Source organism: Ixodes scapularis, unplaced genomic scaffold, assembly GCF_016920785.2.
Source record: "Ixodes scapularis isolate PalLabHiFi unplaced genomic scaffold, ASM1692078v2 PGA_scaffold1__304_contigs__length_218370807, whole genome shotgun sequence".
NCBI classification, from domain to species: domain Eukaryota; kingdom Metazoa; phylum Arthropoda; class Arachnida; order Ixodida; family Ixodidae; genus Ixodes; species Ixodes scapularis.
Window position 1 is genome coordinate 42,463,779 of NW_024609846.1, and position 67,993 is coordinate 42,531,771.

The window sequence follows — 67,993 nt, forward strand, 5'->3', positions numbered from 1 at the left end:
CCTTAGAAGTACATCGCTGCACGCAACAACACGGCCTTTTCATCAACATTAGCAAATACTCTGACTTTGATTCATTTATCCATTTGTGCGTTTTAAGCGTCGATGTAGCATCGTACATACTACATGGAATAACGCAGCGCAGGAGGCAAGATGGTAGCCGCGGCCAGGGCCACTTGGAAACAGGAAATGACCGAGGGTGCAACACCTGCTCGCAGCTCGAAAGTGGAGTCACTAAACAAGCTACGTACGCTTCAGAGTACTGGCACTTCAGCCATATTGGTGCTTAAAGTAATTGGTGTCGGTTATCTAAAGCTTTAGCTGAAATCGCAAGAAACGCTTTTCAGTCCTCTACTCTTGAAGTGTTAGGACGGTGTACGGTGAAGAAAAACGACATATCCTGGGCGCGTTGACACTGTAACTAAAGTTAAGAAGTTGCATTTTGCAATGATAACTATCGCTTGCACCTGCTCTGCACTGAACGACAAAATGGCGGCGCCCGATCATGGAATAAAGGGTCGATACTTGATGGCTCTAGGTGAAGCCTTTGTCGTTTGCTTTCGACCCTAGCCACCTGATAAACATATTCAGTATCTGCGACAAAAAATAATAATAAAATTTTTCAACCTGCAAATAGTAATATATACTGTAAACAACTTAATTTTTGCGAGGACCTAATTTTCGCGAATTTCGTGAATCGCCTACAATTCGCGAAAAATAGGTCCCGCGAACAATTCTAGTAAAATGTAGACATATTGAAATCTATAATGAGATCCTACCGCGTCGCGAAAATAAAAACCCGCGAATTATTCCGAAATTTCAGCTTTGACCGAAATCGCGAAATACTGAGCCCGCGAAAAATAAGTCGTTTACGGTATATATATATAGAGAGAGAGAGAGAGGGGGGGGGGGGTGAGGCAAAACGAGAATGGGTGACGCTTACGATTATATCCTGAATGTCTTCTATTGGTGTGGCGACGGCAAAACAATGTTTTCGCCCGTACTGGAGGTGACGACATTCAAGATGGCGGCGCCTTTGTGGAAAAGGTGTGTAGGGTTTCTGTCCAAGAGATGGCGCTACTCCAGAAATATGAGTCCCCATTCACACGGTCATAAAGGTAACTTTAGCTAAGGGACCTTATGGCCAATTCCACTGGTCGTTTTGGAGCGCGCCGGGATTGACTTTTCTGGAGCGAGCCTATTTCACTGGGCGATCGTGATCGAGACCGACGTGTTTCACTGGTCGTTTTGGATTAGTTCCCGCTCCAGATGTCGATCTGGATCCGAGAAAAGTCGCTCCCACGATTTCGGCGGATTCAGCCGGAAGCCAGCCGGGCCAGCACTCGGCGCACACACGTGACTTCCTTTCTCGTGGGGCATCTCGCCTGATCTCGCCCATCTCGCCTCAGAAGAAGAAGAAGCACGTCGCGGGCTGGGCTCCTAGATTGCCCCCCCCCCCCCCCCCCCCCCTGCTCGCCCCCCTGCTCGGTTGGAAAACAAATGGGCGTGACGGCTATTCCTAGGCGGCAACAGGCGCGGAAGCGGGTTCGATTTGTTTGTCGCCATGCCAGCCCACTGTGTTGCGCTTGGTTGCACGAATTATTTCTACGGCAAAGAGAACGCCAAGTTTTTTAGATTTCCGTCGGCCAGGCTGTATCCTGTGAAGAGAGAAGCTTGGGTAGCTGCCGTGAGGAGAAGAAACACAGACGGCTCACCATGGCAGCCGAACGAGCACTGCCGGATCTGCAGCGCGTATTTTGTCACGGGCACGTCGATTTTGTACGCTCCTGAAAATTTCGCTTGATTATAACTTGAAATTGAATTCTAGGGCGGCCGTCAACCTTCCAGAAACACCCCGACTTCGTGCCGACAATCTTCAGCCACACGAAGATTTTGAAGCACCGGGAATCTCCATTTCCCGGTGAAGCACCGGGAAATGGAGAAGAGGAAGCACGGAGGACAGCTTGCGTGCACGAGCTCCAAGGCAAACCAAAACCATGCAGCACGAGTTGTTTTCCAACCACCTTCTAGCCTCGCACCCACGTTTCCGGCGTTGCGCGATAGGTGGCGCGCACTTTTTTGCAAATCGTCAATTCGCAATGGCCGCTTGCTTACCCCTTGGCTCGACAGCCGATTCGTTTTCCAGGAAGAAGAGAAGGTATTTGCCGCGCTACGGGCATTCCGGCAATCTTTGCTAGAAGCGCCTGAGCCACTGTAGCCTGAGCCATTCCTGCCGCTCGTGCGTCGAACAGGTGTTAGCGGAGCGATTGCGAAAACGTCTTCGAAACGACCGCAGCGGCCGCGGAAAGGGGATTCCCGGGCAGTTGAATGACGGGAAGGCATCCGCCGATCCCGGAGCAGTGGTCATGTTCAACTGGGGATTCGTAGGTGGCGCGACCCCGTTCGAATTGTGTGCTCCCCTCCGGATCTGGAGTGCTATGTTGCGCTTTTTGCACTCCCAGGAGACTTGGGAGAGGGAAGTGACGGCAACGACACAGCAAACGCAGATTGGATGTTGACAGAAGAAAACGAAATCAACACCCAATCTGCGTTTGCTGTGTCGTTGACGTCACTTCCCTCCCCCTAGTCTCCTGGGAGTGCAAAAAGCGCAACATAGGCCCCCTGGTCAACTGATCCCGGCGCGCTCCAAAATGAAACGATTTTTCTACTTCTTCCTCCTTAGCTTTAATCCTCAACTCAAATGCGAATTGTGAAATAACGTCGTCGTGACATTCTTCGGCACCGGTGCGATGACTTCTAGCTTCCACCGTGCTTTTTATGTACATCATGGAACTGGTCCTTCCCCAGTGGCGATAAGTTCCGTCAGGGCGCTCATTGACCACGAACGCGAATCCAAATATTCGTCGACGGATTGATTGTTGACCAGCGCATACGTCCGAGTGACGCAGTTCTCGTGTCCAATGCGTGAGCTGGGCTCGGCTGACGTCAGGTTGGCACCGCTGACGCGCTTTTGGAACCGCAGATATATCACAGTGAAAAGGCGGAGAGCTTTCGAAGCAGAGAAGGTACAAAATAGTCCGCTATATTTTCAAATGTTCGTCCCGAAAAGCTGGCTTTTGACTTTCTACCCTCTTTCTTTTGGCCAACTAAACGATATGTGATTAATAAAGTCCCAATTTAAAATCATTTATCCCAGCCCAAAATTCGTTTCATGGACCCTTTAAATTCTCTGCTGCGAATCAGTTCGCGATTCTCTGCGCATGGCGTGTGCTCGAGACCTAAGATCGCGGGCTGATTCACCGATTGCAAAGGGACATGGGGTATCACAGGCACTCTATGGAGGCTATATTCACTGGACGTCGTATTTGAGTGTGTTTTTCGATGTGCATGAGTAAGTGAGGAACCCTATTTAATAAAGGAATCGATACACCGCCATCTCTCGATAATTTGATGAAATGGTGACGGGGGAAGGGGGAAGGAAAATATGGAAAGTGAAGGGCGAGAAGCAAATTGTAATAGGCAACCCCTGATGAGCCGACGAAACTAATCAGGGAATCAAGATTGTGCCTGCGATACGGGTACGCTCGAGCCTGGGGCGGGCTCAGTCCTCGTACGTGACTGGCCTTGCTTCTTCCGGGAGTGAGGTTTTGCTCAGAACGAGCTCACTTTTATGGACTGCTAAGACCGGCCATCTCGATGGTGTAAAATGCACGCTGCCAAAAAAACTCTGAAAGCTCGCCATCAGCACGCGCTCAGAGACGTTTTTCGTTCCTGTCGATCTCAGTCACGTGGGTTCCGTATCTGGTATGCTGGACGAAAAAATAATAAAGCATTTCAACCTCGGGTATGCGATAAAATATAGATGAGACACAATAAGAATGTGTGGCAATCAGGCATTTTTCGAAAACACCATTTTGGCAAGATCAAAACGATATTTTACCGCATACCAGAAGTGACGACATTCAAGATGGCTGCGCCCTTGTGGAAAAAGGTGTATAGCCTCATAATCAGCCGCTGCCTCTCTTGTCAGATACCCGAAGGAAAAAAACAACAACGTTAAAGCTCCTTATCACTTTTACGCAAAGCTCACTTCAGATATACCCCGCAGTATCTCTGAATAGCGGAGGGGCGCCCCGCTCAGGAGGCTGTTCTTATTTGTTCGGCGCTATCTCCAGACTGCGTGAAGCGTTCAGTGAGCCCGAGATCCAGACGGAGGCGACGGCCGAGCGCCAGGATGAAGGCATCCGTTCCGTGCACACCGGGTACGTTTCCGTCGAGCCGCTATGCGGAGAGCAATTCGTCTGCTCCTTGTGCACGAGTTGCGGTGATGTCAGCAAGACGCCGAGCTCCGATTGGCTTTGATTGGAAGGATAGTGGGTAGACCTCAACCCTAGATGCCTCGAGGTCTACCCACTACTTCTTTTTCCAGTCAGCCAATGAGAGCTCGGCGTTTTGACGTCATCGCAATCCCCGAGCAAGAAGCAGGCGGACTTTCACTCCGCAGAGTCCGTTTTCCAAGAAGTTCTGCCGCGGCCGACGCCACGGTCCGCGACGAAGCCAATCGAACAGCGACAGAAGAGCATCGTGACGGCGCTCGTTGCCTGTGCAGAGTCGCGGCGCATTGACTGTGCGTGAATGCGCACAGTGGATCGCGCAGCCCCGCCTGGTCGCTGCAGTGCAGGTGCAGCCGCCGGAAGTTCCGCGAATTGGCCATCTTGGGGCGAGCGTAAAAATCTGCCAGGTGAAGCGCCGCGGGGGCTGGGCGACTGCTTGTTCAAAGACACGTTTTCTGCTCGTTCGCCGTTATTTCCGCCGAAGAGGTCTTTTTGAAAACCCGAGGTAAACGCGGTCGCAGTGCTTTGAGAACCTGTGGAAATTTTCTTAGGAAAACGCAGCAGCGCGTATGGAAAGAGGCACAACTCGTCGAACGCGAGTCTCGCTGCCTGGTGGCGTTATCACCACCAGGCAGGCACAACTCTGCTTTCGTACGCTTGGATACCGATCAAGAATCGACGCAGCGTTAATTATTCGGAAAATAATTGCGAATTCAGTGTGCGTGAAGGTGTGTGTGCGCCTCTGGTGCAACGCTTTACTTTACTTCGGCGACTCTATTTTAACTTGGGGCCCTCGAGGTCTAGAAACTCCCGTCTTGCGCTTCTCCACTGTGTTGCTCTCACTGTGTTGCCGTATGACGTGAGTAATTTGGATCTATAAGAGTAGATTTCGAACATGACCATAGATGAAGGTGCTCGATAGGAACCACTGTTTTTTTTTTTTTTTTTCATTTATTTAGTGATAATTATTGATCAGTGATAGCAACTCGCCAGAACAGCTAGACGATTAGACGATCCACAACTCCGCTGTATGGAGCAAAGACATGCATGTACTACGCGCGACGCAGTTTGAAAACTTTCTCAAAGGGTTAACACATCGGCATCGATTCTTGATCGGTATCAAAGCGTGTGAAAGGCACAGACGCGCAGCACTTCGGAGTGCCAAGGCACGTCCTGTGATCACGCAGCCCTACCGCGAGACTTTCGTTCGACGAGTTGTGCCTTTTTCCTGTGGTTCTGCGTTTTCGTAAAACTTTTCTACGGGTTCTCGAAGGCAGCTAACACGGTTTACACTAGAGCCACTAAATGAGCTGCGCTTAGAGTATCGGCACTCCTTTCCCATACATTGTTGTGGACGCCGCCATTTTGGCTCGTATTCAGAGCAGACGCAACTGCCGATCGTCATGATTCAAAACTGCGACTTCCTCAGCATTGGATTCGGTGTTAGGAAGCTCATGTAATATTACCTTGCTCTGTCGCGAACTGTTTAAACATTTGTGGAGGGCGGAAAATCGTTTCCTTTGATTTTAGATAAAGCTTCAGATAACTGGCAACCATGATTTTAAGACACAATATGAAGTGTCATTACTCTGAAGCGTAGCTTATTTAGTGCCACTAGTTTACACGAGGTTTTCCAGAACGACTTCTGCGAATGACGGCAAACAAGCAGAAAACGTATCTTTTAGCACGCAGCCACCCAGCCTCTGCAACGCTTCATCCGGCGGATTTTACGGGTGCTCAACATGGCCGATCCGGAACTTCCGGTGGCCGCATCCGCGAATAGACCCTTTTCAAAAGTCCGCGCGCCAAAGCCTGTCTGCCATTGCTTGATCAGATACCCTGAGAGTCTATTTGACACGAAGGCTGCGTCTGTGTTCGGCGTAAACTCGGCTCAGCTCGTATCGAAAATGAGCGCTGCGTCAGCTTTCCGTGAGAACTCGGATCCAATCACGCCCTTCGTGTCCAAACAATGGCGACCACCAATGTTGCTTGATGCACTTTCGAAAGGGGCCTATTGTAGTCGTCAAACTACGGTCCACACTGAGCGAGGGAGGAGGGGGAGAAGCGTCCCTGTCGTCGTTTTCTACGTGAGATCCGTTGCATTATTAGGATATTTTCGTAGAACATCATCTGCTGTGGATAGCGGGCCCTTCGGGTGCGTGTTCAAACCAGGCTCAACGTGGCGCCACGAGCATTTACAGACTTTTCAAATAGGAGGCCCCAACGCTTTGTGCAAAGTGACTTTAGCCCCCGCAGCTTGGGGGGCGTTGCACTGCACATGCGTAGAACTTCTGGGCATGCTGAGGACACCCCAAGTGGCTCGGGGCAAAGTTCGCTCGGAGGACCAAAAGTGTCGGAGCCCCCTGCAGGAACAATTTCCAACCCTGCCCGTTTCGATTACACGACCGGCGGTCGTGTAATCACCGATGCATGTGCGACGCATGTAAAGACTCCAGGATATCCGTGGGACTGGATAAAGTTCTCATCTGCTGCGTGTTGCCACTCTGTTTAAACATCTAAGGCCTAATGTGTTGTTGTTCATATTGTCTTCTCTCTTGAGCCGCGCGATAGACTTCTTGATAAGCCGACGTAAAAAAGGTAGCGGCTTCATGTGTTGATAATTTGACGCATATAGAGGGGCGAGTTGGAAAATCCCCTCACCCTCACCCTAGGAAGCAAGCGAAGGCGGCCTGTGTTCGGCTCTTACCAGTCAAAAGGAAAAGGAGAAACCACGAAAATGCACGATGGATGCTTTCGGGCGTCCCCTTTGTAACGAGAGGTAACTTGCGCCCCTTTCTGCTTAAAATCATTGTTGCCAATCGTCTCAAGCTTTATCTCAAATCGCAAGAAACGCTTTTCCGTGCTTCAGAAACGTTAAAACAGTCCGCGACCGAGCAAAGCAATATCGCCTGAGCTTCTTGACACCGTGTATAAAGATAGAAAATCGCATGTTCGAATCAAAACCATAGCATATTACGCCCTCTCTGCACTAAGCACCAAAACGGCGGCTCCCCAACGTAATCGGGGAATGAAGTACCGGTCTGGGCTGCTTATCTACCACACTGTATCACGAACATACAGCCTATTCGCGACTCCAGCTTACAATAGGTGGCGCCACTCGTTTTCCAATATAGCGGTTATAGTGAGGGTCGGAGATGCGTGCCGCTGCTGAGCCTGTCTAATGTGCTGGCTTCACTGAGTGACACAAATTATTTCAGGTAATACCAGGAAGATAGGTTGTTATAAGTGCAGGTTACCTCTTTATCCTGAAAACAAAAACGGTGTTTAGCGTGAAACTTACCCCAGGAGGCACGTTTTAATTCTGGAGCAAGACCGAAACTAACCTCTATTTCGGATTCGATTTCTCGATATAGGTCTTGATTTCGAATTCTTTCATAAGCCAATATGTGTCTCACATCGTAAATATTTAGTTAAAGAAGTTTTTCGCGGAGGCTTTATATTGTGACATACATATTAGATTCAGGCACTTCAAAATATTTTGGGGATTTCAGTGTCCCTTTAAAGACAGGGTCTTTTATATGCCTTATAGGTAACATAAAATATTGTAGTTATTGAACACATCTGTTCTGATATTTCCGCGTTCTCGCTGCCTTTTCTTGCTCAGATTATTGCTATGTGAAATAATGAACGTCGGGCCTTTGAATGGGTTTTGGGTATTTAGAGGATTCATTGCTTTGACATTATTCCCCGCACAAGAATAACAGAATAAATCCAATTTGTGCAATATGTCCACAAAACGTACAAAGTAATAAACGCTGTTCTCACTAAAACAACCCAAAGACAGAATCCGAATCAGACAGCTGATGTGTCTGTTTTTTTTTTGTTTTTTTTTTTTTTTTATAGAAACGCGTGGCGCATAGGACTTTATATTGCATCCAGTGTTTGACTGTTTGTCTATCTTGATAACGATGTCAGAGTTTTTCATTTGCTAAAAAGAAAACAAAATTATACCTTTCTAGAAAGACTATTATGGTTAAATGACATATTCTTGTGATCGTGGCGTTACTTGGGGGCAAATATTGCCGTGCTTTGTAATAATATTAATAATATTAAAATTCAGATATTTGAATACGCAATTGTTCAAGCTCTAATATAATTTGTTGCTTATTATCTTATTTAAAACACGCGAACAAGTATTACAGTCAGAAGTGTGTTAAATATTATGACTGGTTCCAAATGCAGTATTTTTAATTGCCAAGTTATAAAATAAAAATAGTCTAAAACCAATCAAAACGTTCTCGCTAATGTGAGAAATCCATGAAAAATTACATTAATTCTGGGTAAAGCATATTTTGCTTCGCCGCCAAAATCCTGCTAAACAAAATGCCCCCAAATAAAAAAAAAAAAATATATATATATATATATATATATATAGCAGGGTGTCGAACCGGAACCGAACCGAACCGAAAACCGGAACCGAACCGGTATTTTTTCCGGAACTGAACCCGAACCCGAACCGTTATATTGTTATCGCGATGAACCCGAACCGGAACTGAACCGGAAAAAAAATAACGGTTACCGGCTCATGTCAAAACGGTTCGGCCACGCGCTGTTGACAATGAATGTGCTATCAATGCCATTTGTTTTTTAAGTGCCGTCAACTGACACACACCTCGCTTACATATTTTTCTTCTCCACTCAGTCTTAGGAATATAAACGCTGCATCCATAAATCTTGACAAATGCTGCATCCATGAATCTTGACATAGGAACCAGTATTGCCGTATTGCGCTGGTCGCGGCTTGCACGGAAGAAAGAGAATGGGAAGGCTGTGCAAAAAAAAAAATCGCGTCACGGGATTTTATTTTCCTACAATCTCGTAAATCCTAAATGCTGCTGTGTGCTCATTTCATAACACGTTTCTAGAACGTGCGAGTTCTTGAAGCTTGCTTCCGTCGGAATGAGAAAAGAAAAGGCTGTGGAGTTTGATAATAATGCATTCGGTTTCGTATAGGCACTTAGAAGCTAACATATTTGTGAGACAGAGAACTCTTCTATTTTAATATTTATCCTATTACGTCCTTCTGGCGTTGCGTTCGGTGAAGTGTTTTTCATATTCCGTATCTTGTTTAATGAAAACTTCTTTAAGGGTCTAATTTGAGTTACCAAAGGCTAGTTCAAATAAAGAAAGCTGTATTTTCTCCCCACTGTTCTTTCAATTGCTTACACGCCGAGGTGGCGGGATAGTTAGCGAGTTCCACTTGTAAGTGGGTTTGTAAGGAGGTCGCGGATTTTACAGCTACTGCGTCGGACCCAATTAGATGAAGTCCGAATGCGAAAACGTCGGTGACGTAACCTTTGAGTGCACATAAAGAAACCATTTCTGGTAGAAATCCCTGAGCCTTACACTACGATGTATCTCGTTTCGTATGTGCTGATTTCAGATGTTTTATTTGTAATTTATTTTGATGTTGCAATTTGTCATTTATAATTTCCGAACCGGTTCGCGGATCGAATTAATCGAACCGGAACTGAACCGGAACTAAATAAATTTACCTGAACCTGAACCGTAACCGAACCCGAATTTTTTTCGGTTCGACACACATATATATATATATATATATATATATATATATATATCGACCAACACCCTGTTTACAAACAAGCCGGGGTTTGCCCACCGGGTGAGGGCACTGCGCGCGCGGAGAAACAAGATTCACCCGAGGCGAAGCATCTGCGCATGCGCAGTGCCTAGAGCAGCGCCACCGCATCGGCGTGACGTCAGAGAGTTGAGTTTGTCTGTATATTTATTGTGGGCTTTGCGGCCCATCATCGGGCAAAAAATCCTGTGCTCCGCGCCCGGCGCGCAACGTGCGCGCGAGCCACGCTCGAGGCTCGGGAGTCCGTTCGCTGCAACGAAGTAAAGGTGTGTTCTATGAGATCTGCCTCGTTGGTCCTTCTTGCGGGTGAGCAGTAGCACCGAACCCTACATTATTTGGCGCTCCACGCGAGGTGCTACTGCTCACCCGCAAGAAGGACCAACGAGGCAGATCTCATAAAACACACCTTTACTTGTTCGTTGCAGCGAACGGTCTCCCGAGCCTCGAGCGTGGCTCGCGCGCACGTTGCGCGCCGGGCGCGGAGCACAGGTTCTTTTGCCCGATGATGGGCCGCAAAGCCCACAATATATATATATATATATATATATATATATATATATATATATATATATATATCAGGGATGGGCAGTATTTCAAATACGTATTTCAAATACTTTGTGTATTTTGCTTTTGTATTTAATTACAAATTGGGTAATGTATTTGACGTGTGTATTTAAATACTAAAACGTGGGTATTTCAAATACAATTGTAATTAAATACAATTTTGTGGGCGAAAATACATCCCTCAAATTTATTGTCACTGTCCAGAGCAGGAAGAAAACTACGTTCTGAACCGAATGCAGTGTCTCTCAATCAACCACAAGCCTTTAGTGACTTTGTGATTACGGTGCTAGTCCAGGGCAAGAATAGTGACGAAATCAACGTTCACAGGCAGACTGGCTTATTAAGTGCCTGTGACAACTTGTGATCCTTTCCAGCCGGATTTCCTTCCATACTTTTGCCTTGGACATTCTAAATGTGCGGGTCATCCAGATTTTCGTAACTGGTGCGAGTTGCAACAATAAAAAATTTTCTAGCTAGTGCTGCGCGTCTTGGTCGTCTCGGTTCTTTGTGGGCCTATATCAAAATGTAATCGACAAAAAAAGCTGCTTGAAGCTCTGTACTTTTTTCACCTACTGCGTCCAAGCTGATTACATTTTTTGTGATTATATTTCTATTACGTTACTAGAGCCTCGCTCACTAACTCCCGAGTGTGCGATTCAAAATGAAAATGAGATATCAAGAAACCCGTTGCAGGTGCCCTGAAGTCGCTGACGCAAATTTTGAGGAATGTATTTGGAAAAGTATTTGGAGGAGACCAAATACATTTGGTTGTATTTGTATCTTGTATTTAAATGCTTTTTTGGAAATGTAATTAGATTTGTAATTAAAAACATTTTTTGACGAAGTATTTTGTATTTGCATTACGATACATATATTTGCATGTATTTTGCCCATCCCTGATGTATATATATATTAAATTACCAATCTTTTTATAGCATTTAGTCACCTTCACTTTCACGCGCCGTCGTTTTGTCAATCTCAGCCTTTCCAGTTGGAAGGAACGCCTACCTGCTTGCACGTCCGCTCACTGCAGCACGTTTTGTTGGCGTTGGGAGCCGGTGAAACAGCTAGTTGTGAGTTTTACGAAGTATCTGGCACATCGACGACGGAGCCATAGAGCACGCGGCCGCAGGAAAAAGGAGAGGAGGAGCGCGCCGAACGGTGACCAATATGGTAGCGCAGAGCAGAAAGGGCAGACCTAGACAGCGAGCGCTTGGGTCATGAGCGGCCGCTCCCCGAACTACGCTTGTTTTTGTGTTTTCGTCACCGTCGTTTTTGTACTCCGGGAGAAACGGGCGCGGCGATTCGAAAGGGCGCAGGGAGAAACGGGAAAGGGTGGACGTTGAGTTTCTCCTCTCCACGATAGCAACAAGAAAAGAGAGAAAAAAAAATTGTTTCTGCGTTTGGCCGCTCGCTCTTTAGTGGCGCTAGCGGGCAAGGTTCTCTCCGCTCCCGTTTCTCCGCCCCTCCTTTCCCATTTACGGCGGCCGTCTTTTCACGCGACGCGCCAGGCTTTCTCCGTATAGAGGAGGCTATGGTATTGCGTATACAAGCGAACGCAAGCGCTGTGTATTTGCGTTAGCGAGTGCGCGGAACCCAAATTGCGGTCTTGGATTGGCGCATGGCGATAAGGCGCACACACAACGTGGGGCACGCAACTCTAACGCAAACGCACAGCGCTTGCGTTTGCTTCTATACGAAATACTAAAACTTTCTAGTAAGGTGCATTTCAATACCGGCTGCAGCACTACGTTGGGACAGTGAAGAGTCTTGTTTGCATTGGAAAATGACATTTCGCGAGCCATAATCGCGCGCAGTTCCGCCGTGCCCGCTGAACAAGAGAATCGGAAGACCCTCACTAGTGCGCTTCCCGTTTCCGCCGCGGGAGGGCGAGCGTCGAGCTGAAGACGCGAATACCCGTTTTCACCTCAAGAAAAAAGCAAGTTTTGCACATTGTTCATACGCGGTGGGAAGTAGTTTTTACGAGATATGTTTATCGAAGAAAAAGAAATGCTTTTGTCGTTTGGAGCCTGTACGTCTTGGTAAGACAACATTTATAGTCTAAAATTCACCTGCATCTATCTTCATTATTCACATAAAGGGGGAAATTAGTGACGCTCAGCGACAAGCCGGACTTGTTTTACGTATACGGTTCTTCAGGTGAAAACGGGTATGAATGTTCGAGACTGACCCGTCAAGGTCATGTTGGCCTTCTTATATATTACACTCGGGGTAACAGTGAACAAGAATTTTCTAGAAATACAGAAAATCCTCCCCTCTCGGTCACGCACGCGGCAATATGCACACGCGCAGACGGGCCCGGCCCGGTTAAATGCTTATTGGTTGCGGACCACGTGGAAGCCGGCTTCTCCGCACGTGCAGATACATTTCTCGAATTTTTGCCTGAACTATAGAGCATCTCCCAAAACTCTAGCAGGTACGCGAAAAAATCACGGCGGGCTGTTCGCGCTGGTATTGTCTGCGATAGCACAGGAAAGTGTTGGTAAGGAAATAAACTTTGTTGCCCCTCTCCTCGATGGTATGACCTCAGTGCCGTCGGAGAAGAGGCAGTGCTGTGAAAAACGACGAGGGAGCGAGCGAGAGAAATACGACCCAAGAACTGAGCTTGTAGATGGTTGAGCGTGTTGGTTATTAATTTACGATAAGGAAAGAGGGATATTGAAGACAAACAGACAAGACAGGCTTTCGTGTCTTGTCTTTTCTTGTCTGTTTGTCTTCAATGTCCCTCTTTCCTTATCGTAAACTGAGCTTAGGACATGATTTTCGATTACCTCAGAGCTCTCAAGTTTGAACAGCACCTCTAGCAGGCAAAGTTTCATCTTTTGATCGCTTTTTGGTTGTGCGTCATTAAACTCTCCCACGTTGGTCGCAAAAGCTAAGCTGGCAGTATCTCATTAATAAATATAAATATTAAAAAAAAACGCAGGAAGGCAACAAAAACGCGTTTTTATCTTTTTAAATAGGACACTGAAAGCGCGATCTGCTATATTTTTGTTGACTTTTAACTTTTCTTTAGTTCTTTCAGACGCTCTGTTACTGCGCACAGACAGAGGCTGAGACATACTTGTAAGCAACCGTGGCTCTTTTCGGATTATCGAGCGCTGCAGTGCCGCTTTATCATCGACGCAAACATTACAGAATCGCTACTTAGGGGCACTTTCGCGCCCCCCTGCACGAGAGAAACAAGTGTATTGGTGGAGCGAGCAATAATCCCTCCACGTCCTTCGAGACGCTCGTAGAAACTTGGGCCTCCTTCTACTTTTATGCGTAAGACGGGGTTTTCGTTTTGCGCTGTGTCCGCAAAACAATGTCGCCACTAAAAAAAAAAGAGGATTTTTTTTTCTTTTTATGCTTAATGGTAACTCTGTCGCAGGGGGTAGTGCACAAGGGAGGCTTGCGGCTGGCAACGGTCAGGGAATCCTGGTCTTTGAGGCTACGGACGACGACTCCTCGGGCCCCCTTCTCCTGGAGCGAGGCAACGCGATGCTTCTGCACTTACCCCGTGAGATCAGATCGCAGTTTCGACCTTTTAATCTATATTTGCCAACCACAAATAGACACCAAGAAGCACACAAAACCAATAACTGGCATCGCTTTAGTGATACCAGTCATTGGATATTGCTTGAGATCACAGTCGAAATATTACGTAAAAGTGAAGCCGCGTACTCCACCAAAGCCGATTTTAAAGGGGCGGTGCAACAATTTGCGGACTTTGGCTAATTAATTGCGGGAATTGATCCCGGCCACATATAAAACGAAGGACCGAAAACTCTTCTTTCCTGCTTGCCCTAGTTTTCATTAAAAAAAAATAAAAGAAATTGGTATCTCTGGCACCCCTCAACTCTACATTGAAGCGGCACCAGCTTCGCCTGTGACGTCATTCGGAGTGGCGTTGGTTTCCGGTTGGGTGCTTCTGGCTTCCGTTTCCCCAGCGCTCGCCGGCTCGCCAGGTACGCCAGGCTCGCCGCTCTCCCGTCGATTCCCGACCAACATGGCGGCATGGGCGGACGGCCTGAGTGACGTCGAGCGCAAGATGCTTGCGTATAGTAAGTCAGTTGGACTTATGCGGCGGGCAGTCGAGGCTGCGGGCAGTCGAAGTCGAGGTCGAGACACCAGGAACAATAACGATACCACGATACTACGGACCACGACCAACGCACTCCGTCGAGGGAGGGAAAGACAAAACGTCCGGGTTGCTCGTGTAGCCGCCGTAGGCGCCTCGGGCGTCGACGGATGACTGCGACGGCAGGTTTGGTTGACTTGCGGTAGATGGCGCCACAAATCTTTTAGCGGCAATATTAGACTTTTGGAGCGTTTCTACATGCCTAAACAACAAGATTTTTTAAACTTAACCTTAAATCAAGCTTACAATTGCCTAACACTGTCACTTACAAAAACCACTCCGAATGACGTCACACCACAGGTTCCATTTGCGGCCACCATGTGGCCGCAGGTTGTGAAAAAAAGTGTTTTTTATTTTGCGATTACGCAGCGAAATAGAGGTATTTTGGGGTATGATGGCACTTTTTCTCTTACTTATGCCGAAATAAACAATATAAAAAATACAAGCTGCACATTCGTTCAGTGTTAAAATCATTGCACCGCCCCTTTAAGGGGATGGTGAACCGAAATTTGGATTAAAAAAAAAAACAATGCTGGAGATGTAGGCGGGACGCTACAATCCCTACAACACTACTAGGAAGGCGATATCTCAAATGGACGGCCGTATTTTTCGAAAAAGAAGTCGAGATTGAACCAGGCCGACGAGGCGCGTTACCCCCGTCAAGATACCTAGTTTCCTCCTCTCTTCGCTTCGCTCCCCCAAGGCCGCGAGGCGGAGAAGAGAAGACGCGAGGCCGTTCCCTCTCCTTCTCGGAGAAACATGCCGTCAACATTCCTGCCAAATGCGCCTCCATTTTTTTTAAAAATACGGTCATCCGTTCGAGATATCGCTGTCTGAGTGATGCTTTGGTGTTTGCAGCATCCCGTTGCACGCTTTTGCCGCGTGTTTTCGTCAATCCAGATTTCGGTTCAGCATCCCTTTAAAGACGCGACCAGCTGCTCTTCAGCAGGTGGCACGAGGGTTAGCTTTCAGTCAAGCAACACCGGGTGACGTGTACCGCGACACCACCGTGACGTCATGTCGCGGCCGCACAGCTGATGATGAGTTTCGACATCCCTCTCTACCAGATAGTTTCAGTTTAGCCTGCAGACGCCCGAAACTAAACTTTGAGACCTAATAATAATAATGCTACACACAATATCGAGAAAAAAATTATTGCTTGTAATTTAGGGACACTTACTGAGCTAATACCGTCGTAATCCCAAATTCAAGAATATTGACCGGAGTCGCCCTTTAAGACGCTTGTTCGGTTAATCTTTAAAAAATCCCTCCCCCCTTTTTATGTACAACGTGGTCCACCATGGCTTAATAAGTAACTTGGGAATTTCCATGTTAATCTCGAGACTCGGTTACTGGCAACGTTACTTCTTTGAGTGCGCAACAAATAACGGCACTTGCATGGTTACTTTTTGTCGGTAACGCGTCTGCCTGTCTCACAGCTGAAAGTGTTCCTGCCACGCGATGTTGGCCGCCCGTGCTGCCGCTGGATCTACCCGGCTGTGTTCGGCGGAGGCCTGGTGAGCGGCGACGTCATCGACATCGAAATCACGCTGGGAGCCAAGACTTGCGTCCTGCTCACCTCGCAGTCCTTCCCCAAGGTGAATCAGCTTCGATCTTCTTACGCGTCTTTTAACATGACCACATGAACACGCCACGCGTTATAGACGTCTGCAAGTCCAGCTTCTGGGCACCGCCATCTTTCTGCTGAGTGTGTAGATCGTGTGATAGTCAAGCCTTGCTAAGGTTTACCCACGGTTGCCAGACTAGGACCCCAACAAAGCAGTTTCTATCCGCAGTGGCCAGGCTATGCCAACACCGCCTAGAAGACATAGTCGTAGTGCTGACATTTTTGCGTCACCAGTGAAGGTCATCACTGAATAACACAGATTGGAAACGACTGCTACGTCAGCACTCGGCTTCGAGTCAAGTTTGAGCCGATCGTTGACGCAGTCGTCGTGTCCACACTCTGTCCAGCGTTGTTCTTCGCTAATGAAGACATCCCCATCTGTACTACGGCTTTGTTATAGGAGGTGTTGGCTATGCGGAGAGCAAGTCGTCTGCTTCTTGGGCAAGAGCTGTGGTGACATTAAAACGACGCCGAACTCCGATTGGCTCTGATTGAAAGGATATTGGGTAGCCCTCAATGCTAGATGCCTTCAGATTTATCCCCTATATTTTTCAATCAGCCAATGAGGGCCCAGCGTTCTGACACTATTGAAACCCCTGAGCAAGGAGCACGCTAACCTGCGCTCTGCATAGCTTTTGAAACGTGGCCACTTACAAACGTCTATACACTACAGCATGTGGAAAAAGATCTATGGGAGAGGCTTCGGCCACAAGATGGCTGGCGTGCCAGTGACTCTCATCTGGTAAACAAGTGTCCAGTGGCGTACCAACTTTTTTTTTAGTGTGTGTGTGTGTGGGGGGGGGGGGGAAGGGGGAGGGGCAAACCAGACCCTGCCCCTGCCCCCTCTCCCAGGGCCGGGGGGCGTTTCTTTGGTATCCCTTGGGCACCACCGGCCAGTGTTTGCCCTGCCCAGTGGCGGCTGTTTCAGGGGGGGAGGGGGGCAAAACACATGCCTTGCCCCCCCAACTCTGAGAACTGGGGGGGGGGGGGGGGGGGGGGGGGGCGGCAAGCACCTCCTTGCCCCTCCGGTTGGTACGCCCATGCAAGTGTCAGATGGGATACAGCACTGATCTGACAATTTATACATTATTATAATGTTTCGTTTTCAAAGAGCAGTATTCCGTGACTCCAGGAAGATGGTGTGTTTGGGGCAGAAACTGAAGGAGAGGAAGAGATGAGGGAGCGCGGAGACGACAGGGCGCCGAGCTCCGATTAGTGGCGATGTAAAGCAGTCGCGCGATGCGACTAGATCGCATCTAAAAAAAAGTCAGGCACACTGGCGTGCGCAATGAGCGAGTCGCTTCTCGAAAACTCTCGCTCCGAACGCCGATGATAAGGTTCAGCCGCTCTGCGACTACATAGTATCGCAAAAAGTCGGGTCAGCTAGCAACAGCTCAAATCGCGTCGCTTTTTTCGCGATGGTCACTTTTGCGACGAAAGCTATCGCGCGACTAGATCGCATCGCCGGTGCCAACGCCCATGAAACGAATTTTGGGCTGGAATGAATCAATTTATATTGGGATTTTACTAATAGCAGTTCGTTCAGTGGGCCAAAAGAAAAAGGGTAGAAAGCCAAGAGCCTGACTTTCGGTACGAAAATTTGAAAACACAGCGGACTATTTCGTACCTCCTTCCCTTCGTAAGCTCTCTGCCTTTTCACTGTGATACATCCGCGGTCCCCGCAGCGCGTCACCGGGCCCCCGCAGCGCGTCACTGGACCCAAATGCACGTCACACGACACCGGACCTCACTTATTCCCTTCACCCCCAAGCTGACATTGTGGTGGAAGCTACGCGCTTGCCGGACCAATCAGCCGCCTCCCTTTCATCACCTGACCTCATTCTCTGCGCGCTGGCATGCGCGAGAGAGCGTGATCACGTAGCAAAAGTGTGGCTGGCCAACGAGCAGATAGCTGAATAGATGGATGGATGTTAACTGCAGTAGCAATTATAGCAGGTGGTAGCTTGTGCCACCTATATAGCTTTAAAGAAATACACGCTTTCTTACCCCGCCCTTATCAGACAATTTCCTTCGCCTCTGCATTTTTTTAACTATCAGCAGGCGGTGTGCGATAACCCTAAATTGATCTTTTGGGGGATCGGGCAGAAAAGAAAAAAAAGTTCGAGGACACCTAAACATTTCTTATGAGTTGTGAATGCGAAAGCATGAATGTCGTTCTTCCGCTCCTTTAGTTCGTCTGCGGCGCAGTGGCGTGGGCGGCCACGTTTGGCCGGCCTACGGCCGAGCGCGCGCTCTCGTGAAGTGACCGCGGCGCGCTGAGCTCGGCCGTGCTGCCTCTCCGGAGTCTGCCCTGGCGGGCTCTGCGGCCAGGCAAGCGACGCCGCCGCACCTCTTACCGGCGACCGGACCGTTCCGTGCGCTGCGCCGCCATGCAAAGAGCTTCTCTGGTGGAGTTCTTTGGAACTATACACGCCGAACGAAAGCCAATGAGAACCTCGTTCCTTGATGACACGCGCCAGCCAATGGGAGCCTATCCATCAGATTTCTGCTGCAGACGACATATGGACAGGGGAAGGGGCCGTTTGGCGCGGCTTCAAACCTGATGAAGTCTGTTCGCTCCATGGTACTGTTAATGCTTTCGCATTAAAAAAGAAGAATCACGCACCTCCCGCTCTTTCTACCGGCGATGAAGTCACCAATTGTCCTTGGGCCAAACCTTGTCGACGTTTAGCCCAAAACCGAACCCACTTTGAGACACGGTTGAGACTTTGGGAGGATGCCAATTTTCCCGTCCCACCTGGCGATGGCACCCGCCAATGTTGCCTGATGGATTTTTAAGACTGGAATATTAGTTATTAACACAAATCTTTTTTTCAGTCATTTAAATTAGCCAGAAAATGTCCTCATGTCTAAAACCAGCCCCAATCCCTCTGTCGGCAGGTGTACGTGGCCGAGCCGGGTCGGGTGGCAGAGCAGCGCTGCCGCTTCTCGCTCTCCGACGGCGCTCTGCTGTGCGTGCTGCCAGACCTGCTGACCTGCTTTCGTGATGCCTCGTACCGCCAGGAGCAGGCCGTGCGCATGGCGGGTTCGGCCAGCCTCGTGCTGCTCGACTGGTTTCTGGCCGGACGCGTGGCCAACGGCGAGCGCTGGGACTTCACCAGGTATAGTGCGGCTACCCGGGATGCCCCCCTCGATACTCCAGTGTGGCCGCACCTATGGCGGAGGAAGTGAGAGGTGTCTGAGCGGCTCCGTCTCGCCATGGAACAAGCGTGTCGAAGGGGACACGTTGCATACTAGTGTGTACGCGCTCAGCAGCAAGACCAGCACAACGGCCGCTGATGTGATGTCACGGCAAGCCACGCATAGTCCCTGGCAGCATAAGAAGCGCAGGGCCAGAGTTTGGTCAGTCTATGATCTCGCCGCCGTACGCTTTCCTCCTGAGTGAGCCAATCAGCACGCGGCGCAGAGCGAGAGTCATAAGCGCGTGCGCGTGAGCTCCCGGCTGCTCCTGGCTGAGTGGGGAGGGCCGCCATTTTCGTTCCTTCTCCCGGCAGAATGCGTGGGATCGGCATCTAAATCTCGATTATTTCCTTTTATATCGCTGGCTCTGGCAAGAAAATGACATACTGTTATTCCTCGATGGGTTAAAAAGCTAATAAATTAAGATTTTTTCGGTGTATGGCCACACATTTTTATTCAGTCGAAAAAGAAGTCGGCCCGTAGCAGACGACCCGTAGCCTCAGGAGTGCTCTTCTCCGACAGCGTTAATTGCGAAAAAATGGCGGTCGTCTCTTCTTTGCTCCCTTCTTTCTCTCTCGCTCCTTCGGCGCTCTCCTCCCTTTCATTTACGTTTCTCCTCTCCGGCGGTTACCAGTTTTATCTGAAATTACGGGAAAGGAATTGTCACGTGGCCCAGACATATTAAAACTATCCGCGACAAAACGACATGACGTCGCGTGAGCTTTCCGACACCGCATCCGAAGCTCAAGATGTTGCATTTTTATCTATTAGCTCGTTTTCAAAAGTGTGCGCCATCTGATGGTTGCCGCGCCAATTATCCGAGTCCGCCATTGCTTGGGCACGCGCGCTCAAGGACACGAGTGCTGCGTCAACCCTCGGCAGAGACTCGGATCTAATCGCGCGTTTCGTGCCCAAAAAATGGCGACCGCCAATGTTGCTCGATGGAGTTTTGAAAAGTTTTCAAAATTGCACTCGCTCTCTACTGGGCAACAAAATGGCGGGTCACGCGAGGCAATCTAGAAATAGAGTGTCGATACTCTAATCTTTGCGTATTTAGCAGCCGTAGTCGCGCCGTGGAGACCGCGCAGACTTGTGCCGGTTATTTGAAAAATATTGTCACCGGTGGTGACCAAAAACAATAAATAAACAAGAAGAAATAAACGTTTAATGTGGCGAACTTGTGCCAAAAATGAAAGGGTACAAAAGGTAATAACAAAGCGTCGCGGGCGTCGAAGTCGGCGTGACAGCAGAGTCGAACCTGGGGCGAGACTGAATGCAGATCGCCACGCGGAGCCCTTATGTACACGTGTGGGCTTCTGGAATAATCGGCGTAGAGGGTTCGGCGTGTAGAACATTCCGACCTCGAACAAGCCCAACATGGTTCTCGAATTTACCAGAACATTACTTTACAGAGTCAACAAAAATGTGCCTCCCCAGCCAGGAATCGAACCCTGGCTCTCAGCGTGGAAAGCAAGCGCGATAACCGTTGGGCCACGCGCGCGCTGCCTTCATGGCCAGCTGCGCGCGCGGCATTACTCCTCCCTTTAAAAAAAGTGCATCGTCCCGATTCAACCCAAAAACAAAACAAAGCAAATAAAAAGGACGGTAAACTAAAGAGTCATTTGCAACACATAAGGTCCACAGTCCTATCGAGCGTAGTACGGCTTCAGTCGCACGACGTGGACGACTTCCGGTCGTGGAGGGCGGCGTGACGATGTCCGTGTTCCGTCGGGCATCACCTCGTAGTTCAGATCCTTGAGTCGACGAAGCACTTTGTAGGGTCCCAAGTAGCGCTTCAGGAGTTTCTCGCTGTGACCACGGCGGCGGATCGGTGTTCACACCCACACCCTCTCTCCGGGCTGGAAGTGGATGTCCCGACGGCGAAGGTTGTAGCGGCCAGTGTCGACACGTTGTTGAGCCTTAATCCGGAGTCTGGCGAGCTGACGGACTTCTTCTGCCCTTTGGGCAACCACCTGGGCGTCGTCGCTTGCGTCGACTGCCGGTTCGTGGGGTAATATAGCGTCCAGCATTGTCGTTACCTTGCGCCCATGCACCAGTTGAAAGGGTGTCACTCCGGTGGTCTCTTGTACGGCCGTGTTATAGGCAAATGTGACGTACGGCAACACCTCGTCCCATGTCTTGTGCTCCACGTCGACGTACATGGAGATCATGTCGGCGATGGTCTTGTTGAGTCTCTCCGTTAGCCCGTTGGTCTGCGGGTGGTACGCCGTGGTGCGACGAGGGCTGGTGTGGCCGAGACGAAGGACTTCTTGCGTCAGCTGGGCCATGAATGATGATCCACGGTCTGAGATCAGTACTTCGGGAGCGCCGTGCCGGAGGACGATGGACTCGATGAAAAACTTCGCGACTTCAACAGCCGTTCCTGATGGAAGGGCTTTTGTCTCGGCGTACCGCGTGAGATAATCGGTTGCGACGATGATCCATCGGTTTCCTCGCGTCGACGGTGGGAAAGGTCCGAGTAAATCCATACCGATTTGCTGGAATGAGGCAGATGGCGGCGCAATAGGCTGAAGAAGTCCTGCCGGTCTCGTCGGTGGCTTCTTCCGTCGTTGACACTCGTGGCAAGATCGGATGTAGTGGTGCACTGTCTTCGCAAGCTTGGGCCAGTAGTACTTTTCGCGTATCCTGGCAAGAGTCCTGCTGTAACCAAGGTGTCCCGCCGTCGGGTCATCGTGGCAGGCTTGAAAAATTTCTTCTTGAAGACTGGAAGGGACCACCAACAGCCACGCCGTGCTGTTGTCGCTGAAGTTCTCCTTGTAGAGCACACCTCGTCGGATGGAGAAGGTTGGCAGTGTTCGTACAAAACCGCGCGGAACGGCGCTTCCTTGTCCCTCTAGGTGCTCGATGAGTGCTCGCAGCTCAGGGTCGTCTCGCTGGAGTGATGCCATGTCGCTGACATCCAGAGCGCCGAGGAAACACTCATCGTCGTCCTCTTTGGTGCAGGAAGGACCGGCCTCGACTGGGGCTCTCGACAGGCAGTCGGCATCATTGTGCTTCCGGCCGGACTTGTACACCACGGTCATGTCGGTTTCCTGCAGTCGTAGGCTCCACCGAGCGAGGCGTCCGGAGGGGTCCTTCAGATTCGCCAGCCAGCAGAGCGAGTGGTGGTCTGTGACCACGCGAAAAGGAGTTCCATACAAAGATGGGCGAAACTTTGTTATTGCCCAGACGACAGCGAGGCACTCCTTTTCAGTCGTTAAATAGTTCCTCTCCGCGTTAGACAGCGTCCGACTTGCGTATGCGATAACTCGCTCTGCACCGTCCTGCACTTGGACTAGTACCGCACCCAGTCCGGTGTTACTGGCGTCGGTGTGGATCTCGGTTTCAGCAAACTGGTCGAAATGGCCAAGAATCGGGGGCGTCTGGAGTCTTCGTTTGAGCTCGTCGAATGACGTTTGGTGTTCTTCTGTCCACTCGAACTTTATGGCGTCCTTCGTGAGGTGTGTCAGCGGTGCAGATAGTTTGGCGAAGTCTCGAACAAAGCGCCTGTAATAGGCACAGAGTCCGAGAAATCTTCTCTTTTTGTCAGACGGCGGCGCAAATGCAGCTACGGCGCGGGTCTTCTCGGGGTCAGGTAGAACACCTTTGTTGTTCACGACGTGGCCGAGGAACTTTAGTTCCCCATAGGCGAACCGACACTTTGTTGGCTTGAGTGACAGGCCGGCGGTCTTGATGGCTTGAAGCACGGCTCGAAGTCGTCTGAGGTGTTCGTCGAAATCTCGTGAGAATACCACGACATCGTCCAGGTAGATGAGGCAGCTCTGCCATTTCAGACCTGCCAGCACGGTGTCCATGACGCGCTAAAAGGTGGCTGGTGCTGTACAAAGTCCGAACGGCATCACTTTGAATTCGTACAGTCCGTCGGGAGTGACGAAGGCAGTTTTCTCCCGGTCACGTTCGTCGACTTCAATCTGCCAGTAACCACTCTTCAGGTCCATCGACGAAAAATATCGGGAGTGGCGCAGTCGGTCTCACGTATCGTCGATGCGGGGAAGCGGATTGACGTCCTTCGTCACAGCGTTCAGTCGACGATAGTCCACGCAGAACCGCAGGGTCCCATCCTTCTTCTTTACAAGGACGACTGGGGACGCCCATGGACTTCTTGAGGGTTGAATGATGTCGTCGTCGAGCATCTCCTGGACTTGATCTTGAATCACTTTCCTTTCCTTTAAGGAGACTCGATACGGCGACTGGTGGACAGGGAGTGCGTCGTCGTCAGTAATAATGCGATGTTTCAAGTCAAGTCAAGTCAAGTCAAAGTCAAGTCAAAAGTCTTTATTTTCTCTCCGTTTGGAGAGGGGAGGCAGAGAAAAAAGCAACTCAGTGTTGCTTGACGAGCCTCTGCCCCCCTCCCTACAGCAGCAGAAAAAAAAATATGTACACGTACACAAACTCATACAAATTGACAATCTCTACACCAATAAAACGAAAATAAGTGAGCTAAATCCCCTCCCTACCGCAGCAGAGAGAGAAAAAATATATACACGTACACAAACTCATACAAATTCACAATCTCTACACCACTAAAAAAAAAGAAAAAAAGTGAGGTAAATCGTACAATCGATTCATACTTTAACTATTCCAGAACGTGTTTAAGAAAATCATTAACAAATACAGAAAGCACGTCCTTCCGAGTTCCACTTAAAATATTTATATACAATTCACTGCAACAATTTAAAAGGCGCGGTAGTGCATATCTCAGCATTTGATCGCCGTAATTGGTCCTGGAGTGCGGTACTGCCCACGCATCTTCAGAACGAGTGTTGTAGAGCGTTTCCCTGAACTGAAGATTTGAGATCGATAAAAGTAAACGGTTGGTACAAAACGACTTTTTATAGGCAAGGGCTAATTTGTAACTATAGTGACTTGTAATTTGCACAATATTAAATTTTTTAAACAATGGTTTCGTATGACTGTCATAGCTAGTATGACATATCGTACGAATCACTCTCTTCTGAAGAATATGCATTTGATTTATATTAGTCAAGGTCGTATTTCCCCATACCAAAAAGCAATAGTTATATTGAGCGTAGAAAATAGAGTTGTAAACGAGTATCATGGCCGAACTAGGAATCATATGGCGATATCTGTATATTATACCCACAGCCTTCGATAGCTTTTTACATGTGTATTGCACCATATCGTTCCAAGTCATGTACTGATTAAAGATTACCCCCAGGACTTTTACACTCTCAACTATATCAATAGCGCCTGTACCAAGCAAAAGTACAGACCGAGGACTACAATTTGTATTCCGAGATCTAAACACCACGGCCTTTGTTTTACTTACATTTATTTGCAGGGAATTCGATAGTGCCCAAGCATTTAATTGATAAAGATAATGGTTCGCATTGCTTATAATTGTATCTATGTTAACGCCGGAAAAAAATATACTCGTATCGTCCGCATAAATAATGCAGTTCACATTACCATTAATATTTACTAGGTCATTAATATACAAGTTGAAGAGGAGTGGCCCCAATATACTGCCCTGTGGTACACCGGCGGTTAGTGGTCTGAAATTTGATCGTTTCTTATTTATTTCAACACACTGATGGCGGTTTTGAAGGTAACTAGTAATCATTTGTAAAGCGACCCCGCGAACACCATAAATGAACAGTTTCTTAAGTAACGTTTTATGATTTATGCGGTCGAAGGCTTTTGTGAAATCAATGAATATGCCGAGTGTTATCAGCTTCGCTTCGATGTTGCCTAAAAGTAGTTCTTTTTGTTTTAAAAGTGCAATCTCAGTCGAGCGACCTTTCATAAACCCATATTGACAGGGCGTAATGATTGAAAATTTCTCACAAAAATTATTAAGCCTTTGATGTATGATTTTCTCTAATCCCTTGGAAAATATGGGTAAAACCGAAATAGGTCGATAATTTCCTAAGTCATTCTTATCACCGGTTTTATATATTACAGTCACCTTTGCTATCTGCATTTTTTTTGGAAAGGTACCATACTTAAGTGCTAAATTGAATATGTGCGTTAAATAGGGTAAAATCGCCCGCAATACATATTTAATTGGTTTTATTTGAATGTCGTATATATCGAAGCTTTTACTGTTTTTTAAGTTTTGAAACGCTGAGAATACTTCCTCTTCGTCGGTTGGGGTAAGAAATAAGCTGTCAGAAACACTAAGCATGTATTTAGAGGCACTCATAGAACACACACTTTGAGCAGGCTTAACAAAATGTTCATTAAATTTCTCAGCTAAAGCTTCCCCCTCTATATCGGTGCCTTCAATTTTGATTTTCGTGATTATCTCCTTGTGCGGCCCATTCTTAAGTATACCGTTCAATTTTTTCCATATAACATCAGATCTGTTTAAACCTTGAAATAAATTGTTAAAATAAAAACGCTTTGACTGCCTTAAGGCCCTGGTACACTGATTTCTTTGTTCCTTAAATTTAGCCAACACGCTAACGTCTCTGCTACGTACGAATTGATGGTAAAGAGTATTTTTCTTATTTATCATTTTTCTTATTTCTGACGTAACCCATGGTTTACGTGATTTGCGGGAAATATTTCGCTGTTGGTAGGGGAAGCAACGGTCGTATATCATAATAAACTTATCGAGAAAGTAATCAAATGCTTCGTCAGCTGATACGCTAGACAACACCGCACTCCAGTTCGCAGAAAATATCTGTTCTTCAAAATGTTGCAAGTTTTTTGTGCTGATATTTCTAAAAAAAGACTGAGCAACATTAGTTTTTTTGCTGTTGAAATTTACATGACTAAACATAAAGATCGGCAGGTGATCGCTAATCGTTACCCCGATCACGCCAGCAAGTATCTCTGTGGTGGGAACGTTCGTTAAAAATAAAATCAAGCAACGTGTCATGTAGAGGCGCTATACGAGTAGGCAGTGAAATAACATTAGACAATCCATATGACTGATACAGTGACAGTAAATCAAGCTGATGTTTAGAGGAGGTTAGCATGTCTATATTAAAATCACCGCCAAGATAAAGACATGATTTATTTTCACCAACAACCTTTAAAAAATTTTCAAGAAATTCAAGGAAGGTCGCAACATTCCCAGGTGGCGGTCGATAGACGACAGAAAATACAAATTTAGCATGTTGTAAAGTTAAAATCTCATAGTCCTTTGTTGTCGCTGTGAAATCACTGACAATATTATATTCAAGGTCTTTTTTAACGTACATACATACACCTCCTCCTACTTTGTTGCTACGATTTAAATTGAATACTGCATACTTCTCTAGTCGGTCCACTTCATCACTCTGGTTATACCATGTTTCAGTTAGCATTATTATATCAAAAGAAAATGTAAAACTGTCCAGAAAGATGCTAAGTTCATCAAACTTGTTTCGCACTGATTGAACATTTAAATGAAATAACGAAAAGGGCACAATTGGTTGGTCTTTAAAAAGTTTAACAACCTCGTTTGGCAATAAGTAAGAAGGAACTGTCATTGCGAGTGAAGATAAAAAAAAAATGCAATACCCAAAGCAAAACTACTCCAATTTTTGCAAGTCATCCTTAGTCTTTATTAGATGTGCTTGAGTTCCGTCCTTCTCCCTGACAAAAATCTTGCCGTTTTTATACCAAGCGTACTGGAACCTGTTTGTTTTTGCCCATTCTTTCGTTTCCCACAGTAGTGCCTTATCTTGCTGCGTTAAGTTTTCCAAGATATATGTCTTACTCCGAGCATTCCTTAGTCGTGACCGCCGGTCTAGCCACATATCGCGTGTCACCTGGCTGACAAAGCGAACAATGACTCCGGGGATCTTGTCTGCACGTGAGGGAAGTCTGTGTGCTGCGATAATTTGATCCGATGTCAGATCAGGCACATCTAGGTTCTTTGCCACTTCATTTATTTTAGACAGAAGATCTTCTTTTTCGCTTGCAGGAATCCCATGCAGTTCGAGGTTTTGCCTGCGATTTCTCCATTCAAGATCGTGCACCTTTTGTTTTAAGTGTTCTATTTCCAACTCTGCGTTCGTCTTTTCCAAGTTTGTAACCCTTTTATTTAAACTTTTTATTTCTTCGTCCTGTTCACCAACGCGCTTGAGCATGACGTCATAGTTGTCCGACATATGCTGAAGTGACTTTTCCATTCCACCTACTGTTTCCTTAAGGTTTAAAAGTGTGTCAAGCTTAGCATTCATGCCAACCAGGAGACTAGCTACATTGAGTTCACTGGTTTGCACGTCGCTCTGAGTGCCGGAAGCGGCACCTTGTTCTCCAGGTTGCCTACTGCTTTGACTGCTCCGAGACTTAGCAGCTCTGCAAGTCTGGCACCGCCAGATTTTTCGGATATTTGCATTCTTTTTAAGTGTCGCTTCGGAAATTCCGGCACAATTGCCTAAGTGATAAGAATATTGACACCCCGTGCATTTAACCTGTAATTCACTTTCCGACATATCTTCAGCACATGCCGGACATATAACATCTGTACCATGGGCCATTTTCTTTGTAAAACAGAATCACGCAATAAACACAAAAAAAATACAGCAAAAAACCACGAAACAAAACACAACAGCAGCAGCAGCAGCAGCAGTGAATCACGGAGGGAAAAAAGATTTATACAACGTGAAGAAGACCAACCTGAAATGTCGAGATGAGGCGTTTAGTCTCAGTACAGCGTACTGCCGCTGCTGCTGTGCGTCCGCAAGTCGAGAGTGCCTCCTTTATAGGGGTGGTGGCGTGGCCGCGGTGCCGCTGGTCCTATCTGCCGATTGCCGGCGGTGCTCCCAAGCACAGCCACGTGCAGATGGCGCTGATTTCTTTCACCAATCGCCGATGAAGCTCCCGGTCACAGGCATGAGTAGATGATCCAGGGCACGATGACGGTGTCTCAGGGCGATGAAGTCCGGTAGAAGTGTGCTCCGCAACTGAAATGTCGAGATGAGGTGTTTAGTCTCAGTACAGTGTACTGCCGCTGCTGCTGTGCGTCCGCAAGTCGAGAGTGCCTCCTTTATTGGGGTGGTGGCGTGGCCGCGGTGCCGCTGGTCCTATCTGCCGATTGCCGGCGGTGCTCCCAAGCACAGCCACGTGCAGATGGCGCTGATTTCTTTCACCAATCGCCGATGAAGCTCCCGGTCACAGGCATGAGTAGATGATCCAGGGCACGATGACGGTGTCTCAGGGCGATGAAGTCCGGTAGAAGTGTGCTCCGCAACTGAAATGTCGAGATGAGGCGTTTAGTCTCAGTACAGCGTACTGCCGCTGCTGCTGTGCGTCCGCAAGTCGAGAGTGCCTCCTTTATTGGGGTGGTGGCGTGGCCGCGGTGCCGCTGGTCCTATCTGCCGATTGCCGGCGGTGCTCCCAAGCACAGCCACGTGCAGATGGCGCTGATTTCTTTCACCAATCGCCGATGAAGCTCCCGGTCACAGGCATGAGTAGATGATCCAGGGCACGATGACGGTGTCTCAGGGCGATGAAGTCCGGTAGAAGTGTGCTCCGCAACTGAAATGTCGAGATGAGGCGTTTAGTCTCAGTACAGCGTACTGCCGCTGCTGCTGAGACACCATTGGTGTTTGGCGAACTTTCGATGTCGTAGCAAAACAGTCACTGTATTCGGCGAGGAGGTCAACCAGTTGCCGGCGCTTCGGAGCTGGGAGCTCGGGGTCGATGTCGAGCGGCGGCGGCGTCGTGCTCTTCTGCTATGGCCACGAGGTTTCCTCGGAGATTGCGGTGACCACGACTGGCGCCTGAAGCTCCTCGATGTGGCCCACGGTGGTACCCTTCGTTAGGTGCTGCGGCTCCTCTCGAAAGTTCGTCACAAGAACAGTTGTACGTCTTTCTTGGAGATCCGTCACGCCTCTTGCGACACCAATTCCTTTTTCGAGGAGCAGTTGGACGCTGCCTTCCAGAAGAGCTTCACCGTGCATGGCTGCGTCGGTTATAACGGTGACGAAAACACTCGACCGCGGCGGTAGGTTCACATGGTCGGCGATAACTCGGATCGCGCTTGACGTCGTGTTGATCTCCACCGGCGGCACGACGGGCTTTCGAAGCGTCAACTCGTTTGCCGCGAGGTCGATGACGGGCCATACTCGCACAGAAAGTCCATTCCGAGGGTAACGTCCCTCGAACAGTCTTGCAGAACGACGAACTTCACAGGGCACGTCTCACCGTGGATCTCGACGCGAGCAGTGCACCTCCCGACTGGTGTGATGAGGTGCCCTCCGGCGGTTCGTATTTGAGGTCCATCCCACAGCGTCGTGGCTTTTCGAAGGCGGCGGGAGAGCCTCCCACTCAAGACTGAGTAGTCTGCTCCGGTGTCCACGAGTGCCGATGCGTCGTGGCCGTCGATGATGACGTTTAGGTTGTTGGACACCGTTTCAGGAGCGTCGTTTCGGTCTCCGGTAGCGTCCGAGTGGGGGCCCTCCGACGTTCGTGGAGGATCTTGGCGTCGGGCGTCTTCGGCGACTCCACGTCCAGGGGTTGCTGCGCCTAGTTTCCCCGGCGTGGAGCGAGGGGTGACAGGCTTTCACGTCGGGGTCGGTGCATCGGCGAAGCTGGACGTCGTGGTGAAGGCGACCGGAACTCTCGTCGGGACGCAGGCTCGGGGGACTGAGGTCGTTGCAGATACTCGTCGATCTCCCGCGGGCGTTCACCATACCGGGGACGCGGGTCGTTTGGGTGGAATCCGCGCAGCCCGAGTCGTCGGTATGGGCATCGGCGATACACATGGTCAGCTTCCCCGCAGTGGTAGCACAGCGGGCGTCGGTCGGCCGTCCTCGTCTTCCTCGGCGCAGGTTGCTCTGGGTGAACGTGCTGACGTACATCGTCGTTGCGTCGGGAGTACGCCTGCGTTTGTGGGTCTTGTCGTGGCGCCACGGGGTAATGTTGAGGAGTTGGCGGCGGTCGCCGGGCCACTGCGGCGTAGGTCAGCGCCGGCTCATCGGCTGCAGCCACGGTGACAGGGGCTTCCGGAATGAACGCTCGCTGAACCTCGTCCCGAACAACCTCAGGAATGGAAATTGAGGCCGGGCGCTCAGCAGTCGGTAGAAGCTTCTTAAGCTCCTCCCGGACGACCTCGCGAATGAGCTCTCGAATGCCCGGGATGCCGTGGGCAAGGTCGCAGGGGGACTGCTGAACTGCGCTGACGCCGGGTAGCCTCTGGTAGTGGCTGGCTCGGGCCTGTAGAGCACGCTCGATGTTCGTCGCCTCCGTGACAAACCCTTGAACGGTCGTCGGGGGGTTGCGTACGAGTCCATTAAAGATGTCGTCCTTCAAGCCACGCATCAAAATGCGCAGTTTCTTTCCCTCGGTGGCCTGAGAGTCGGCGCGAGAGCTCAGGCGAAGTACGTCTTCCAGAAAGCTCGTGATGCTTTCATTGGGGCCCTGGGTCCTCGATTGTAGCAGGTCTTCGGCCCTCTCCCTTCGGTGTTGATCGGCGAATGTTCGGGTGAGCTCGTTCTTGCAAAGGTCCCACGAGGTCAACGAAGCTTCATGGTTTTCAAACCAGCGCCTTGCAGTTCCTTCAAGCGAAAAAAAGAGGTTTTGCAGACGCTGTTCGTCACTCCACCCGTTGTGGTGAGCCACGCGTTCGTATTGGTTGATCCAGTCTTCGACGTCCTCGTAGATCTCGCCGAGGAAGGGAGCAGGTGTCCGCGGAGCGACGGGCAGGACGACGACGGCAGGAGCGGCGGGGGTCTGCGACTGGTTGGCCATCGGCGTCTTCTTCGGCTTGGGCTTGTCCAGCAGCAAAACCGTACTCAGGATCCTCTCCCTTGGTGCGGCGGCTGGTCCGTGTTTCAGGTTCCGCGCTGAGAGGTCTTCTCACCGAGCCATGGAATCGGACTTGCACTGCGGGCCCTGGGAGAGGGGAACGCTGCACGGGCATGCAGTACCCCGCACCTCCACCGAAATGTCACGGGTGGTGACCAAAAACAATAAATAAACAAGAAGAAATAAACGTTTAATGTGGCGAACTTGTGGCGAACTTGTGCCAAAAATAAAAGGGTACAAAAGGTAATAACAGAGCGTCGAAGTCGGCGTGACAGCACAGTCGAACGCTGGGGCGAGACTGAATGCAGATCGCCACGCGGAGCCCCTTATGTACACGTGTGGGCTTCTGGAATAATCGGCGTAGAGGGTTCGGCGTGTAGAACATTCCGACCTCGAACAAGCCCAACATGGTTCTCGAATTTACCAGAACATTACTTTCAACAAAAATGTGCCTCCGCGGCCAGGAATCGAACCCTGGCTTCCAGCGTGGAAAGCAAGCGCGATAACCGTTAGGCCACGCGCGCGCTGCCTACTTGGCCAGCTGCGCGCGCGGCACTATAATGGATTACCATTTCCAATTACCGAGCATCGAATGTACTAGATTACCGTTATAAATTACTTTCGCTGACAAGTAACGAATTACCCTATTCGTTCTGTTACAAATTATACTCACGCTACTTTTCTCGTACGCTTATCAAGAAAACAATAGAAAGAATTGTGATGTTTTCAAAAATGTTCTGTCACATTACTTTCCATTTCTCATACGCCAGCATTAGGGTAGTCCTTGTACAAATAAATTATTGTAATTAGGAGAAAGAATGCAGGTGTATTCCGTTCACTTGTAAGCTGCCAAAATAGCGAAAGCTGCAACCACTGATCTCTATTTTCAAGGGCTCGATAGCGCATTCAGCGAGCAGGTATGAAGCCACCGGAAGTAAGTGTCTTGTGCCGTAAGTAAGCGCTTCGCAGACTTTGTAACCCTTCCGAGTGCTGGTTCGAAAAGTGTCGAGGGCGCTCGATTTTCGCTTGTCACCTTGAGAAAGCCTGCTTGTTGCGCAGTAAGAGCGCGTCCAGGTCCGAGAAGTATCATGGGAAGCCATTCGATGCAAACACTTTGAGATTCTAGGATCTAGTTGATCAAGGGTACATATGTCCCAAATTCAAATGTCTCATTTTCGGGATTTAATTCGGAGCATTATTATTAAAACCCACTCAAAGACACCGGAAAGTACGGACCAAAACATCGACTGAGTGCACTAGGATAGAGTGCCTTCTTGGTCAAGCGGGACATGAAGGCACCCTACACTAGGAAGCCCAACAGACGCCCGACTTCCGGGACAAGCATCAAACTTCCGGTGGCTTCACATGCGCCCTGCTCGGAGAGCGGCTATGCGCCATCCAGCCCCCTACAATAGACATCAGTGGCTGTAACCACCACCCGCCATCCAGCTAGCATACGGCGACCGGAAATGATCCCTGGAATTCTACGGAGAAAGCTAGCGGTGCGCATGCTCCGTAGCAGCCTCTACCTCCACTGGGAGATCAAGAAGACAACGCCTTCTCGACATTGTCTTCTTGATCTTTGTTTTTCGCATATTTGTATCTGTCCTTTTCTTTAATTGTTTTTGCTTTATTTCAGCTTAAGTCCAGACGCAGTCGATGCTACGAGCTAAAGGAACCATTCAAGAGCGTCAAAAGCACAAGTTACTGGGCCTTTTTTGTTGATAATTGCTCCAGTTTCTGTCTTTTTTTTAAGTAACGAGTAATTAAGGTAATCCGTTACCAATGTTTGTAACAAAATTAAATTACACATTACTGGCGCAAAAATAAGTAGCGTGGCAATCTCAAAATTAATTGAAAATGTAACGGATTACAAGTTAGTTGTAAGGGACTACTTCCCAAGTCTGAGACCACGGGGTGTCCGACAACAGAGCAGAGTTTGTGCATTTATATACGTGCCCAAACCAACGATGGGCGTCTGGCAGGCCCCAGCCAAGGACTGAAGATTCACAGCGAGATTGTAGTTAATCTTGTCTCACAGTCCGAATTTCGTGTAAATTTCGCGTGGTTTATCCCACGTGTGCGAGAAACCAACCGAAAAGGGCATTAAATTCGGAAAATTGGAAAATGCATGGTTCCACCCATGCTTTTGCGACCCACGCGTGGGTATTTACCGCGCAGAAATCGTAAATATGCATAATGTACGTGCAGTATACAACGGAGATTTGTCAAAAGAATAACGTGAAGCGAGCTTCTCGTGTCCCGAATTTCTCAAAACTTTCAGTCGGATTTAAGCACTCGGAAAACGAGGTCACACAACCAATAAAGCAACCTAAAATCGGAAGAGATTCGCAACATACAAAAACTTTCCAAGTATTTAATATTAAAAAATGGTAAATATAATTTGAGTTAATAATGGAAAGCACATTTCCTATTTACGTCAGAGCAAAATCACCGGTAACTGTTTTTTCTTTTTCTTTTTTTTTACGGTGTTGAAGCATTTTTTTGTGTCCCAAATTTCGTGCGATTTTCGGTTAATCCTTTATCACGCATGACGATCTTTTACGCGCGTCGACCGACCTCTGCAGGCTGACGTCCGTGGTCGAGGTGTACTTGGAAGAGCAGATGGTCCTTCGCGAGGCCTTGGACATGGCAGACGTGCCGGGCCTGCGGCTCAGGGCGTCCATGGGCGAGTACAACGTCGTGGGCACCTGCATCGTGGTCGGTCCCCACCTGACCGACCTGTCCAGCTCGCTGTGTGCCCGGCTGAGCGTGCGTGAGGACTACGGTGAGGCCTTCAAGCGTAGTTCGCCTGTTTCCGACGCTTCCTAAATGACAAGGCCGTACATGGACGTTTTTTAAGCAGCCACGCTTGAAAAAAATTAATATACTATGCCTATACTTAAAAAGAAACCTTGTGAAGCCTCTCAGTGACAGCTGTGTGGCTAAAAAGACCTGGAAGTTAAGTAGCTAAACGTCAGCTGTCTCTCTGAGGCTCCCAGGATAATTTGTTTTTGCTTTTTCCTATTGTCTCTTCGTGGTTGGTTTATAAACAGTGCACGCTAAATAACGTTAAAAACTTAACTTTACGCGCATATTTCACTTACTTGCACGTGGTTGGACACCAGCCAATACCAGTTACAGAATGGTTTGTGTCAACGAAATTAAAGCTATGCAAGCGCACACCTTTCTTCCTCGACAAAAAGGCTCCATAATATTTTGACAGAATAAAGGGGAAGCTGAGTTGTGTTCTTTTCGGAAGATGTGCTTTGTTACGTCAACCGTAGACGTAGAGGGCGCACGCTGTTGAGAAACTTGCACGGGAGAACGTTGCTGACTGCACGCCTCGGTCATGCAGGGGTATCGCCGGCGCGCGAAGTGGTCTTCGCTTGCAGCCCCTTCAGCTCGAGCTGCCAGAGGGTCCAGGGTTGCGTACTGCGCTTCGGGACGTACACCTCTTTCCAGGTGAGCCGTCGGTCGCCATGGGCTGACAACCCTGGTTCTCTCCCTGCCCGTTGTGCTTGACGCCGTACGTGCAGCCTTCGAAATTCTCGAACCTTAATATTGGCGTCAAGCACTTTTGGAGGTCTCGGGCCACCACCACGAAACGTTGACAGATTTCCCTCCCCCCTTTGTTTTTGCTTTTTTTTTTTTTTTAATAACTTGATTTTACGGCGTTCCACGAGGTATTTATGTGGCGTGTGAGGACGTTTAGCATGCACGTTACCGGGTTCTGCAATGTCAGCGGGTGCAGCGGCGAATTGGCGATCGACACACATCCTCCTTCTAGCCTATACTCAGTTGTCAGTGCACACAATCGTGCGCCTGCAATCTTAGTTTCCACGACTCGATTATCGAAAGGCTGTTTCTCGCGCCACTGTCGTACTCCTTGTCTCTCGTGTGTGCCCGATTGAAGTTCCTCCTGACGGTCTGCTCATGTGGACTTGGTGCTCCGAAAAACTTCCTAAGAGATAAAGGTGAAATTAATAGAAGGTTCTTCTCGTTCGCAGGCCTACTCCAAGCTGGAGGAGTTGCTGCAGCCACTTTTTGCCGTCCTGGGCGGGAATCCATTCCACCTGAAGTACTGACTGAGGAGGGACACGAACTTCGTGTGGTTTCTATTCCCGTGTGCGCCTCCACGCACCTTGCTCGCGGTTTTTGGAGATTGTAATGAGCGACATTGTAACTTAATGCGCGTTTCGGGGATTAGATCATCGTCATATTTTCGTCAATAACAGCCATGTGTTTTACTCGTGCAAACCCGATGCAACATCTTCGTGCATAGTATAACCAGCTCCGTCATCATTGCGCTAAGCGCTCGTGGCTGAAAGCAAAGGAATGAGTTGTTTACAGTGTCAGATGAAGAAAAAATATCAGCAGTGTTTTTCGTGAAGCGGAAATAAACTGGAGTATTTCCTATTATCCCAGAACCTGTGTCGTGATGAAATTGCACACGTTCAAAAGTCACGGTTATTTCGAAGCACTTTGAGGAAGATAAAATGATGCGATATCTTTAAGTGACCTAATACAGATACGTGGTGCAAATCAATTACACCAAGTTTATAAAGAAGCTTTTTTTTGTTTTTAATAGTGCTGTGCATGAGCGCCGCCATAACGGACTTTCAGTTTTTCTTTCCTCTTATTACATTCGCTTTGCTTCATCATTTCCACAGCAGGACAGGTTATTGCCGTGTTATATTCTACTGTGTCCTTTGTGGCCTTTGGCCTTTGTGGAGGCTCGTTAACGCCGGCTTCAGTGGCTCGTAATCTCGATAAGTCGTAACCGCGCGTTTCATTGTGGGACGTTTGCCATAATGACATCACACGTGACGTTTTTATGATCAGTTTTTATGTGCTCGGTTCGTCCGAGAACGTGGATATGTGCCGTGAAAATGAAAAACCAGACACCGTCGGACCACGATTGCTTGGGCGGGAAGCAATTCGGGTTGAATTCACGGATACTTGGGGTCATCAGATTTATATGTTTTGTTCCAACATGAACGCCGGTAAACCGTCCAGTTGTACGGACCACCTGCGGACTCACGAGGGTAACTAGTCACGTCACGAGGGTAATGAGTGATGCCACGAAAGTGACGAGTGACGTCACGGAGGTCACAACGAAGGTCACGACCTTCACGATGGTCTTCACGAGTGACCTTCATGATGTGACAAGTGATGTCAAGAAGGTCACTAGAATCACGAGGGACGTCACGAGTGAGGAGGGAGGGGGAGGAGGAGGAATGTAGGAGGAGGGGAGGAGGAGTAGAAAAGGAAAGAAGGAGGAGGAGAGGTTACCCTCCTCTCCGTACCCTCCCCTCTCCCTCTTCCAAAGTTGCGCTCTAATTCGGCATTAGAGGGGATTGTAAACGTTTTTCATTTTTTTATCGCTTTGAGTTATGTTTGGAACTCGAAAACGGGTAAAGGCTGGTTCACATACTTGCGACTCCTTAGAAAGGAGTGCCTTGAAACCGCTTAAAATTTCTTAGGACGAGAGAACATACTGGCACGCTGGCGCCATCTATGCGGTGACCTTGGAACTGCATTTAACAAGAGCGTATGTTTTGCGTGATTTTCGAGGGGAAATATGCGTAATACCTATGAGAAATGGTCGTTTATGACGTTGGCAAAAGCTTTTCGAGCCAAGCAATAAAAGATGATGCGCGAGAGAAATAGAAAATATCCGGGACAGCCGAGTTTCCACTTCTACCGAATAGATGGCGCCGGTGTGTCCTTTCGTCGTAAGAGATTTTAAGAGGTTCCAAGGCACTCGAACTTAAGAAGTTGCAAGTGTGTGAACGGGCCTTAAAGGGACGGTGCAACGACTTTCGGACTTTGACCAATTATCCGCGGGAATCAATATGTGTCAGCTATGAAACGAGGAACAGAAAACCGTGTTTTCCTGCGCGCGCTAGTTTCTATTTTAAGATATAAAACAAATCGCAGGTCAAAGTGCCTCTCAACTCCCACCTCGTCTTTCGAGTGGCGTGCTCTGGAGGACGAGCTGGTTTCCCGTTTGTGTTCTTTCTTCAGATCCCCCAACCACTTCTTCAGCGATCGTCAACTTTTCAAGGATTTGCATTCCCGAAGGTCGCGGCGACAAATCAATACATAACGGCTTACCACGGGGTGGACGGCGAATGTAGTAGCGGAGGGGGACATGTTTTGTTGACTTCCGCGTGTCCCCCAGAAGTCGTATCAACGTAGTTCCCGTAATCGCCGAACGCGGGTGCAGGCTCAGTCAACAAATAATTCGCTTTTTTTTTTTTGCGATTAAGCAGCGGAATTTTCATTTTGGGGTGGTAAGGTGGCGCATTTTTTGTCACTTGTGCCTAGATAAACATATATAAAATGCAAACTGTAAATTATTGTAACATTAAAATCATTGCACTACCACTTTAATTGTCAACAGAAGGTAAGTTTTAGTATCGGGCAGTGAGGTGATGATTAGGCGGCATGGTGTATGCATGGAAACGATAACCTTTCTGCCCGGTTATAAGTGTCATTCAAACAGGCCGTTTATTGCCGCTGAAGAGTACAAGCTTCGATTTTAGGGTTGATAAAACCGTGGAAATGCACTTAATTTTCGACGCCGTCAAATTTCGACCAAGTACCGACATTCATGGGACAAAAGCGCTGTGTCAGCTGGAACTCATGCTTAAGTTCTGTGCGTCGATGGATACTCGGCGCTGAGTTCGGCGCCAATCGCCGAAGTTGGCGCCGTCGTAGCGTGATGACGTTTCAACCAGAAAGAGAAGCAAGGCAAGTTTCACCCCAAGATGTACGGCAGCGAAGGCTAGACGCCCAAGCTTATACGCCGGTTCACACACTCGCAACTGCTGACGATCGACTGCCTTAAAACTTCTTTGGATCTGTAATACAACGACGAGAGACACACTGGCGCCATCCATCGGGGTGGTTGAGGAACACTCGGTATTTTGGTATATCTTTTAAAATTATTTGTGCGTGCGTTATTCTTTATTTATATTTTTTTTTTGTCCCAAAATTTTTTGACAATAATAAATGACAAATTTCTTATAGAGAGTACTTACATCTGATCTCGCAATACACTACGAAACCTTCGCTCTAGGGAAATGCAGTTCCAGGGTCACCTCATACATGGCGCGAGCGTGTTGGTGTGGTGTGTTCCCTCGCCGTAGGAAATCACAAGAACTTGGTCGTAAACAAACGCAAGTGTGTGAACCGGCCGAGTGGTAAACTTTTTTTCAAAATTTCAAGAATGGATTGTTATAACTTTTCACCGGAACGGAGCTGCGCCGAGAAATATCACAGGAATGTGTCCACGATTAAAGTACACCTTCGTTGAAAATGTGAACTCCCTACGTGCAGGCGCCCTATTTTCCAATGCATTTTACATCGACACCGTTAGATATATGTACAATTGACCTTTTCCGAGAAGCGTTCTGCGCACGCGCGAGCGCCCGATGCCAAGCGGTCGAAGTCGGCACGAAAAATCGAGGAAATTCGGAATGAGGCTGTAGATCGACGAGTAGAACACGTAATTGCAGCATATATATAATTGTGTTACACAAAAAAAGAAAGTGGATGGAAAGAAAAACACAACGTTTGGGTGGACGCCACGGATTTCCCTTTTTAAAGTCGCGTTGCGCACGCGACGCAGCTCAGAGAGCGAAGCAACTGGGAGCGTAGCTTCCAGTATCGATTATTAGCGCAGGTAGGTCACTTCCTCGATTTTTAGTTCGTGCAGCCACCGCCTGGTGCCGTCGGTATTTGGAAAAGGTCCATTGAATCAGATTGAGTCAACATTTTATTGCTGTGTGATAGGAATTTCGGATGAATGTATGGACACACGGTATAAGCAGTGATAATAAACCTTTTATAAACAGTAAAATCTTGGGTAATGTATTTGTTTTTAATTTCAGTCCCCCCTCCCTTTATTTCGACCCCCCCCCCCCCCCCCCTCGTAAAATACACTTCCGGGGTCGATGGTGGAGGGTAGGATGTGTATGTCAACAATGTGACGTGTTGGGCCAGTTGGTTTGAGGTAAACATCTTGAGAAGAAACAGCGGCAAAAAAACTTGGAACAAGAGTAAAGAAACAAACATTTCGCAAACGCAAAGCGAGAAACATGAACCGTCCGAACTCGGCGCCTGCAAGGTCGTTTTTCCGCATGAAGGTCGGATCCAGCTCGGCGCACGTGAACGCTTCTCCACCAATACGGAGTTGGCGGCGAAAGAAAAGGGAACGCGATACTCTGGCTCTACATTCAATCCCCACCCCTGCCCGTTTCTATCTGGATGAACATCGTACTCGCGTGCGGTCGTGTATCCCTACTGCGTGGTGCACGTTAAAGACGCCAGGCTAGCGGTTGTACCGCACTGGCTAAATTGCTCATCTACAGCTGAGACACCAGACGCCCACTAAGGCAGACTAAGCTTCCGGCTGTATAAACATACACACAACATTTTTTTTTTTTTTTTCTGGCTCTACAAGCTGAGCTTATGCAGTTACTCGAATTCGCGCCTGCCTTTCGCGCGGTACAATGGGGTCGTAGGGTTGTTAAAGTGCCAGCTGAACATTTTAAGGACACACACACAGAGAGACGAACAAAAAAGGCAGACACATCGCTGGTGTCTGCCTTTTTTTCGTCTCTGCGTATGTGTCCTTAAAACGTTCAAGAAGTCGTAGGGGGTGCACGTATGTTTGTTCGTCTCTTTTCCAGTAGCGTGCTACGTCAGCATTCGGCCGGGTCTACTCACCGATCGAACACGATCGAGCGTCGAAGCAGAAACCCCCGGATTACAAAGCCACCAAATTTTCAGCGTCGCCCGAACGAGGCAATTCCCGGCTCGCAGTCTGGACGCCAGCCACAGCAACACCTCCTAGGCTGCTTTCAAAGCCTGCGCGTCACGTGACACGACGTCACGTCCCGGAGGCCTGCACGGGCGCTGATTGGATGCGAGTTCGTGTCAGCGTTCGCGTGGGACTCGTTTCCTATCATAGTCCCACGCTAAGGCTGACGCGGCGCTCGCATCCAATCAGCGCCCGTGCAGGCCTCCGGGACGTGACGTCGTGTCACGTGACGTGCAGGCTTTGAAAGCTCTCTAGGAGGTGTTGGCCACAGCCGAACGCAGCGCGGGAGCCCGCCCGGCGTTCACCCATCTTAGAAAATGCAGCGAGCTCACTTTCTGTTTCACATTAAAGGCCTACCGCACAGCCAACACGGCGATCCGACGGAGGCAATCTTATGGTGAATTCCACTCGTAGATCTGGAGCGCTTTAAGCGCCGAAGAGCATCTGCCCACTATATTTCGTTCAGAACCAATCAGAGCTCGGCGTCTTTCTGACGTCACCAGGACCCCCTGCCAAAAACAAAAAAAAAGCAAACGCTCCACGTAACGCGCAAAAGAAAAAAAAACAGCAATACGCCGCATTTACAGCGCGTGGATGGCTTAGGCGATGTTGGCAAGGAGCGCCATGACGATACATTTTTGGCGACGTTCGATGGACTCGGTCGGATCGTCGGCTGCAGTAAAGCGACTGAATCGACGCCCCCTAGATAAGACTGCTGAATTTGCTCGCGTCGCTGAAAAAAGAGGCCACCGTATACGGCACAAATTTGACACGTACGGTGCGTCTGCGTTCGGCTCGTGTTCGACGGGTGTGAGCACCAATTCCAGCCGAACGGAGGCCTTTCTGAGTGACGCGGTAAAATTTGACACTTCGGCTTTCTGACAAGACAAATATGACAGCGTGCAGAAGGCAATTTCTTGCAGAATCGCCTTCTGCACGCTCCTATGTCTGCGGGGCTGTGTAATGTCTTCTGAGCGTGCGCTGTTGCTCTGCTGCGCAACATATTGGACGCTCCGCATGCCTCTGCAGCTCAGTGACTCGGCATTTTTTGCTCGGGTGATAAGCGATGAAAAGGTCTATAGACTTCCTTTCGAAAGACTACCCTCTGATGGCAGCTGGGAACTCCCTGCACAAAGGCGGACAAAAGCCGAACGTCACGGCAGAGCGTTTGGTCGGTTCAGAAGGCAAGAACACCCACAGAAAACGGTGATGACCGCAATGACGTCCCACTTTCGACGCTGTTTGAGTGGCTCGTCGGTTCCTGTCATTGACCGCCCTACGACGGTCGCTTTCTTATGGAATGACTTGCACGTTCCACGATGTCAGTTGTTCCACCATTGTGGTTCCGACCTTCTAACAATCCGCACGTGACTTTCGAAAGGGGTCGGTAGGGGGCGGTGGAGCCGGTCGACTACAGATCCGTCCTTTGTCCGCGGACGGAGAGCGGACGGGCGATGGAACCCGCTCAGCGTCTCTTCTGCCTCAAGTGGAGCAAGCCGGAGTCGGGCGTGTTCAGTTCGCTCCTTTCCAACGAGTCCTCGATGGATGTGACGCTGGTGTGCGCCGACCGCGCCCTAAAGGCGCACCGGATGGTGCTGTCCGCCGGTAGCGCCTTCTTCCAGAGACTGCTCATGCAGAGCCCGTCCAGGGAGCCGACCCTCGTCCTGGCGGACGTGCGCTTCGCCCAGCTCCGGCCCGTCCTGGAGTTCATGTACTGCGGAGAGGTGACCGTGTACGAGCACGAGCTGCCCGAGCTGCTCAAGGTCGCCGACGCGCTCGAAATCAGGGGCCTCGCTGACGCCACCGCCCGCAGCGGTTCCGTGAGTAGTGGCTGGTCACGCACTTGCGACTGTCTACCGACTAGATTTTTTTCGGTGAGCGAATAAGAGCTCTGCGTTCTGGCATCATCGCAACCCCTGTGCAAGAAGCTGACAAACCTGCGCTCCGCTTATTATTATTAAATCAAGTATGCACGCATCCGACTTTTTCGGAGAGCGAAGAGACTGCTAAAAAAATACTGATTGAAATAATAGTTATAATGCCCCCTCCCCCCCCCCCCCCCCCCCCCTAAAACATTTTTGGTCTCAAGATTGATGCCGGATCAATTTTCAGCTCCCAGGTTTTGATAGCACAAACCAACTTGGTTCAGCGTAAGATATTTAATCGTGTAATATTTGTATTTTATTACAGCTATTTTTCGTGCTTAAAGCAAAATGCCTTCGCTCAGTTACCTCAATTTTCGGGTTCTTGTACGTTTTTGAGCACACAATTTATGTGTCAGTCTTAAAAAACACCAGCCGAGCAACCAACAAATTATTTTAAAAATAGTAAATATTGGGAGCTTCTGTTGCGCCAGTGGAGGACTGAGAATTGGGATCTTTTGACGCGGACCTGAGGATCCGTAAGCTTTACCTAATATATCCTTAAGGTCACAGAAGATTTACATATATATATATATATATATATATATATATATATATATATATAACTTGTAATAAAGCGGATCTTTATGACACGTTTGAAGCAACACATGAAACATTGAATGAAACCATATATGTACCACCCTCCCGATTTTATACTTATCCGCGTCGTCATGCACAACAACGTGTCTGTATGGTACGTCCCAGACGTTCCTCCTGATCGACAGCAGTTGGTTGGACTCAAAACTTGTTTTCTTAATCTTATTGCCAGGGTTATATAAAAATGTATTTTCATGTCGGCGTCTGAAACGTCGCCACGTGAACATTATTCGCGGGATTGGCGCAAAAGGCCGACGTTGTCACAATCACGATATCCCCCAGTCGTCATCGAAAACACACCGCTTGCATTTTTGCCGAGCATGAGCGGCGCACAGTCCTTCACACTGCTTCGGCCTTGTCACAATGCCAATATCTACACTTTTCGAAAAGGCGCCGGTTGATTTTTGCCAGGCACGCGATCACGAGCAGCGCAATCCATCGCAGACTTTTTGAATGACGTCCGGCAAGCGCAGCAAATATACAGGGCGTTTCACGAACGGTGGACAAATTCGATATTGCGAAAACTACGCAGCGCAACAAAGAAAGGCTTGTGTCGTTTTGGTCCTGGGACCAAAACGACACAAAACGACACAAGGGATTTTCCTATTTAGGAAAATCAATAAAGTCCGGGGTAATTAAGTTGTTAATTATTTTTGCGTTTAAAGGCCGACCAACAAGCAGAAAGAAGGAAACTCTCCCTCAATTCCTCCGTTCCATTTGAGAAAGAGGGGGACCCTCCTCCTCTCTAACGGGAGTAGTTGAGATCCGCTCCTGTGTGGAGAGGAGGGGAAAAGTGGGCGAGTGGAAATGGAGAGGAGGAAACTGGGAACCGGTTTTTTCCCCGGTAGAAGACGATTCTGTAGGTCGGACTTTAAGGGCATGGTTTCAATTAGCAAATTGCTCAGCGTCATCAAAAAACACTAAACCAACAAATTGCAGAACGATAGAAGGCGTGCGAAGCATTTTACGGCTTTCTGAAAAGAGTAAAGCTATACGCACTCCGGAGTGCACTTCGGACGGAAATGGCTATACGCACTCCTCGGAGAGCTCATGCCGCTCGGGTCACCCTTTTTGAACGGCGCGTGTATCACTGGGGAGCTCGTTAACACAGCCCCCCGTTTGCGTTCACGCCGCTTGGCGGCGACAGTGTGCGGCTGCTAATTACAAAACGTAACCAGTACACGCCGCTTCGCGGCGTCCAGCCGGCCATCCAAGCCCCGCTGTCCCTGATCGCACCTCCGGAAAGGGAGTCCCATACCATTTAGTTTGGCGAAGTTTCGTCGATAATATTCGGTTTAGTGTTCATCGCAAAAAATAAATGTCGAAAATATCGCCAAATGCCTCGACAAAACAAAATGTTCGAGAAAAGAAGAAAAAAAAAATACGCTTAACGCGGATCGAATCCGCGTCCCCTTGCGTATGAAGCGGCCACCTTAACCACCGCTTAGACAACTTGTTGTGACCATTCGTTTTATACGAGATAAGCGGAGTGCGTATAGCCATTTCCGTCCGAAGCGCACTCCGGAGTGCGTATAGCCTTACTCCTCTGAAAAACCGCCTAAATTCGCTAGGTTTTTAAGTTTCGGTTTGCTATAGGAGCGCATCTCGGACCCCGGCGGCACCGCGCCCCGGGGAGAAATAGTGCAACCAGCCTCTTCTGCGTCGCGCGATGACAGCGCCGCAGAGGTTGGTAGCACTATTCCTCCACGGGGCGCGGTGCTGTCGGGGCCGAGATGCGCTCCGATAGCAAACCGAAACTTATAAACCCGTCGAATTTGGGCGGTTTTTCAGAAAGCCGTAAAATGCTTCGCATGCCTTCTATCATTTTGTTTGTTGGTTTAGTTTTTTTGTTTGTTTTTTTATGATGCTGAGTAATTTTCTAATTGAAACCATACCCTTAAACACAATATTAAAAATATAATTACGCAAAAATAATTAACAACTTAATTATCCCGGACTTTAAAATAGCTGTGCAACGATATTCAGTTGGAATGTTTTTCACTATACACGAGCTTACTGGCACTAGTGGAAGTCAAGGATACTCGCACGCAACTCCGCTGGCCAAGAAACTCCCTTGTTGCGGTGTAATTTCAAGGACAAAAGCGATCATTGTCATTCAATCTCTCCTTTGCAAAACTTCATGACGTAACGTGCGTATCGGAGTACACCCATATGCTGTTCGTAGATTGGACCCGAGCATTGCGTGGGCACTCGATTTAGACTCGTGATAACTACTAGCTCGAGAAGCATTCGGGTGGTGGCCCGTGTCCAATCGCTGCAACGACGACAATAGCCAAGCCATAACAATTTCTAGAACTCAGCGCGTGCCCTGCGCTTTGCCAACCCCAGCGCGTGGCTATGATCTACATCGGCGGCATATAATCGGCTCCAGATCACGTGGCCGCCTGTTCTGGCTGCGAGTTGAGGGGGTGAACGCTGCTCGTTTTTCTTTAATTTTTTTCTGGGACTTCTATTGCGTGGGGTGAAAAACGAACGCGTGTTTCATAGGTCATTGTTAGGGATCCGTTCTAACCGGTATTTACGCAAAGCACAAAAATTGTTGCATCGTACCTTTAATAATTTTCCAAAAAAGGCCCCTGGCCCAAGAACAAAATTACACAAGCTTTTTTTTTTTTTTTTTTTTTTTTTTTTGCGACGCGTAGTTTTTACAACATCGAATTTGTCCACCGTTCGTGAAACACCCTGTAGTTTCGCTTTGACCAGTCTGTATATGCTAGATCGGAAACTCAACGATGAAGTTAGCTCTATCTGTCGCTGATTGGCTTCTCCCTTGGTAACGTGATGTGACGCTGCGATTGAGTTTTTCCCTGCGGATTTCGATGGAGTTCGAAACAATCACGGCGACGCCGCGCAGTTAACAAAAAAAGTTACGAACGCGGGACCACTTTACTTGGACGTTGAAAACACACAATCGTGAGGCGTGTTCCAGGCAGGAGCAAGGTGGAAGCTCCTGCCACGGCTTTCCACTTTGACAGAGCGAACGCTGGAAAGTGGAGGTCGCCCCTATCCAGCGTTCGCTCTGCTGAAGTGGAAAGGGAGGAGCTTCCGTTTTACCCTCAGTCTGTCCCCGACTTCAGTGTGAAGCGTCTAAATACATGAGCTTTTCTCTACTCCTTTTTTGCAGGATCCTGCTCTCCCCGACGCTGCCTCGCCGTGTTAAACGACCTCCACCTGGGCAAACGTTGCGGACAAGATGTCACCCAAGCTGTCAGTATCGGTGATCTTGTAGGAATAAAAGCGAACGCGAAAGTTACTCTTCTCTGTGCAATCACCCGAGCGCAAGACTGATCTGTCTCACCGGTTGTTTTGAGATTATGCGCCAAATGTTCCGAATCACACGGGCTGTATAGCTCTAAAGTTTGGGCAGCACCGCTGACGAGCAAAATCGAATATTCTTGGGTCGCGTTTCGGTTACGCGTCATTACACTTCTTCACGGTGCTCGCGGGCGCTAAGCTGGCAGAATTACATTACTGAATATAAAATTGTTAAATAAAACTTAGGACAAAAAAAAAAAGCTCGGAGAAGAGTTTTATTATCTTGATAAGACACTGAAGGTAAAAATAATTTTTACAATCTTTCTTTCTAAGATAATTTAGACGCTGTTTCCAGGCGTCAACAGATGCTAGCACACGCTTGTAAACGAACGTGCTTCGTGCATGATCGAACACTTCGGTATCACTTTATGCTCGATGCAAGCATTACATGGTCGAGTCTCAACAACGCGCTTGCGCCTTCTGGTCGACCGAAACAGGCCTAAGCACGTTTCCATCGCTAATTACCTAAGTGAAAAATGCCGAGTCACTGGACCAATGCGCGACGTTTGATACATCGGACACGTGACATTATTTTTTCCGCTAAATTTAGTGGGGAAACTGAATTGGTGCATATCTGTTTGTTTTTTTTTTTGCGAAATTTAGCGGGAAAGCGTTTCATTTATAGGGATACTGAACCGAAATTTTGAACTCTCAAAACAAGGCTGGATGGAGAGGAAAAACGCTGCAAAACCCAGCGATATCTCTAACGGATCGCTGTATTTTCGGAAAAGATGTACGCGATTGAACACGGCCGACGAGGCCGACGAGACAAGTCACGAGTCGTGTCCCAGCTGTAGAAAAAAAAATTGGGTTGTGTTGTATGTTTATACAGCCTAGCTTGGTCTGCCTCACAGGGAGGACGAGTCTCGCAGCTGTAGATGAGCAATTTAGCCAGTGCGGTACAACCGCTAGCCTCGGGTCTTTAACGTGCACCACGCAGTAGTGATACACGACCGCACGCCGGTACGATGCTCATCCAGATCTAAACGGGCAGGGGTGGGGTTTGAACCCAGGATCCCTGGGCCGGTTTGCTCATCTTGCGGCCGCGGCTGCGGCCAAAAGGGATTTTTATGTCACGTGACGAGCTCCATGGGGACAAGGAAGTACCTAGCGTCCCTGCCTAATGGCAGAAAAGTCCGTGCCGCTACGAGTACAAAAGTCTTATTTCGCTCGCAGAAACTGACTGCAGAGGCTTTCAACTAAAGTCAAATTAACTGCCCCATCATACTTTAGGAGCGGAAGGTAAAATTATGGCCAAGGAGGTAAATATAAGCCAAAATAAAAAAAAAGAAATCCCGCAAAACGAAGGCGGTGGTCGTGTATTTATATATGTGTGCCAGCGACGTCCAGAGCATCGTCTACGTAGTCGAATCGATAAAGAAAAAAAAAAAAGTCTACGTAGTCGACCGGTTAGAACGCCGGGACACGTCGTCGCGGCGTGTAAGTTACGGAATAAAATCTCGACCAAAACGTTTTTTTTTTTTTTTTTTTAAGTGTGATCTTTTTGCACTAAGACTACTGCGCCTTACACGGTTCTTACTGTTTGCCCCACCTGTTGGGTCGACAAACCGGAAGAAAAAAAGATTACGGTAAGCCAAGTTAACGCCCTACTACTATCGTTTCATAATGTTGATTAAAGGAAACCAAGATCAAGCGAAGTTAACGCGCAAATACGAACGTTTCATAAGGTTCATTAAAAGGACACCAAGATTACAGTATCGGTATGACTTTCCCACAAACGGGGCCGAAACAAGCATCCTTTCCCAGCAACTACAGGAATGGCACAACGATAAAACCGCCCCCCAAGGGTCTCAACGTTCTCAAAGAGGGAAAGGAGATACTAGTTATAAAGGAAAGGGAATACACTAAAAGAAAAGTTTGAAAAGCGCATCAGTAATCTAGTTATTTTCGATTACTTAGAATTAACCTTGGTCATTGTCAGTGATAATGCGGAATTATTCTTGTTTGCAGTCCAAAAAGGGCATTGTACTATAAATATAAAAGTTTAAAAAGCTGTAGCGTCACGACGAGGTGTCAATATTCTAGTCATCTCTGGTGTTAAGAATTCGACCTCTGTCTTTGTCAATGATAATGACGGTGCAGAAATGTTGTTGTTAACAGTCCCCATGGCAAATGACTCGATGATTTCTCTCCCAAATCTGTTATTGTGCCCGCCCAGTATATTAGTATTAGAAAAATGAGGTGTACAGTCATCGCATGTGCGGCTGTGAACGACAATGGGCTGATACGACTCAGTTGAAGCCTTTGATGCTTCCAAGTTATGTTCTCTGAGTTGGTGGTTGACGCATCTCCCAGTCTGTCCAATGTACTGACTGCCACAGCTTAGTGGAATCGAATAAACCTTCCTTTCTTCGCATTCTACGAACTTTTTTGCATGTTTTACATTGCACCCTCGGGGACTGTCGCTCCCATTAACCTTTTTGCACATCTGTTTGAGGCGCATACGACAAGAAAAAACCACACTCGTGTCAAACTTGGACGCGATAGACCTTAAACGGTGCGCGGAATTGTGCATGTAGGGAATCACAGCGAAACGACCTTTCTTTTTTGAAGCAACTTGCGGGAAGTTGTGGTTTGATAATGAACCTCTCAAGGGTGGAGCGAAGTAGGTCAGCAGGAAAGCCTGCTTTTTCTAACCTCTGCTGCTGCAACTTAAGGCTACTTTCCGAGAAATGCTTGCACGACTTGGAGAATGAGGACTTGAAAAGTGACCTTACTATTCCAAAGATGTCCTGTTCCCGTCCTCGTCCTCTCTGTTTTATACTTTCAAGTTTTGTAACCTATCGCGCTACGACTTTGTGCAGCGTTGCCCACAAATGGTGCTTCTTTTTTTTTTTTGTAAAATTTGCAAAGAGCGAATTTACCTGAGGAAAAAGTAAAGAAAGAAAAAGGCTTAGCTTCTATGGAAGCGCAGCGACGCCACCGGTCTTCAAACAACACAGCGCCGTTTCGCACGGGACACAAGAGATGGCGCAACGAACGCCGCCAACGAACGAGCATACGGCGCCGAGAGCCGAAGCAGACGACCTTTTCGACTCAAAAGCGGCGCGCGTTACGCAGGCGGCGACAGTCGCAGAAACAAAAAAGACAGGCGCGGTAACAACAAGGAACTGCAGTTCCTTGTCTGCTAAAGCGCCGGCTCTCGGCGTCGTCTGCTCGTTCGTTGGCGGCAGTTGGCGTCGCGACCGCTTGCGCCATCTGTTGTCTCGCGTGCGAAGCGGCGCCGTGTTGTTTGCAGACCGGATGCATCGCTGCGTTTCCATAGGAGCTAAGCCTTTTTCTTTCTTTACTTTTTCCTAAGGTAAGTTCGCTTTTTGAAAACTTTACAAAAAAAAAATGCACCATCTGTGGGCAACGCTGCACAAGGTCGTAGCACGATAGGTTAAGAAACCGAATTTTCCGGTTGATTTAAAGAGCCTGCCGTCTCCTTGTTTCACCCTGTACAATGTTATGTTATTAAATATACAACGCTCTTGCTACGACTTTTCAATAACAGGAGGCGCATATTTAGTACTAATTCACACTGCAGTCGTGTCAATAAAAAAAAAAAAAAGGTTCCACAAAATAAACACACAAAAAAAAACGCGCAGAATAAAAAAAAAAGCGTTCTCGCCGTGATTTGAACCCCGAACTGTCACGCCGCGACGGGAAGTCCCGGGGCTCTAACCGTTCGACTACAGCAGACTTTATTGTTTATTTACATATTCATATACACTAAAAAAGTATAATACACTATAGACACAAATCATCAAAGCGAAAAAATCATCAAGTAAAATATGCCTTAACATTCTTCGCTCTCCGGACGTTTGTAGTAAACATCTTTAGAGAGCAAATATTGCAGCTCAGTACGAATTGTGCAAGATTTTTGCAGAAACTACATCTATCTTTCTAGACGCGGTTCTGTCGTTAAGTCCATGACTACGTATACAACTCTTTGTATTTCCATGAAAAAACAATTATATGATGTTTGGTGAACGACTGATACTTGCTACAATTTCTTTCCATTCATCGTCCTCGAAGCGTGCCAACAAGTTCTGACCAACAAATATAGAGATGTTCTTAAAGTTTACCCAGGAAGGTTTGGCGACACCTCCATCCGTGTCCACTTTCCGTGTTTTCCATAGGCTATATAAGCCAAGTACCACAAGTGTGTCAAGGGCCGTATCTAGACGGTCTACGAAATGCAGGTAACGAAAGTTACTCTCCTCAACTTCAAATTCCTTTTTGACTGTTCGTTACGTCCCCAAAAAAATACAGCATCAACACATGGTACGAATGCATGAGTGGATGATTCAGTGGTGTTAGACAGTCTGCAGTTAGTGCTCCAAAATACATCGAATCCCCGGGATTCACGCCACTCTTTCACCGGTATCGTTCGGGAGTGAAAGCGGAAAAAGAACGACTTGCACTTCGGTGGTACAGGCATACGTTTCACTCTTTTTAAAACATCCGTAATACAATTTAAAGGAGCATTGAAAGGACTCAAGCGATATAGTGGATCAGGGAATAGAGAATTAAGTAGACATTTCTGCAATTCCTTTTTGGAGCACGACTCCAAGAAAGCGCTTGTGAAACGTGCTCCGAAAAAATGCAATGGTGTCTGCGACCTCTATAAAATCCACGTAAACGGATTGCGTCATTCGATGGAATTCCAGATACCTGTGCCTGCGTATACTTTGGTAAAAAATAATCTTTGCACGCTTCTAGGAACGGGTGTTGGGAAGTTTTAAAAAATTTCCATCTCGCGATTAGCTATCTCACAAAGATGTGACCGAGGCCTAGACCACCATCTTCCGTTCGTCGAAAAAGGTTAGATCTGCGCACAGGCTCGTACGATGAATTCCAAATAAATGTCGCAAAAACTCTATTGAACTCATTAACTGTAATTCTAGAACAATGCATAACCTGTAGAAGGTATGTTAGTCTTGACAAAAGGAAGATATTGCATACGGCAACCTTCCCAAATAGAAAGGTATCGTTGACTCCACATACGTACCGCTGACCTCAGCTTTGTGCCTACAGAATCCCACATAGACTTTGGATTGTCCATCGCACTGAGTGGCACCCCTAAAAGCTGCGATTTGTTTCTAGGCCATTCTATGTCAACAAACTTGGCTGGTGTTGATCCCCACTCCACGCACCACGATCCACTACTTTTAGCCTTATTCACAGAAGCACCTGACACCTGGCAGTAGTCTTCGACATGTGACATAGCTGTCACTATGCTTGGTTTGTTGGGGCAAATGAGGGCCGGGTCGTCTGCGTACGCCAGGAGTTTTACTTCGCTGGCATGAAGTTGAAAACCTTGTATCTTTGTGTCGTTGATGATGACCCTGCAGAGTGGCTCTAAGTAGATATTAAAAAGTAGCGGTGCCATTGGGCAGCCTTGGCGTACTGAGCGTAAAACAGGGATATATTTTGAAAGAGACCCATTCATAATTAACTTAGTCGATATGCTATTGTAGCAAAGTGTGATGCCCTTTTCAAGAGTTTCGCCGACCCGTATGTGCTTCAACAGGGCAAAAAGAAATGAGTGGTCTACTCCATCGAAAACTTTTTCGAGATCAAGCTGTAAAATAGCAGCTGCTTCTTGGGTGCGTTGGCATATCTCTAGCATTGATCGAACAATGTGGAGGTTTGTCTGTATATTTCTTCCTCTTATTGAAGATGTTTGGTGTTCTCCGATGACTTGGGTTATGACAGTTTGAAGTCTCCCTGCGATTAATCGAGCCAGGATTTTGTAGTCAGTATTGAGAAGGCTGATAGGTCTATAGCCTTCGAATTTTTTAAGCTTGTTAGGGTTTTTCGATTTAGGAATTAGTATTGTTTGAGCCTTATGAAACGACAGCGGTAAGCTACCCGTGGGGTAAGATTCTTCAAAAACGTTGCAAAGTATGGGGGCTAATTTTTCTTTCCACTTCTTGTAGAAGCTACCAGGCAATCCATCCGGACCAGGAGCTTTGTGACTTTTCATTTCAGAGATGTTGTGAATAATTTCTTGTACATCCAGGGGTGAATTAAGTTTTTCCGTTGTGTCGTTTTCTAAGCAGGGTAGTGTTGATATTATCTCTCGCAGACGTGGATGAGGTGTCTTAGTGCCTATTGCAAAAAGATTGGTGTAATGCAAGACAAAAGCCTGGTGAATATCACTTTCATTCTTCAGTTCCTGGCCGTTCAGTATTAGCAATGACACCGACTTCTTCTTCACATGCTCTCGTTCGGCATGTAGGTAGCTCTTCGTAGGCCGCTCCCCTTCATTTAATTGTAGAGTGCGTGTCCTCACAACCGCACCTTCATAGCGCTTCTTGTCGTGTTCTTCTATTTGCTTCTTTATATTTTTTATTTCATTCGTGTACATCCCTGGCTCTTGACATTCGAGATTATATAAGTACAAGAGATCGTTATTTAGTCGTCTTTCTTCAGTTTTTTCGCTGCACCTTTTTATCGAAGATATCTCGATAGCTAGTTCTCGAATTTTAATCTTAAACAGTTCCCACTTTTGGCACCACCCAGTTTTGATGTGTCCAAGGTCATTTATAAGGCTTCCTGCGGCTGTTTGGAAAGCATCATTTTCAAACAGGCTTTCGTTCATCTTCCAGTATTCCCATGATTGCAGCTTTTCCTTTATTCGTTTTCGGTTCAAACCTACACTAACTATGACCATACAATGATCTCAGAAACATGCAGAAATTACTTTATAATTACTAATCGAACTGCTAGCCGAACCAGACACATAGATACGGTCCAAACGCGCATGCGATGATCCCTGGAAGTGCGTATAATGATGAACATTTTTTTGCGGTGAAAGTGTCCAACAGGTCGCAATCCCGAACAAGAGCTTGAAAAATGGCCACACTTGGATCAACGATTTTCTTGATAGGAATTCTATCTTTGGCATACAATACGCAGTTAAAATCTCCAAGGAGAATAACATCGAATCTTGTGTCGGCGTGAATCCTCACTTGATTGAATAAGTTCTCCCTTTGCGCGGAGTCATTGTACGCGTAAACAACAACTATGCGCCAGGGGTGACCATGTATGAGGACATTTGCAACTAAAAGACTACCTGCATCTGCACCTTCAACTAAACTGCACATACGGTATTCCAAACTTTTTTTTTTAAACAAAATGGCGCATCCAGCAGGGTAATCGGTTGCTGGGCAGTGGTACATATCGTATAACCTTGACCATACGCTGTTAGCCGAGAAAAAAACGTTATTCTGAGAAACCTTAGTCTCTTGCAATGCGACTATGTCACAATTGTGTGGTTCTAGAAAACGATATAGTTGGTATTGCTTTTTGCGTGAATTAATACGGCGCACGTTAAGGGAGCATATGGTAAAATAACTTACCGGGGTGGTGCCAAAGCTGGCTGTAACCATTTACACATTTGATTCAGATCGAGGAAGGTTTGGTTTCTTCCGCTCCTTGAACTTCGCCTTTCCACGTTGTTCTTGGGGATGGACGTCTTCCCTGCTCTGGGGGACATCTTTGGAGCAGCAGGGATCTGCTGTTAAGGCGGTGTCGATGCCGTCGACTTCGCCTTTTTGCATGACCCTTCATTTTCTGTCTCCGTCGCAGCAGGCGGAGTAATCTGTGTGGGAAGCTTTCTTGTCTCCTTTGATTTAGTGAGTGGAGTTTCAGATGTGGGATCATTTGGTGGTTCTTGTATTAGGGCATCGATGGTGCAAGGTTTAGGTGCCTCCTCTTGGTGCCCCGAGGAGACCTCGCATGAGTTGTCCAGGTTTTCTTGAGGTTCCTGAAAATCGTCCAGAGGTTCCAGGTCCTTAGTGAACATTTCATCGACGTCCATGAGGTGTTCACTTACATCAGCCGATGGCGAAGCATTACCCTGGAGCGTGGAGGCATAGGTTAGAAAGCAGTCCTCGGTGGAATGGCCATACCGCCAGCACTGTGTACAGCGTGGTGTAGAGCACTGTCGACGGATGTGGCCAATCGCTTTGCAGCGCAGGCAGAGCGGAGGTCGTCCGGGAATGACCACCAGAGTATTCACTCCGTAGTTGGTGAGTGTTGTAAATCTCGTTAAATCCTCGTCGCCAAAATGTTGTAAATCTCGTTGAATCCTCGTCGCCGAAATGTAGTATTAAAGCGGTCACCCGTGAAAATAAAAAGGAGCACAGGGCCTTCGTGGGCTTGCGGAAGAAACGAGGTCTCACATGCCGTAGTGATGAGGCGAGCGCCGGCGGGGCCCAAGGGCGGGATCGCCCGGAAGAGAGGAGACGTCGAGCGGGCGTCAGGGTCCAAACACGTACTCTTTTATTCAGAGGGAAACAACCCGGGGGCACGGCCCGATTGGTGTACAGTAGCGCCGCCTGGCCACGGGTATTGCTGTGGCGGTTCGTGGCGCCATTAGCTAGTGTGGCGAGTGACTTAAATGAAAAAATTTAAATTCTACAGTGAGCGTGTGTAGGACCTTATCAACCGAGAGGTGATCCTTGAGTACTAGTGTTACAAATCAGGTCAACGTGTCTGTCTCCTGGAGATCTGAAAATCTCCACCTCTCCCTGGTTATCTCTTTTACCGTTCCAAACGGTTCAAGCACCTTCTGGACTTCGCTGTCCGGTAGCTGAGGCGGTAGCCAAAGCAGATTCATTTTGATTTGATCGTTTGTAGGATCGATCACAAGGCACTTTTTTTTTTTTGATTTCGAGTTCTTATTGTGCTTTTACCTTGTATTTTGCAGCGCCATTGGCGAAGACGGCCATCCAAACATGGCTCATTTGGAAAGGGCCTAAGGCGACGAGATCTTTCCGGTCAATTATTGAAAAAGAACTTCTTTGAAATCTGTTGTCTTGTACGGTCGTCCGGACATATCCGCATGCAAGAAAAGGGAGTTTGTGACGAGCATACTTGTAGGTAGACGTGGTAGAATGATTCGATATTCCTTGGTCTGCTTGGAGCATTCCGTTGCCTCTTCATTAACCTGGTCCTCAAGGACCGTCATGCTGCTCTCCTTGGAGCTCATCTTACTTGTTGAAAGATCGCTGCCTTCTTCGTCGCGGGATCCAGGGCCATAAAAGGGCCCCAGTGAATCACTTTGGTTCAAGAGGACGAAAATTAAGCGTCCACTTACGATCACTTCTTCCTCCAGCCACTACAGCAGACGCTGTTCGCGCCGGCGCTGGCACTGATATATAAATACACAACCATCGCATTCGTTTTGCGCGATTTTTTCTTTATTTTGGCTTATGTTTACCTTCCCTTACCGTAGCTTTACCTGCCGCTCCTAACGTATGATGGGGCGGTCAATTGGACTTCAGTTGAAAGCCTTTGCAGTCAGTTCTGCGAGCGAAATTTGATTTTTGTACTCGAAGCGACGCGGACTTCTCTGTTATTAGGCAGGAACGCTAGGTACTTCCTTGTCCCCATAGAGCTCGATACGTGACATAAAAAATCCCTCTCGGCCGCAGCCGCAGCCGCGGCCGCAAGATGAGCAAACCGGCCCTGGGTTCTGCAGCGCGAGCTTCCGCTCCACGTGCTCCGAGCTAGAGCCACTTGATATGGCAGCGTAGCTGCCAGAGTAGCGCCACGCTTTTCCCTGTGCCGCCTCTCACCGCGATTGGTCACACGCGGTACCATAGCAACGAGCTGAGCTGGCTCGGTTTCCATAGTAACCGAGTGACGACTCGTCACGTGACCTCTCAGGAGCCGCGATGTCATCGGTAAGATGGCAGCGCCCAGAGCTGGTGGATGCGAGTTTGTTCGGTACGCGGAGTCGTGATGTGCCGCAGCTTGCCGACGATTTAGGGCTTCTTTATGCTTTCTGACGTAGATATAACGTGAAGATCTGAAAGAATGATACTTTATACCCTTTCTGTGCAAGATCGCTCTGGATAATAGCACCTGTGCGACAGCATCAGTAATATCGCCTTAGCGGTGCTCGGGTTTCCGGATGTGTTTGAGGATCGATAAGACATTTAGTATGCAATTTTCGCATTCTCTTAGCTTTATTTGAACGTTGGAATGTCTGGGAATCGATGCGAAATCTATGCGTCGCATGTTGGGCCTTGGTGAATTTGTTTTTGCCCCAGGTAACCGCATGATAACAAACTTTTAGCGAGGAAGCTCCTGCGATGTTTACGTTTTGTACTAATCAATCGGGTAGCCTGGGTTCAATCCCCATTCCTGCCCGTTTCGATCTGGATGAGCGTCGTACCGGCCTGCGGTTGTGTATCACTACTGCGTGGTGCAGGTTAAAGAGCTATAGACCCCAGGCTAGCGGTTATACGGCATTGGCTAAATTGCTCATCTACAGCGAGTGACTCGTCGCAACTTTGAAATGGCTGACCAACCACACGCTGTATAAATATTCACACAACTCCCAAGCATACTAATCAACGATTTTACGATATGCGCAGCGCAAGTTCGTCTGCTTCTTTTAGTAGGGGTTGTGGTGACGTAAGAACGCCGAGCTCTGATTGGTTCTGAATAAAGAATAGTGGGTAGGCCTCAAGGCAGGTTGCTTTTAGGTCTACCCCAGGGTGTAAGATAGACAGGTGGGGAAACGAGAGCCAAATGAGCGACCGGAGTGTGTCCCCCTCGGTTTTCTCTTTTTCTGTGGCGCCATCTATGTGGAGCTCCTCGAACTCTCACTCCAGGTGGGCGAACATTGGCGACCGGCTAAGCTGACGGAGAAGGTTTCTCGTGGATTTTCAATGGAGGACTGTCGTGCTCTCGGTTTATTTTGCGCACTCTCCCATAAAGTTCCATGCAAATTCGATTCAAATTTTTTTCTTCTCGCCGCAGCGCCATCTGTCGCAAATCGGGGGTACCCGCAAGCAGACGAGTACACAATCCGGTCACGGCGCTGTGGTAGGTTTCTATGGGCCGTTTCCCCACCCGTATATCTTACACCCTGGTCTACCCACTATCCTTCAATCGGAGCCACTCAGATCTCGGCGTTCTGACGTCACCACAACCCCTGCAAAAAGAAGCAGACGAACTTGAGCTCCACATAGCTTTTAGGATAAAATTTTCGCAATTTTCTAGCTTCCTTTGAAAGTCTTAATTTCTGAGAATCATAACGAAAGGTATACGGCACGTGTAGGGCCCAGGGAAAGTTGTTTCAGCCCCGGGTCACCGAATAATCACAGCATTTTTTAGCGAGGAAGCTCCTGCGACATTTAACCTTTTTTACTAATCGCCAATTTTACGAATTGGCAGTTCTGAAGATTTTGATATAACTTGCTTTCGTTGCAATAGCTTGCATTTGATCGCAGTGTTTTTTGGTTTGTTTTTCAAATGAAAAAATGGCGTTTGCTCAAGTTACGTATATGAAATGACCTGCTATATAACAATGCATCAACACATACTATTAAACTATGATGCTCAGAGATGTGTTCGTCTTTGTAATTAACAAGTTACAGACGAATTTATTTCTTACGAGTGTAATATTTATTTTCTGTAGCTGGGCCCGTTTTGTGCTCCTTAATGTCAGTGGGCTTGGTTCCAAATATCCTCTTTACAATGCCTACAAAGGCCAAATTGACGTCAGCCGACCCCAACTCACGCATTGGACACGAAAACTGCGTAGCTCGGATGTATACGCTCGTCAGCAATCAATTCGTTCATGGATATTTAATTTCGCTTTCCTGGCCAATAAGTGTCCTGACAAACTTATCATCACTTGCGAATGCCAAGTTCTACGGTGTGCTTAAAAAGCACGGTGAAAGCTTGGGGTCATCGCACCGGTGCCCTAGCATGTCACGACTGCGTGATTTCACAGTTCTCTTTTGAGTTGAGGATTACAGGTAAGGAAGAGGAAGTTTAAAAATAATTTCGTGGCCCCTTTAACACGGATATGTGTGCTACACCAGATAAAAATATTGACTTTTTAAATGCCGGTAAACTTCCGAGCGACCATTTGGCCTGTCGGCAAGAACACCTCATATCCGGCGTCCGTCTCTTTTGATGGCGTCAACGATTCCCTAGAGACCACCATGCCATCCTTCTTGGTTGAACTCCGTCGACGTCGCTCCTCACCAGTCGGTGAGAAAATCTCATCTTGAAGGTATGATCGGGTCTTGAAGAAGTATGATGCTAAACATATACTCGCTCACTATGGGACAGTCGAGCAGCAGTCCTGTCCCGAGCCAATCGTCCTGTCGTGGCCGGCGTAATCGGATTTTGTTCCATCGGAGCGAAGTCCGAAAGTACTAGGACGGTACGTTCGTCCCACGAAGCGGCCGCCATCCCGGCGGCGCCGAAAACCACTCGCCTTGTCCGTGCACGTACGATACCATAGCAGCTCTCGTCGCCCGACAGTCCCCGGGCTGCAAATCGTCTCACTTTTTCAGAAAAAGCAGGCACCGTTCCTCTAGAGGTTCTTGCCGTACCGCGATGCCAAGCGTCTATGAACGAATGGAGATATCAACTATAGTCGGATGCAACCTGAGAACAATCTTTTAGCTCCACCCACAACACCCACAAGCGCATTGCGCCCATCTGAAGTGCCTCCGCCGTCGAGAGAGTAGTTCGCTAGCAACGTTGCTTTTTCTTCCTCCAGGAAACGTGTCTTAAACTACTACAATATTTATTTAATTCAATCAGGACATTTAAATAAGTTAGAATATGTTTTTGTCAACGAAATAGCTGTTTAGTAAAGAAAGAAAGTCTTGTCCAATGTACCGTCTTCCCAATTCATTTTCTCTCCAAGATACTGTCTAACATACCGTCTTCCAGCGCCTTCGATTGAGGGAAAGCGAATCACTTATATTTCCTGCAAATAATAAATATTTAGTGATTTACTTAGTTTTGTGGGCTTTGCTCACTAAATGTGTGCCTTTATTTTGTTGGATGAATAAAAAACAAGAATAATTATACTTTTCGGGTTTTGACAAATCGGCACCCTCCCAAGTCATTGACACCCATAGAGTTATTACAATAAACGCTAGAGGCTCAGCTGGCGCTAGTGTCTATGGGACTTCCGGTTGCAAATTGAAGCAGACAGCATGCAGTCTACTTTTCCAGTCTTCCTGTGTATTCCTATGGGAAAACGCGCGTGAATTTTGTCTCGTCGCCGGAAAATAACATGAATAATTTTTGTTATTTCGGTTGTACCGGGTAGTATGTACCTTTATTAATATAGTGAAAGTGTAATTGCTTTAGTTACAGCATTTTTCTTTACCACTGAACGATGTTAAACTTCGCTCTATTTCAGGCCCAAACCTCTGTTGCAAGGAAGGTATGTAAAAACGAGCGACGATTCCAAGCAAAATAACAATCGAAAGGAATGTAGAGTGTATTCAAAGTTCGACAGCGTTCCGTTGGTGCTTATATATTGCTAATATGCCTGTCCTCTCACTATATGAAAATGACCCCGTCGTGCATCTTTACGAGTGGTTAAAAAAACGTTCGAATCGTAAAGAATAAAGTACTTGGGCTACGAAAGGTGTATTTTCTTATTATTTCCTATGTTGGGCAGTTTTATCGCGCACCTCTTCTCTGGCTTCCCCCTATTTGCAAAGATTTGGAGCGTGCGGGTGATGATTTGAAGACAGAACAAGCATCTTCGCATGTATTCATGAGCAGAAAGAATAAAGCAGTACTTATTTATTGCAAATCGGACTATATTACGTGACTTTCAATTTATTTTGATCGTCTGCAAGCACAAGGAGTTACTTATCCAGTGTTACTGCGTAGTTCTTGCCGTCTCTCTTGGTTTTCCACATGTCCTTCGTTCGTTTGGCACGTAACCCCCTGGAAAGCGCCGGCGCCGTGTTCGCGCTAACAGTGTCCGACAGTGCACATAAATACATGTAAGAAGCGGTTTTAGCACCGTTTTTCATGCCACGATTTTAAAATAAAAACGCCGTAACTGACCAATTATTTCATCTGCGTGTCTGGGAAATGTTCCAATGTGCCTAGTGGGTACGAATTATTCGTGATATTTGCTCTTAAAATCGAGCGCAGGGAGGAAATGCACTCGCTTTTCTCCGTAGAAATGCATTACCGGAAGTCAATTTCGGACTGCTTGCTGTCTGCTTCAATTTGCAACAGCACACTAGCGCCAGCTGAACCTCTAGCGTACATTATAATAACTCTATGTTGACACCACCACCGCGCCCCGCTCTCTTTGTCTTCCATCATGGATCCCAGTGAGGTGATATCGGAAAGCGATTCCCCTGATTCTTCTTGGACGAAACAGCCTGGTGCAGCCTTACCGGCGACACCAAAGCGGTTCTTCAAGAAGCACAAGCGAGGTCGGGTTTTGAACAGCGCGGCCAGCGGGAGCTGATCCTCAGCAGTGCTAAGCCTCGCTTCCGCTTCGAAATTTTCGTTGGCGATAGCGTCGCTGGATTCTCACGTTGTCGCGCAAAAACTGCTACAAACGCAAGCCGATACCATTAAGATTTCATGGCGTAACCTCGGGCACGTAAAACACGGTGCAAAAAAGCAGAATAATTGTCATGAGAAACTAGCGTCGCGTTGCTAAGGCCAGCAGCCATGTTGAGCTTTCTTTTCTTTAAAAGGATCGCGATTGGTCCACGGAATCGTGACGTCATGAAAACGATTGGCTGGCGTTTCTCGGCGTAGGATTACATTTTCCTCTGAGAGGCATTTCCGGTTTTTTCTTAGCTTGCAACCGACTATAGACGCTTTGCAGCAGCTGTGCATGGACGCCGCCATAACTGACCTTCAGTTTTTGTTTCCTCTTATTTCGTTCATTTCACTTCATCATTACAATAGCAGGCCAGGTTATTGCCATATTAGATTCAGCTGTGTCCTTTTCTAAAGCAGCGGCCTTTGTAGAGGATCGTCGACTACCGTTTCAGTTGCTCGGCATCTCGGTAAGACAAGAGAAGGTCAGCAATGGCGGCTGTAATTTGGCGCGTGTGTAAAGCGTCTATAGACTACAAGCGTTGCCGCCCGGCGTCGCTAGAAGCACGGTTGCCATGGCAACCTCCCAGGCCCAAAATGGAGATCACTATTAGCGCTTCTGACGAGATAATTTTGCGTTGCGTCGCTACTATAAAGTTGCGTTGCGTCGCTACTATAAAGTCCGAGCTGGTGTGCGCTAGCCAAGGAGGTTGGCGCTAGCCCACTAAACGGCTCTGGCCCATTCGGCCGCCTATCCCCCTGTACTAGCGTTTCACTTCAACTATGGCATACGGCACATATTGGTTTATCTTTCTTTTCCTTTCTTGTGTCCTGTCATAGTGGCCGAATAAGATTTAACAATGTACAGGTCACTGACCTATACGTTGTTAAAGCTGATTTTTCTTGAATTCATTTCTCCCCCATTTTTCTTTCCGACTCTGGGGGGCGCATCTCGGAGCTCCATAAAGAACACATGGGTTTTTGACCATTTTTGAAAAATTACCACGTAATAACCGCTGCACACATTTTTTTGTCAATTTTCGCTAAAGATTTTGACGCGTTATTGAGTAGTTGAACGAAACAAATATTTTATTATAAATTTAAATATATTAAAAAAAATCGTGAAAATGGTCAAAATCGGCTAATTCGACACTTTTGTGTTCGAAGAGAATGGACCTTTTCCAGTGTTGGACAAAATACTCAATAAAAGTATTTGAGTTAAGTTACTAAATACCTGATTCATAAAGTATTTAAAATCCTACTCAAGTTACTTTCACTGTGAAGTATCTTGAGTACAGCACAAATACTTAGAAATGTAATTTAATTACTTTTGAAGATACTTCCGCATTGCGTAATTTGTATCGACGTCAGCGACAAACACAGTTGTACAGTTTCGCAAATCTGGTTTACCAGAATGGTTTATTAGCACGCAGTACACAACAAACAAACAAACAAAAAAAAAGCATCGTAGGGCTCTTTTATGCAGTCCAACTATAAGGAGCAGGATATCACTGATGCATGTTACAAAACATTCTGGGACAAAAAAAAAAAAAGAGGTTGCTTTAGCTATTTGCAACTTTCACGCCCTATAAGGGGGGCGCTGGTGCTTATCAAAATGGATGTCATCCATATGACCATATGATGGTCGTAGAATAGCAGTAAGAGGCGCGGTCTACAACGCGTAATTCTAGTTTTGCTTTATACGAGCAGTATTAGAGCCTTATTTTATTTTTTCCCGCCCGGAAGGTGTAGGCAATCACCTTTTTTGTGAAGCCAAGTATCCATGAGCTAGGGAGCGCGATTCCGACACCGCGGTACCACAATCGCTGAAAGTTTTGAATAGTGACGTCGCTGAATATCAAGTACTGCGGCGCACCTTAGACGCATCGTTTAACTACAAGCCATATTCCCTACATAGGGAGTTCACTCTAAATGAACTTTGGATACGGAAATGAGTCCGTCCGGTTAGTGAAAGGGGACAATTTGTGTATGGGCGCATGCCTTTCCCTCCTCACCTGCACACCGAGCGGCACCACAAACGTTTAAGTGCAATAAAATACTATCACTATCACTATCAATGGATGACAAAGAGAGCCGAGATAATTGCCACGGCAGTGATCGCACATTCTTCATGTAGTTTCTGTTCAGAAAGGCACTCAACGTTGGGGGACGCTTTGATGGCATTTTGGTTTCCTGTCCTGTTCTCTGCTTATCAATGTTCGCTTACAGACAGTGTCCGCGAGAGCAATAAGTGCCGGACTGACGACAAAAAGAAAAGAAACCTCGACGTTTTCCCAATGCGGGATCAAATATAAAGTCTTCTTTTTGTGATTATTTTGCATTGACTTCTATGTGTTATTTTCTTGACAATGAAGTTTGCATTGTTGTCGTCGATCGTTTCCCGTTCTGCGTTGCGCCTCAGTGTGGCAATCTTTACTTCCGTAAAACCACCCCTTTAGTTTGGGGTTTTGGGGGGCTGAAACTATAGGAAACAAAAGGCGTCTTTAAGTAGGTGAAGCAAAAACCTATACTGTATGAACTTCGGGGTGAAATATGAGTCACATTCGGCACAAAAGCAATGTTTTCACAAGCCCAATCTAAGTCACCGTAGCCTCTCGGAGTTAGCAACAGGATTTGGTTGCTCGAAAGAATGTTCACGTTTGCTCGTGCCACGCCCACGCCACTTCATGCCAAAAACTCGGAAAATGGCGGAATGTCAAAATGTATTTGAGATAATGAGTACAAGATGCTCAAAAATTTAATTAAAATAGAGTATCAAATACTCTCGATGAAAATAATTTGCAAGATACCAAGATACTTCAAAAAGTATTTGAAATACAGTATCTTGTGTAGAGTATTTGAGATGGGCACAAGTCTGCCTTTTTCACATAAAGACGACACCAAGGGGCTACAACTCCAACTACCGTATTTAGAATAGGAGGTGCGATACCTTTCCAGCCTCCTCTGCGGCTTATCCGAGCTGCGGAATGGGCAGGAGAGATAGTACAACCATTCTCCCAGTCGCCAACCGAAGTTAGAGATTTCGCCGCTGCGAGAGGAAGGCATGCGCATATGCAGAACCCTTCTTGAAAAATATAAAATGTGTAAATTCAAGTCCTCCTCCTTTCCTTTTCATTCTCGAGCGGAGTGCGAGGTCAGTTTCATCAACTCCCTGTCTACAATGCAAGGGTGGTTTTTCTTTTTTTAGACGAGCAATATTTTGGGGGTGGAACTTGAACCTCGGCCGGTTCGCGACACCTCTAGTCGCCACTGATCAGTGGGTGTCGCGAACCGGCCGAGGTTCGAGTTCGACCAGGTTCGACTTTTTCGAACTTTTAGTGGAATTTTGACGAACCTCGTATTGAGGTTCGACTCGTGTGCGCATGCGCGACAGGCTGGCCAGTTGGCTTCGGATTGGATGGTGATGGCTAAGGGATGAATTAAGGGCAGCGCAGGCCGACACTACAACGTACATAAAAGAAAAAAGGTCATAAACAAATTTGGTACAACTTCGTGAAAAGATTAGGGCCCAGTTCAATAGTTGTAAATGGCTTCATGCCGCGCGATAACGTCCGCATGTTTCTTCACGTTGTCACCAATTGTTTTTGTCAAAAGCTGCGTCTCAAGTAAAAAATAAGAATAAGGAATAAAGGTGAACCCTGTTCACGTTTGCGTATACGTCACTCACGAATCGAAGGTTTATCGCTGCGTCCGCAGCCGAACGCAGCAATCGTTGGCATCGCATCTCTCGCATGAAGCGCGGACGCCTGTTTACATGGGGTCTTTGGTTTCGTTTTCTCGCCACTAACAAGATGGCGGACGTAATTCTCGGCGCGCTACTAGATGGCGCTCTAAATTTCGCATATGGTCTATTAAATATCTTTTTGCATAAAAAAACATTATCCAAACCTATACATGCTTGTATCAAGGTCTGGCCACACTGTCCACAAAGTCGAGCCCACACTACAGTGTACTAGAACTAGGGGTGTCGCGAACCGGCCGCGGTTCGAGTTCGACCAGGTTCGATTTTTTCGAACTTTTAGTGGAAAGTTCGACGAACCTTGTATAGAGGTTCGACTCGTGTGCGCATGCGCAACAGGCTGGCCATTTGGCTTTGGATTGGATGGTAATGGCTAAGAGATTAATTAAGTGCAGCGCTGATTGGCTATTTCAGTTAATACAGTAGTAAAAATTAAGTTAACTTCTTCAGTGATTCGAATTAGTTTCTTTTAATTGCAGCTGTTCACAAAATAAAATAACCATTCGCATAAAAAAAAATTCCCCAAACCGAGACATGCTTGTATCAAAGGCTGGCCACACTGTCCACAAAGTCGAACCGGTCGAATCTGGTGAAAAGTTCAAAGGTTCGTCAAACCGGTTCGACCCAGTCGAACCCCGAAGGTTCGACCAAAAAATCTGGTTCGACAAAAGTTCGCGACACCCCTAACTAGAACACCCAAGTATTCTAGTACACTGTACCCACACCTTACCACTAATCTAGAGATCAGTGGTCGAGCCGGTCGAATCTGGTGAAAAGTTTCGAGGTCGAGCTAACGACAAAAGTTCGCGACACCCCTAGCCACTGCCCCTAGCGCACACGAGTCAAACCTCAATGCAGGGTTCGTCAAAATTTCCCCTAAAAGTTCGAAAAAGTCAAACCTGGTCGAACTCGAACCTCGGCCGGTTCGCGCGACACCCCTAAACTACAGTGTTCTGGAATACTTGCACCTAAACACCAGCAACACGGGCCGCCCGCGTTCACACGCAGCAACCGAATTGCTAAGACTTTGGAATACATTTTAGCGCTCAAAATACAGGGACAAAGAGGCGAGAAACAGACAGCACAGTGCGTATGTATTCCAAATTCCAAAACCAACTAGCCCAACAATCGACTCTACTGCTAAGACTTGCCATCATCATCGTGAAATTTGATTTTTCGCGCAAGACCATTCCATTTAGCGCTCTCTGGGCGGCACCATTTTGCTCGCCGCAGCGCCCTCTCCACACATCCGGGAAGTTCAGCGGGTTCGGCGAGGTTAAACGAGAGAGAGGGCACGCGCCCGTCTCCGCTAGCCGACGACAAACCGGGAGGTTGCCGTTCTCCATCTTTGGGCTGTATCGGCGGGCTCTACCGAACATCGAACTCTCGCTCGTGGCTGCAGTTGTGAAGTGGTTCGCGTTCTTAGAATAGTTGTGGCTACTCCAAAATTATCCTATAGCTCTCTGTTCTATTTTGCTAAATGATCAACTAGCATATATTTTTTTCCGTTACTTAAATAGCAGTTGAGTCAGCCGGCAGTACTACCCTCAACTACTGCTTATATTCCGGCAGGAGACCACGTTTTATTTATTACTTCAGACTTCCACTCATGGTCGCTAAAGGCCCACACCAGTACGAGCTTTTGTATAGTAAAAAAGGTACAGCAACCGGATTTACTCTTCGCCAAAGAGACCGGCTAATCTGACAGATTTCCTTTTTTTTTTTTTTATTTGCACGCGGGTAGTAGCGCAATTGGACCCTGTGAGTCTTTTTTATCTAGCATAATATTACACGACAACTGGCATACCAAAACCTGCGCATCTGCGCTTGAAAGTTCCAAAATGACGCGATTTTAAACAGAGTCTGCACGCCAGCCGGACGCTAGCTACAGCCCACTCGGCGGAGCGGACGAGATGCGGGGTGAGAGGGGAAGTGCATTTTCTTCTCTTTTACCCTCTCTGCTATGACCCTAATGGAACGGTCTATACATGGGTTGCACTGACGTCACATCGCATACTTTTGACCACCATGTAAGAGGAGGAGGTGGAAGCTGCTTTTGTAAGAATTTTAAGTGACGGGTTAATCTTCTGTAATCTTCTGGGAGGAGAATAGCGACGCCTGTGCAAATCTGGGAGGCACAAAAGAGGGTCCTGATAAGAGGGGGACTCCTTCTTGCCCTTGTCTCTGGTGGTCATTAGGGAGTTTTCGTAGACCGCGCTGCCCCCTCCGCTAAGCGTTCCGCAACGAAGAAGTTGCTACTGCGCCTGCGCGCCGATAGCCTTGACTGTGGAATTCCCGCTATCGTAGCGGGTTGCGGAGGGCCTTGCGGGACGGCGAAAACGATCTACGAAAACTCCCTATTAGTGGTCATCGGAGCGCTCCTTGAATGACGTCACGTGCAACCCATGTATTTAGGCGCACAGCTAGAAACGTGTTTTTATATCTTTGAATGGTGTTGGAGAATACTAACGCATCTTTCTGAAAAGGTTTATTGCCAAAAACTATCCATTTCGAACCAGAACCAAGTCTTTAGCTGTCATCATCACCACCAGAAAATACCAATGAGGTTGTAAAATGCATAGAGTTATTATAATAATAACTCTATGGTAAAATACACACAAAAGACTAGGGGTGTCGCGAACTTTCGTCGAACCGGATTTTTAGGTCGAACTTTCGGGGTTCGACTGGGTCGAACCGGTTCGATGAACCTTCCACCTTTTTACCCAAAGAGGTTAGAAGTGCTAGGAGGGGGGCATGTTGCAATATTGGTGAAGCCTAGTCATAAAAAGTTTAAACGATTTTGTGCCTAGCGTGACCGCAGATCTCTCTGGCGATTGGTGCGCGTGACATGTCACGTGTGAGATGGATGGCTGATTGTAGAACAGGGGGGTAAAGGTGGGTGAGGAGGAGTGGCAAATCCCGCGCGCCGACATCCTGGGTTCCGAGTGAAAGATCACGAAAGAGAGCGACAGAACACGAGAGAAAGAAACCAATGTTGCCAGCTGAAGGACGACAGTCGCAATGGTAATCGCGAAGACTGAAAACTCTCAGCAATATAAACAGTGATAATTTAACGTTGCAAACTAAATTCTGAGCTATTCTAAGGTTAATAAAAAGCAGCATACTCATTACGCTGCATTAACTTCCCTTCTTTTCGAAATCTCGAAAATCTGGTATTTGCGCGGTTTCGTATTTCCAAGCGCGCCGGCGCGGCCACCCGCGCCTGGAAATACGAAACTAAACCAGATAACCGAAGCCAGTTATCTGGTTTAGTGGGTTTAGTTTAGTGTTGACGGGAGGCCGTACATCTGCGTGCTATGCAAAAAGAAAGCTTCAAAAGAAACGCGAATATCTTTCCACCGGTAAGTTCGTGGATTGTTGAAGTTCATGGCACTGCTCTGATGATATATTCGAAGGCGGTTGGTAACCATGTGGGACCCCGAGGGTCTGCCTGCATACTCCGCCGCTTGCGGCAACCAGAATGCGTGGGAAAATGGCGGATCTTTTCCTCTAGACTGTATGTATGATCTCTATGTTGTAGAAAGACTCCTTGCAGGCGTGCGCGGTAGGTTTTATCAGATCGAAGTCTAGACTGTGGTGTATTCTAGTACCCCATAGCAAGACGAAGGCTAGCTACGGTCACGTGATGTGGTCACGTTGGCGTGGTTAGAGCACTATATAGCTCCTTCGGAGCAGAGTAGCGCTAGAGCACTATATAGCTCCTTCGGAGCAGAGTAGCGCAATCTAGAACGCCGCCTCTCGGCGACTAGCGGCGAACGCCCGGAGGTTCCAACTGCGGTCAGAAATGCATGGAGAACGTGAGAAAATCGTTGTTTCTCCAGTATTGTGGGAATGTACGAAATCGCAATCATTTTTGACATAATAATGGAACACTTTAGAATAATTTGCGCTGAGTTTTGTGCCCCGCAAGGACCTGACTTTTTTTTTAAAATTGCCTGAGCGGCATCATGCAGCAGACGACACGGCGACGTCACACCGTTCACGT

General features: G+C 47.7%; 2 protein-coding genes and 1 pseudogene across 3 annotated transcripts; 2 read left to right on the forward strand and 1 right to left on the reverse strand.

The window, feature by feature from the left end:
• Window positions 1-4,107: 4,107 nt before the first annotated feature.
• LOC8052106 (urease accessory protein D) lies at window positions 4,108-35,605 on the forward strand. Of its 2 annotated transcripts, XM_042290698.1 has the most exons (8): window positions 4,152-4,220; window positions 6,965-7,071; window positions 13,872-13,999; window positions 16,060-16,218; window positions 19,149-19,369; window positions 33,767-33,966; window positions 34,537-34,643; window positions 35,189-35,605. In XM_042290698.1, exons 2-8 carry the CDS (start codon window positions 7,041-7,043, stop codon window positions 35,264-35,266), a joined length of 924 nt encoding a protein of 307 aa, XP_042146632.1. In that variant the 5' UTR covers window positions 4,152-4,220; window positions 6,965-7,040; the 3' UTR covers window positions 35,267-35,605. The 2 variants fall into 2 exon arrangements, with proteins under 2 accessions (XP_042146633.1, XP_042146632.1); XM_042290699.1 differs by lacking the exon at window positions 6,965-7,071 and having other exon boundaries at window positions 4,108-4,220.
• A 5,837-nt stretch (window positions 35,606-41,442) lies between these two features.
• LOC115317446 (longitudinals lacking protein-like) lies at window positions 41,443-45,745 on the forward strand. Its single transcript, XM_029977093.3, has 2 exons — window positions 41,443-41,831; window positions 45,676-45,745. Exons 1-2 carry the CDS (start codon window positions 41,466-41,468, stop codon window positions 45,709-45,711), a joined length of 402 nt encoding a protein of 133 aa, XP_029832953.3. The 5' UTR covers window positions 41,443-41,465; the 3' UTR covers window positions 45,712-45,745.
• Window positions 45,746-53,276: 7,531 nt separating this feature from the next.
• Window positions 53,277-54,852, reverse strand: LOC115317425 (annotated as a pseudogene).
• Between the last annotated feature and the right edge of the window lie 13,141 nt (window positions 54,853-67,993).

Excerpts from the sequence above, each read along its gene's own strand:
- LOC8052106 (XM_042290698.1), top strand. The coding sequence starts at position 7,041 with ATGCTTTCGGGCGTCCCCTTTGTAACGAGAG. Across the intron at positions 16,219-19,148 it reads CCTCGCAGTCCTTCCCCAAG|GTGTACGTGGCCGAGCCGGG; the intron begins GTGAATCAGCTT and ends CTCTGTCGGCAG. Across the intron at positions 33,967-34,536 it reads GAGCGTGCGTGAGGACTACG|GGGTATCGCCGGCGCGCGAA; the intron begins GTGAGGCCTTCA and ends TCGGTCATGCAG.
- LOC115317446 (XM_029977093.3), top strand. The coding sequence starts at position 41,466 with ATGGAACCCGCTCAGCGTCTCTTCTGCCTCAAGTGGAGCAAGCCGGAG. Across the intron at positions 41,832-45,675 it reads CCACCGCCCGCAGCGGTTCC|GATCCTGCTCTCCCCGACGC; the intron begins GTGAGTAGTGGC and ends CCTTTTTTGCAG.